We start from the raw sequence: 72,089 nt of genomic DNA, 5'->3' as shown, positions 1-72,089 counted from the left end.
TCCAGTTGTAGATAACTTGAACCTTAACTTAATTAAAATGAATCAACCGTGTGTGTAACCGTGATGGTCTCTTTCCGGCGGAGTCCGGGAAGTGAACACGATGTTGGAGTTATGCTTGACGTAGGTTGTTTTAGGATCACCTCTTGATCATACTTTTATCGACCGTGCTTTACCTTCTCTTCTCGCTCTCATTTGCGTATGTTAGCCACCATATATGCTAGTCGCTTGCTGCAGCTCCACCTCATACCTTTACCTTACCCATAAGCTTAAATAGTCTTGATCGCGAGGGTGCGAGATTGCTGAGTCCCCCGTGACTCACAGATACTTCCAAAACCAGTTTGCAGGTACCGATGTTACCGAGCAGGTGACGCAACCAAGCTCAGGAAGAACTCGATGAAGATCTTGTCCTTTGTGTTGTTTCGTTCTAGTTGATCAGTAGTGGAGCCCAGTTGGGGTCGATCGGGGACCTTTGTCGCATTTGGGGTAGTCTTCTTTTATTTTGGTTCCATAGTCGGACCTTGATTGTATCCGGTTGATGTAATGCTTATTCATCTAATTGTGTGAAGTGGCGATTGTAAGCCAACTATGTATCTCTTTCCCTTATGTATTACATGGGTTGTGTGAAGATTACCTCACTTGCGACATTGCTTTCAATGCGGTTATGCCTCTAAGTCATGCTTCGACACATGGGAGATATAGCCGCATCGAGGGCGTTATAGTGTGGTTCGCAGCCCCCAGAGTACGGAGTCGAGCTCCTCAACCCAATGTTTATCCGACTCCTTTAAGGATCGCACTAGTCTGGGTTTGATTCCGCTCATTATCAGGCCATTGGCCCGTTCCACTTGACCGTTTGTTTGGGGGTGATACACGGAGGCATAATCGAGTTTGATACCTATATTAGCACACAAATTTTTCTCCTCGTCCGCTGTAAGGTTAGAGCCATTATCAGTAATAAAACTGTGTGGGACACCATAATGGTGTACGACACCGGATATAAAGTCTATCACGGGTCCAGCTTCAGCCGTTTTAACTAGTTTGGCCTCTATCCACTTAGTGAATTTATCTACCATAACCAGCAAGTATTTTTTATTATGGCTTCCCACTTTAAGGGGTCTGACCATGTGCAGCCCCCATACCGCGAAAGGCCAAGTAATGGGGCTTTTTCGTAGGGCAGTGGACGGCGTATGGCTTTGATTGGCAAAAAGTTGGCATCCGACGCATCATTGTACAAGGTCTTCCGCGTCTGCTCGGGCCATGGGCAAAAAGAAACTTGTACATAAGGCCTTACTTACAAGGGCCCAAGCTGCGGTGTGGTGGCCGCCAAGACCAGCGTGTATTTTGGCCAAGAGCTACCATCTTTCCTCTTCGAAGATACATCTTTGAAGGACTCTGGTAATGCTTTTCTTGTAGAGCTCTCCTTCATGAACCTTGTAGGCTTTCGTACGTCGAACGATGCAACGAGCCTCATTCTGGTCCTGAGGGACCTCTCGCCTATTAAGGTTGGCCAGGAAGGGTTCGGTCCATGGGGCCATTACCGCCATAATTACATGGGCGGAAGGTGTTCGATCTGTGCCCGAGCCCCCGATGATGTCTGAATCGTGTTTGACATACGGGGGTATGATCGGCACCGGACTGGTATTTCCGCTCTCGTCCTGCCATACCATGGATGGCTTGAAGAGCCTTTCCACGAAGGTTTTAGGCAGGATGGGGTCGCGTTTAGCACCCATTCGAGCAAGGATGTCCGCTGCTTGGTTATTGTCTTGGACGCCATGATGAAACTCGAGCCCCTCGAACCGAGCTGATATTTTGAGCACAACATTGCAGTAAGCTGCCATATTTGGATATTTTGCATCGAATTCTCCGTTTATTTGGGATATTGCGAGGTTAGAATCCTTGCGCACCTCGAGGCATTGTATGGCCATAGAAATAGCCATCCAAACACCATCCACTTGGGCCTCATATTCGGCTGCTGTCGGCATCCTGGGAACGGGGGTCCCCAGACTTGCCTACCTGCGTCCCGCGGCGTGGCTCCAGCAGTGGCCCTGTACAGCTCTTCTTCACTAGCAAACACTCAAGACCCTCGCGAGGGGCCAAGCCTCACGAGGCGGACGACACAAGACCTCCTCGGGGGCAGCTTTACCAGGTAGGCTCACAAGGGGCGGAGAGATCAAGGCAAGGGACACCTCACGAGGTTTCCGTGATGCAAGCCATCACGATTGGAGCCAGGCGGGCGCCAACGCGCAGTGTCCTCATTTCCTCTTTGGTTCTAAAGAGTCAAGCGCAGGCGAGGAGTGCCGAGGCATTAGGCAAAGGTTTCCATATCGGTGCAACAAGACCAAGACCAGCAGGACGGCAGGACAGAGGTCACTGTGGAGCCCAAGACGGCATCACCACCAGAGCCTTTGGCAGGCGAATACCACCTTTAGTTAGAATAACTTGTACTAGTTGTCTCCCTTTGAATTTGGCCATTGTGGGATCCCTTCCCACTCAATATTTGGAAAGAGGACCAAGGCCTCTATAAATAGGACTAGCCACCATAGGAGAGAAGATCCATATCATCTATATCATCCTCAACCACTCAAGCTCACCTAGCACAAGAACACCTCTCCTCAGGAGGCTGTTCTTCCCTTGTAACTATTCATCCTCAGCCCAAGAGGCAATCCACCACACCACACTAGAGTAGGGTATTACACCACATCGGTGGCCCAAACCAGTATAACTTTTGTGTCTCTTGTTCTTTGGGTCCGTCGAGCTAGGCGTGAGATCATGATGTGTGCGAGCTATAGAGGGGGGGGGGGAGAGATCTTCGTGTGCACCCCAGTGTTCGAACCTCAAGGGTTTTGCTGGAACCCGAAATCCAACATTTGGTGCGCCAGGTAGGGGTGCGCCGAAGCTTTCCCCTCGTCAATCCGTGATTCACCACTCCACGTAGTTCATGGCCGATGCTCGCCGAGCCCGCGCTGAGCGCCGGGCCGCTATCACCACCCGTATCGCTCAGACATCCCCTGTCGGAGGGCCTCCCTGTTGTTCTCTGTCACCCGCCTCCAACGTTGCTACCGGCCCGGCGGCAAATGAGCAGCAAGCCTCCTCACTGCACCCCTCCGTGCGGCGAGACGTCCGCACCGCCACCCCGTCGCTGACTCTGGCCCGCTCATCATCTCACGCTCGCCGTGCCCCCATGGATATGCAGGTGGCGCTTCTCATGGCATGCGAGCTCCTACATTACCACCCGGTCGACGACCTCTATGAGGACTGGTTGGACCGCGCCGCCAAGCTCGTCAGCGCCGCTGGGGGATCTCCTATGCCATCCCTCTCGCTGCCTCGCCCGCCCCCGGCTGCGGGCGATGTGGCTCACGGAGCGCCTCCGCCCCCTCCGCATCAAGACGGCGCCCTCGCGCCGAGACATGTGGATCATGGAGCACATCCACCCCCTCCACGTCAAGACAGCGTCCTCGCCCCAAGATGTGCGCTCCCGCGGCGTGATCCACTGCGCCGTGTGCCTGCGCACGAAGAAGGAAGCTGCCAAGAGGTTCCCCGGCAGCAAGAAAACGCTCCACCACTCCTAGCACCGCCTCATCAGGATCGCTTGCCGCGGTAGGGCCATGTGCCATTTGCCGTGGCGGTGCGAGGACAGCAAGATCAAGCTCCGCCTCCACGACGGGCCCCGGTGGCCACGGCAGGCTATTGCGCCTTAACTCTTGAGCTGCGTAGCATCGCCTGGTCGGGCAAGCTCAAGCCGGATCTGCCCCCTTGCTATGACGGCACCCCCGACCCTGTGGAGTTCTTGCAGCTCTACGAGCTGAGCATCGAGGCGGCCAATGGCGACGAAAAGGTCATGGCAAACTGGTTCCCCATGGATCTCAAAGACGGCGCCCGCTCATGGCTCCTGAACCTGCCCCCGGGCTCGATCTCCTCATGGTATGAGATGTCCGATCGCTTTGTCACCAACTTCGAGGGCACTCGCGACCGCCCCCCAGCCGCGGATGACCTGCGCCGCATCAAGCAACAGCCGGGAGAGGCCCTGCAGAAGTACATCCAGTGCTTCAACAGCGTGTGCCTCAAGATCCCCAAGGTGACGGACGAGGCCATCGTGTCAGCATTTTCTGATGGCGTCCGCGACATCAAGATGAAGGAGGAGCTCTCCATCCATGAGGAGTTGTGCACGACTTTGAAGCTGTTCAACATAGCAACCAAGTGTGCAAGAGCTGAGGAGGGGCGTCTCTCCCTCCTCAAGCTCCCTGCTGCTGATCCAGAGAAGAAGAATGCCAAGGTCAAGGATGTGAAGCGCAAAGGGGTGGCCGTACTCACGGTAGAGCCAGACATAAAGCGCGGCCGAGACCTTCCCGAGTCGTCCAAGGGCAGCCGTACGTTCTACGCCTTCCACAACGTGCGTAGGCACAACACCAACGACTGTCAAGAGCTCAGGGCCATTCGAGATGGACGCTTCGGCCGACGCCCTGAGCACAACGACCAGGGCTACGGCCGAGGAGGTGGACGAGGTGGAGCACATTGGGACGACCGCGGGCCCTACTAGGAGTGGCGTGACCAGACCCGCCATGACCGCTATCAGGACCAACCTCGTGAGGGTGCCTGGAGGGACCAGACTCGCAAGGACCGTCCTCAGGGCAACCCTGGTGTCCCTCCGCTTCCGCCACCACCAGGGAGGAACGGCGACTACTAACAGGACGAAGGGGCTGGGGGATTCAAGGAGCTGCGCGCCATCGCCTGCATCTTGGGTGGTGCTCAGGCCCCAGCTTCCCAGCGTGTATTCAAGCAGTTCTCTCGCGAGGTGAATGCAGCCCTCCCCAAGCTCGAGGCCACGCACCCGCTCAGATGGTCCAAGTACGCCATCACCTTTAGCTCAGCGGAATAGCTCAAATGTGAGGCAACCACTGGCGTCCTCCCGATGCTCTGTTCAGCTATCATCAGCAATGTCCAAGTCACCAAGACCCTCATCGACGGTGGCGCTGGGCTCAGTGTCTTGTCTGTCAAGACGTTCGACAACCTTCAAGTGCCATATGATCAGCTCCAGCCCACCAAGCCTTTCTCAGGAGTGACTGACGGCTCCACAACCCCGATAAGGCAAGTTCATCTCCCTGTCATCTTCGGTCAGCGCGACAACTACCACACCGAGCTCGTCAACTTCGACGTCGCCCACATCCGCCTGTCGTACAATGCCATCCTCGGGTATCTAGCGCTAGCCAAATTAATGGCAGTCACCCACCATGGCTACAACGTCCTCAAGATGTCGGGAAGCGGCGGAATCATCACAGTCCCCTGCGAAGAAAGAGACGCGGTGTGCTCCCTCGAGCGTGCCTTCCAAGCTACGCATGTGCAGTACCCTCTTGAGGCCAGCCACAAGAAGAAGAAGCAGCTACCCCACACTGGGCCTCAGGAGAGCGGCGCCACCTCGGGATGGTGTGGCTGGCGCCTCCCTCCCTCGCATATGGTGGTGCGGCTGGCGCCCTCCTCAGGCAGGGCTCGGGAGCTCTCTTCTGGAGGGCCTCAAACCTAGCCAGCATCACGAGGGAGGCGCTCAGGCACCACGTGGAGGCATGCTTCGCGGCACGTTTCCCTCAGGAGGACACCGGGCGAGGAGCGCCCGGCGCCCAGGAGTTCATCACCAAGGCCACTCAGGAGCTGCAGGATGCAAGAGCCATGCGCGGTGACTGCCTCCCACCTGGCGCTGCTCCCCATCCAGGCGCGGATGGCGGGCTGCGCATCTGCGTCGACGTCCCAGGGCTCAACAGGGCCGCATCTCAGGAGCTCTTCTGGCCTTTGCACGTGGGAAATTGTGAGGGCCCACCTCATAGCTATGTTCGCATGCCATTCGGCCTGCCAAGCATGGCAGCCGCCTTCTAGCGCAACCTGTGGAGCATCCTGGCAAGTCAGGAGGCCAGGAACCATGCAGTCCTAGTGGAGATGGAGACGGACCTCGAGGAGCCGCTTGGACCCTCAGGGCCTCCCGAGGCTCAGGGTCCCGGTGGCTCGCGAGGGGCAACCCCTTCACCACGTGTCTTCGTCTACCCCAACACTTGTTCGACAACCAAACCAGGTGACATTTTCCAAGTGTATTTAGCTGGGAGCGCCCCTCGGGCTGCATCATTCCCAGGCTGCGTGGGCTTGCCCCTGCGGCACGTATCCTTTTATGTCTTTAGCTTACTCTACTGGGGGCACCCCCCGGGCTACATCATCCCAAGCCTCTCGGGTCCAACCTAATGGCGTGTATCGTTCTTGCATTTACCTAAGCTAGTTTGCTTTTCATGCATAATCTATCTACGGTTATCACCTGCTTGATAGTCACCCACCATGGCAGCCATGCGACGATCGTCTTTCTTCAGGATCCTTCGCATAAGAAGGCTAGGCACGACATCTGTGCTCGGCCCCGTCCCTGCAGCGTCGATAAATACAACGGCTGAGCTCTGTCTGGCGGGTCTGCCCCGTTCACGTCACCTCCTGTGGTCGTTGGTGCTTGGCCTTCTCGTGCGATAACCTCAGGAAATTCATTCGTCGTAGGTTGCCTAACCATCTCGCAGGAACACCACAGCCTTCAAGAACCAAAACCAGGCGCAACCCGCCTTGAGGTAGGGCCTCGTGAGTCCCGCGCTGGCTCACAAGTTCCTGGACACACCTCGTCTAGCCATGTGATACGTCTCCAACGTATCTATAATTTTTGATTGTTCCATGCTATATTATATCCTGTTTTGGACATTATTGGGCTTTATTATATACTTTTATATTATTTTTGGGACTAACCTATTAACCGGAGGCCCAACCCAGAATTGCTGTTTCTTTTGCCTATTTTAGGGTTTTGTAGAAAAAGAATATCAAACCTTCGGGAACATGATTTTCGGAACGAACATTATCCAGAGGACTTGGACCCTACGTCAAGAAATCAACCGGGAAGGCACGAGGTAGGGGGGCGCGCCTACACCCCCCCTCCGCCCAGGCGCGCCCTCCACCCTCATGGGGCCCACGTTGCTCCACCGACGTACTCCTTCCTCCTATATATACCTACGTACCCCCAAACTACCAGATACGGAGCCAAAACCCTAATTCCACCGCCGTAACTTTCTGTATCCACGAGATCCCATCTTGGGGCCATTTCCGGAGCTCCACCAGAGGGCGCATCGATCACGGAGAGCTTCTACATCAACACCATAGCCCCTCCGATGAAGTGTGAGTAGTTTACTTCAGACCTACGGGTCCATAGTTATTAGCTAGCTAGATGGCTTCTTCTCTCTTTTTGGATCTCAATACAAAGTTCTCCCCCTCTCTTGTGGAGATCTATTCGATGTAATCTTCTTTTGCGGTGTGTTTGTTGAGATCGATGAATTATGGGTTTATGATCAAGTTTATTTATGAACAATATTTGAATCTTCTCTGAATTCCTTTATGTATGATTGGTTATCTTTGCAAGTCTCTTCGAATGATCAGTTTGACTAGATTGGTCTTTCTTGTAATGGGAGAAGTGCTTAGGTTTGGGTTCAGTCGTGTGGTGTCCTTTCCGAGTGATAGTAAGGGCAACAAGGCATGTATTGTATTGTTGCCATCGAGGATAACAAGATGGGGTTTATATCATATTGCATGAGTTTATCTCTCTACATCATGTCATCTTGCTTAAAGCGTTACTCTGTTCTCTTGAACTTAATACTCTAGATGCATGCTGGATAGCGGTCGATGTGTGGAGTAATAGTAGTAGATGCAGGTAGGAGTCGGTCTACTTGTCTCGGACGTGATGCCTATATACATGATCATACCTAGATATTCTCAGAACTATGCTCAATTCTGTCAATTGCCCAACAGTAATTTGTTCACCCACCGTAATACTTATGCTCTCGGGAGAAGCCTCTAGTGAAACATATGTCCCCTGGGTCTATTTTCCTTCATATTAATCTTCTAATACTTAGTTATTTCCTTTGCCATTTATTTTACATGCATCTTTATTTCTCTTTATCATAAAAATACCAAAAATATTATCTTATCATATCTATCAGATCTCACTCTCGTAGGTGACCGTGAAGGGATTGACAACCCCTTTATCGCTTGGTTGGGAGGAGTTTATTTGTTTGTGTAGGTGCGAGGGACTCGTGCATGGCCTCCTACTGGATTGATACCTTGGTTCTCAAAAACTAAGGGAAATACTTACGCTGGTCTGCTACATCACCCTTTCCACTTCAAAGGAAAATCAACGCAGTGCTCAAGAGGTAGCAAGAAGGATTTCTGGCGCCGTTGCCAGGGAATCTACGCAAAAGTCAACATATAAAGTACCCATCTCAAACCCTTATCTCCCGCATTACATTATTTGCCATTTGCCTCTCGTTTTCCTCTCCCCCACTTCACCTTGCCGTTTTATTCGCCCTCTCTCTCCATCATCCCTCTATTTCTCTATTCGCCTCTTTTTGCCCATTTCTTATTTGCTTGCGTGTCGGATTGCTTGCTTGTCGTTATGGCTAGTCCCCTATCTTCCCCTTTGTCTCCTGAGTTTGAGGTTCTTCACTTCAAACAAAAACAAGGAGAAAACTTAAAAGATGCTTTGTTTAGAATGATGGGGTTTTATCATAATTGCACCCTAGAGGTGAATTTTAGAATTCTGCTTCGCAACTTTTATGTTGGATTGAATTTGTCTCATAGACAACTCTTGGATTGTGTTGCCAAAGGCAATTTTATTAAAATTGATCCCACTATTGCGCCTGAAATTATAGAGGGTATTGTGGGAACACTACCCCAACAAAAGGGGCATCATCATACACAAGAAGAAATGCAAGTTTTTGAGAAAATTTGCGAAGTAACCAAGATTTTACAAAAATCTCTTGAACCTCTTAAGAGTGTTAGCAGGAATCTCCACCGCATGAATATGTTGACTACCCTTTGCAATAAGCGTTTGGATTCTATAGATCTTAAAATTTCCGAATATGAGGGGAAACATAAGGAACCTCCCGGATTCGAGCATAACTCCGCAAAAAAATTAAAGACCCAAGATGATATTACCTAGATCTATCCTTGCTTTTATGCCTAGCTAAGGGCGTTAAACGATAGCGCTTGTTGGGAGGCAACCCAATTTTACTTTTATTCCTTGATTTTTGCTCCTGTTTAGTAATAAATAATTTATCTAGCCTCTGTTTTGGTTGCGTTTTTTGTGTTTAATTAGTGTTTGTGCCAAGTAGAACCGTTGGGAAGACTTGGGGAAAGTCTTTTTAATATTGCTGTAAAAAACAGAAACTTTAGCGCTCACGAGAACTGCTGCAATTTTTATTTGGAAAGTTCTATTTAGTTTATTCTTTTTGAAGATGATTAATAAATAAATTCCTCACGTACAGAAATTTATTTTAGAATTTTTGGGGTTCCAGATCTTGCGTTAGCTGCAGATTACTACAGACTGTTCTGTTTTCACAGATTCTTTTTTTCCGTGTGTTGTTTGCTTATTTTGAAGAATCTATGGCTAGTAAAATAGTTTATAAAGCACAGGGAAGTTGGAATACAGTAGGTTTAACACCAATATAAATAAATAATGAGTTCATTACAGTACCTTGAAGTGGTATTTTGTTTTATTTCGCTAACGGAGCTCACGAGATTTTCTACTTTAAGTTTTGTGTTGTGAAGTTTTCATGTTTTGGGTGAAAGATTTGATGGATTATGGAACAAGGAGTGGCAAGAGCCTAAGCTTGGGGATGCCCATGGCACCCCAAGATAATCTAAGGATACCTAAAAGCCAAAGCTTGGGGATGCCCCGGAAGGCATCCCCTCTTTTCGTCTACTTCTGTCGGTAACTTTACTTGGAGCTATATTTTTATTTACTACATGATATGTGTTTTGCTTGGAGCGTCTTGTATTATTTGAGTCTTTATTTGTTAGTTTTCCACAATCATCCTTGCTGCACACACCTTTTTTTGAGATACACACATGATTCGGAAATTGTTAGAATACTCTATGTGCTTCACTTATATCTTTTGAGTTATATAGTTTTGCTCTAGTGCTTCACTTATATCTTTTAGAGCACAATGGTGGATTTGTTTTATAGAAAATTTTGTTCTCTAAGGCTTCACTTAGATTATTTTGGGAGTCCTACAAAACAGCATGGTAATTTTCTTTAATTATTTTAGGCATTCAAGATTAATTAAAAAAATTCTTATGAGTGTGTTGAATGCTATGAGAAGTTTGAAACTTGATAATTGTTTTGAGATTTGGAGATGGTGATATTAGAGTCGTGCTAGTTGAGTAGTTGTGAATTTGAGAAATGCTTGTGTTGAAGTTTGTGATTCCCGTAGCATGCACGTATGGTGAACTGTTATGTCAAGGAGTCGGAGCATGATGTATTTATTGATTGTCCTCCTTATGAGTGGCGGTCGGGGACGAGCGATGGTCTTTTCCTACCAATCTATCCCCCTAGGAGCATGCGCATAGTACGTTTCTTCGATAACTAATAGAGTTTTGCAATAATTATGTGAGTTCTTTATGACTAATGTTGAGTCCATGGATTATATGCACTCTAACCCTTCCACCATTGCTAGCCTCTCTAATACCGCACACCTTTCACCGGTATCATACACCCACCATATACCTTCCTCAAAACAGCCACCATAGCTACCTATCATGGCATTTCCATAGCCATTCCGAGATATATTGCCATGCAACTTTCCACCGTTCCGTTTACTATGACACGATCCATCGTTGCCATATTGCTTCGCATGATCATATAGTTGACATTTTAGTTGTGGCAAAGCCACCGTTCATAATTCTTTCTTATAAGTCACTCATGCATCATTGCTATCCCGGTATACCGCCGGAGGCATTCATATAGAGTCATACTTTGTTCTAGTATAGAGTTGTAATCATTGAGTTGTAAATAAATAGAAGTGTGATGATCATCATTCATAGAGTATTGTCCCAATAAAAAAATAGAAAGGCCAAAAAAAGAAGGCCCAAAAAAAGAATGAATAAATAAATTAAAAGGGGCAATACTACTATCCTTTTTTCCACACTTGTGCTTCAAAGTAGCACCATGATCTTCATGATAGGATGTCTCATATGCTATCACTTTCATATACTAGTGGGATTTTTTCATTATAGAACTTGGCTTGCATATTCCAACGATGGGCTTCCTCAAAATGCCCTAGGTCTTCGTGAGCAAGCAAGTTGGATGCACACCCACTTAGATCTTTTTGTTGAGCTTTCATATACTTATAGCTCTAGTGCATCCGTTGCATGGCAATCCCTACTCACTCACATTGATATCTATTAATGGGCATCTCCATAGCCCGTTGATACTCCTAGTTGATGTGAGACTATCTTCTCCCTTTTTGTCTTCTCCACAACCACCACTCTATTCCACATATAGTGCTATGTCCATGGCTCACGCTCATGTATTGCGTGAAGATTGAAAAAAATTGAGAACACCAAAAGTATGAAACAATTGCTTGGCTTGTCATCGGGGTTGTGTATGATTTAAATACTTTGTGTGGTGAAGATGGACCATAGCCAGACTATATGATTTTGTAGGGATAACTTTCTTTGGCCATGTTATTTTGAAGAGACATAATTGCTTAGTTAGTATGCTCGAAGTATTATTATTTCTATGTCAATGTTGAACTTTTGTCTTGAATCTTTCGGATCTCAATATTCATACCACAATTAAGAGAATTACATTGAAATTATGCCAAGTAGCATTCCACATCAAAATTTTTGTTTTTATCATTTACCTACTCGCGGACGAGCATGAATTAAGCTTTGGGATGCTTGATACGTCTCCAACGTATCTATAATTTTTGATTGTTCCATGCTATATTATATCCTATTTTGGACATTATTGGGCTTTATTATACACTTTTATATTATTTTTGGGACTAACCTATTAACCGGAGGCCCAACCCAGAATTGCTTTTTTTTTCCTATTTTAGGGTTTCGCAGAAAAAGAATATAAAATGGAGTCCAAACGGAATCAAACCTTCGGGAACGTGATTTTCGGAACGAACATGATCCAGAGGACTTGGACCCTACGTCAAGAAATCAACCAGGAAGGCACGAGGTAAGGGGGCGCACCTCCCCCTTGCCCAGGCATGCCCTCCACCCTCATGGGGCCCACATTTCTCCACCGACGTACTCCTTCCTCCTATATATACCTATGTACCCCAAACTACCAAATACGGAGCCAAAACCCTAATTCCACCGCCGTAACTTTCTGTATCCATGAGATCCCATCTTGGGGCCTTTTCCGGAGCTCCGCCGGAGGGCGCATCAATCACAGAGGGCTTGTACATCAACACCATAGCCCCTCTGATGAAGTCTGAGTAGTTTACTTCAGACCTACGGGTCCATAGTTATTAGCTAGCTAGATGACTTATTCTCTCTTTTTGGATCTCAATACAAAGTTCTCCCCCTCTCTTGTGGAGATCTATTCGATGTAATCTTCTTTTGCGGTGTGTTTGTTGAGATCGATGAATTATGGGTTTATGATCAAGTTTATCTATGAACAATATTTGAATCTTCTCTGAATTCTTTTATGTATGATTGGTTATCTTTGCAAGTCTCTTTGAATTATCAGTTTGACTAGATTGATCTTTCTTGCAATGGGAGAAGTGCTTAGGTTTGGGTTCAATCATGCGGTGTCCTTTCCGAGTGACAGTAAGGGCAGCAAGGCACGTATTGTATTGTTGCCAGATAACAAGATGGGGTTTATATCATATTGCATGAGTTTATCCCTCTACATCATGTCATCTTGCTTAAAGCGTTACTTTGTTCTCTTGAACTTAATACTCTAGATGCATGCTAGATAGCAGTCGATGTGTGGAGTAATAGTAGTAGATGCAGGCAGGAGTCGGTCTACTTGTCTCGGACTTGATGCCTATATACATGATCATACCTAGATATTCTCATAACTATGCTCAATTCTGTGAATTGCTCAACAATAATTTGTTCACCCACCGTAATACTTATGCTCTCGAGAGAAGCCTCTAGTGAAACCTATGGCCCCCGGGTATATTTTCCCTCATATTAATCTTCTAATACTTAGTTATTCCCTTTGACATTTATTTTACTTGCATCTTTTTTCTCTTTATCATAAAAATACCAAAAAATATTATCTTATCATATCTATCAGATCTCACTCTCGTAGGTGACCCTGAAGGGATTGACAACCCCTTTATCATGTTGGTTGCGCGGAGTTTATTTGTTTGTGTAGGTGTGAGGGACTCATGCGTGGCCTCCTACTGGATTGATACCTTGGTTCTCAAAAACTGAGGGAAATACTTACGCTGCTCTGCTGCATCACCCTTTCCTCTTCAAGGGAAAACCAACGCAGTGCTCAAGAGGTAGCACCCTGCCGTGCAAGGCACATGTCAGGGCAGAGCTGTACACGCCCCGGGGGATCTCCATAGTAGGGAGTCCCCTCCCACATGCCAGTGGAAGCACCATGTTCCGTGCTGGCAGTCGACACTACCGAGGAGCGGCTATGCCCGTGCAAGTGCGGAAGCGCTATGCTCTGCGTTGGTGATAAACAACTGAGGGCGGCCTCACGGCGGCATCAACCTTAGGGAGCTTCCAAGCTCAGTGTCTAGCCTCATCGCAACACCTCCCCTTAGGAGAGTCGCGCGAGGGGGCTGCGCTCGGGTCACACCCAAGCGTACACCACCCTGCCAGGTCCTCGAACCTGGTCGTCGCGCGCCCTCCCAAGCGGAGCCAAGGTATGAAGGTCGTTTGAACGTCAAAGGGGACTCCTAAGCATCGCGACTCAGGAGCCTAACTGACCACGTAGCCCCTCACTCCTTGGTCCGTCCTGGTGATCCGGACGACCCAATGGCAGCTGAGGTATGTGCGGGATCGGGCCCTGCCGATGTAGAACACTAGGCCTACTCCCAGATCTCCTTTCTATAGGCTATTTACGCGTCAAGGGGGACTCCTGAGCATCACGACTCAGGAGCCTAACTGATCACGTAAACCCTCACTCCTTGGTCCGTCCTGGTGATTCGGACGACCCAATGGCGGCTGAGGTATGTGCGGGGTCGGGCCCTGCCAACGTAGAACACTAGGCCTACTCCCAGATCTCCTTTCTATAGGCTGTTTGCGCGTCAAGGGGGACTCCTGAGTATCGCGACTCAGGAGCCTAACTGATCACGTAGCGCCTCACTCCTTGGTCCGTCCTGGTGATCTGGACGGCCCAATAGCAGCTGAGGTATGCGCGGGGTCGGGCCCTGCCAACGTCGAACGTCAAGCAAAATGGAAAGGAAATCACAAAATTTCAAAGAAAATATTACAAGACATATTGTTCTCCTGAAACCAAACGCGAGTTTAACGCCTCCACGAGGCATGGTGCATATTGCAGAAACTAAACAGGAAAGGAGCCGCCAGCAAGTCATCCCGTCATCCCTGGACACCACCGTCGCCTACAAGGGATGCTTCTTCTTCAACGGCGACTTCTTCACCTGTACCACCAGCCGGAGTTGCAGGATTAGTAGCACCGCCGGTCGGGGGCACGGGAGCGAAGGCGTGGAACTTCTTCAGCAGGGCCTCCACCTGACCCTTCATGGCTGCGGCAGCGGCCGCGCAATGCTCGTCATCCACAGGCTCCAGCAGCTCGTCAAGGTGGGTGGCAGGATCATGAAGATGGAGGTGGTTGAAGACGTGCGTTAATGCGGCTGAGTAAAGAACACGGGCTTCTTCCTCTACCATGGGGCCGATACCGCTCACAACGTCCTCAAGCGCATCGACCAAGTAAGGAAGCAGCTGGGCGGGCCCTCGTCGCCGGCGGCCAGCGGCTCCTCCACGCCCTTCTCATAGAGTTACCGTAGTGCCGTCCAAGACCTCTCCTCGAGGATCTTGAAGGCCGCGCGGTCCTCAGCCTGGACCTTCGCCTTGGCTTCATGCTCGACCTTCTCCACCTTTAGCTTCAGCTCCAGCTCTTCCATCCGGCTACGCTCCATTGCCTGCACCTTCGCCAACTACTCCAGCTCAGCATCGTGATCCCTGACGGTGTCCTCTCGGGCCTTCATCTTCTCCTCCTCCGCCTTGCAGCCTCAGGCTTCTTTCGCGCGCTCCCTCGGCACGGTCTCCAGCTCGGCCTCCAGTGACCGACAGTGGTCCTGGGCGGCCCCGGCATCCTTCAGCACCACCTCGCGGGCGGCCGCAGCTTGGGCGACGGCCTCCCTGTCCTTCTCGGAGTCCACATCAGCCTAGCTCAGTGTCGCCTGGATAGACACATTGGAGTGAAGCCAGCTAGAGACCAGCTCCAGGCACCCAGCCACTAGGCGACGACCAGTGCCTTGAAGATCTTCTCGCAGCAGGGTCATCGCAGAAAGAGCGTGCTCCAGAACATCAGGGGAGGCCGAAGGATCCAGAGATAGTAGTGCAGCAAAAGGGGGAGGAGGCGACGTCGTCACCATGGCCAGGGAGGAAGGATGCTCCTGAGCTTTGGGGATCTCGGTGACCGAGCGAGGCGTTGGCACATCCGGAGCCAGCGGGGCCACGGGGGCTGACTCCTCCCGAGGATGCTCCCCCAAACCTCGCGAGGATGATCGGGCCGGAGAAGCGCGAGCGCCATCGCTGCCCTTATCCATGGTGAGGGGTGCGGCTATCATAGGCGATCTGGTCTCGAGCAGCGCCACCTCGTCCTCCTTCCTCCTCTTCGCCGCGGGCGTCGGCCTATTTGCACAACGGAGAAGCGTCAAGGGTAAGGCAGCAGAAGCAAGAACAAAACAAGACAAGAACACTTACTGGTCAACTGCGGTGTAGTCCCTCCGCTTTGTAAGCTTGAAGCCCGAGAGCCTCGCGGCCTGAGGCGCAGGCGCGTGGGCTCCAACAGTGGAAGAGGGGGCAGCGGATGGGCCAGAAGTAGCTCCAAGTGAAGTCAGAGAAGGAGCGTCATCTCGGGAGATCAGCGCTAACCTGTCCCGCGTCGGAACCACGGACCGCTCCTCTCTCTCCGGGAGGATGCCAGCCTCGTCATCGTCATCAGGAAGGGTGCGGAGGATGTCGGCCTTGCGCAAGGGGGAGGTCTACCCCATCCCCTTGGGGGTCGCCTACGAGTCGCGCTCCTCACCCTCCTCCTCTTCCCCCTCCATGCGGGAATCACCAGAAGACACGTCCACCGGCGCCATCGCCACCGGGACCACAGGGGGCGCTGGCGGCACCAGGCCGCACCCATCAAAGATGGGCATGGCAGCCACGACCTGCGCCCCGTCCTTATGAAGGAACAAGGGAATGTGGCCACTCGGCAGATACTCTTGGTCGTCCCCGACCAAGAGGCGGAGAGCCACAACCAGCTTCTCTTTAGACAAGGCCTCCGGACTCAAGCGAAGCTTGTCTTCTCCACCCCAAGCATCCACAAGGGGTGCAAGTGCGCCTGGAGAGGAGCCACTTGCAGTGTGAGGAATTCTCTCATGAGCATGGCCCCTGTCAGCTTCGCCGCCTTCACGTTGCCCGGCCTCAGGTCGGTGGTCATCTTCTCTAGCACCGACTTCTCCTAGTCGTCGGTAAGCTTCGCGCGGGACCACCCCTCGTCAGACTAGGGCATCTTCGTCGGCAACTTCAACCGCGGGTGGACATACTTAGCATCCATCATGACGCACTTGCTCCTGAAGCCATCGGCCTTCTTTCCAACTTTCGAGATCGCGTTGGCCTTGCCGGCTGCGACGAAGTTGGCGCAACCAGAGGTGTGACCGTACTTGATTCGGAGGAAGAAGAAGTGGTGCAGCAGTGCCACGGACGGCATCACCCCGACATACGCCTCACAGTAGAAGGCAAAGATCGACAAGAGAAGAACGGAGTTGGGATGAAGATGGAAGGCCTGCAACTTGTAATGGTGGAGGACGACATATAAGAAGACGGAGAAGGGGGAACCAGGCCCGCGACGACACTGCTCATAAAGACGGGGCAGAAGGAGCTCTTCGGAGCCTTCGTCTCGGCGGAGCCAGCCTGGAGCTCAGTCTTCCCCTTCTCATTGTGCTCCCCCACCGTCAGTAGGCGCGTGGCGACGAGGTTCTTCTCCGAGACATTGGGCGCGTCCAGAGCCGGCTCGTACTAGGCAGGCGGCGAAACAGCCTTGGCCTTTTGGGGCACCATTGGTCAGAAGCTCGGAAGGGGATTGAAGCAGATCTGGAGATTTCGGAAGCAAGGAGCAAGAAAGGGGATATGGAGCGAGACGAAGGAAAACAATGAAGGCAAGCGTTGCCCACACCAGCCTTTTTGTCAGACGGGCAGTTGCCGAGGCAACATGGGGAAGCGGAGACGCCCACGTCCAATCAATCGCCATGTGTCAAGCGTGGCCACAAGCTGTTGGGGCCCGCGGCGCTCCGCACTTGCCCTTTGGCTTTGCCTTGAAGCCAAGTCCAAGCGCGCCTTGGGCCCGGGGGCTATTGTCGGTGTCCTGGGAACGGGGGTCCCCAGACTTGCCTGCCTGCGGCCCGTGGCGTGGCTCCACCAGCGGCCCTGTACGGCCCATCTTCACCAGCAAACACTCAAGACCCTTGCGAGGGGCCAAGCCTCACGAGGCGGATGACACAAGACCTCCTCGGGGGCAGCTTCACTAGGCAGGCTCGCAACGGGTGGAGAGATCAAGGCAAGGGACACCTCGCGAGGTTTCTATGACACAGGCCATGACGACTAGAGCCAGGCGGGCGCCAGCGTGCGTAGTGTCCTTGTTTCCACTTTGGTGCTAAAGAGGCAAGCGCTGGCGAGGAGTCCCGAGGCATCAGGCAAAGGTTTCCATATCGGTGCAACAACACCAAGATCAGCAGGACGGCAGGACGGACATCACTATGGAGCCCAAGACGGCGTTACCACCAGACCCTTTGGCAGGCGAAGACCACCTTTAGTCAGGATAACTTGTACTAGTTGTCTCCCTTCGAATTGGGCCGTTGTGGGATCCCTTCCCGCTCAATATTTGGGAAGAGGGCCAAGGCCTCTATAAATAGGACTAGCCACCACCATAGGAGAGAGAAGATCCAGATCATCCAGATCATCCTCAACCACTCAAACTCACCTAGCACAAGAACACCTCTCCTCAGGAGGCTGTTCTTCCCTTGTAACTATTCATCCTCAGCCCAAGAGTCAATCCATCACACCACACTGGAGTAGGGTATTACACCACATCGGTGGCCCGAACCAGTATAAACTCTTGTGTCTCTTATTCTTTGGGTCCGTCGAGGTAGGCTGTGAGATGATGATGTGTGCGAGCTAGAGAGGGGGGAGAGATCTTCGTGCGCACCCCCATGTTCGAACCTCAAGGGTTTTGTTGGAACCCAAATCTGACAGCTGCATTTTTGGAGTCTGTGTACATGATTTGCAATACGTAACAGACTGTGTCCCCTGTAGGGAATGTTAAGATGACACCAGCCCCCAATCTGGCTAACATTTTAGAGTTGTCGAAGTACATCACCTAGTTGGAGTATGTACCGTATTCTTTGGGGAGTTCGGCTTCTGTCCATTCGGCGGCGAAGTCGGCCATCACCTGAGATTTAATGGCCCGGCGTGGTTTGTACATTATTTCGAATGGTAGGAGCTTGATGGTCCATTTTGCAATGCGGCCGGTGGCATTTTGATTATATATGATATCATTGAGTGGTACCTCGGGGCCATCGTGATCGAGCACTCTTGGAAGTAGTGTCTCAGCTTCCGAGATTCCATGAAAACTACATACGCTATCTTTTGATAGTGCGGGTAACGGGATTTACATGGTGTGAGAACTGCCGATATGTAGTATACGAGTTTCTGGAGTGGGAATTTATGTCCCTCTTCCTCTCGTTCAACGAGGAGTACTGCGCTCACCACCTGGTGAGTTGCAGATATGTATAGTAGCATGGGTTCGCCGATGTTAGGCACGGCAAGCACTAGGTTGTTTGCTAGTAGAGCTTTTATTTCTTCCAACCCGGTTGTTGCCGCATCCGTCCACTCAAAGTGGTCGGTACGTCAAAGCAGGCGATATAGCGGCAGCGCCTTCTCTCCTAATCTGCAGATAAAGCGGCTCAAGACTGCCATGCATCTAGCTAGTTTTTGGACCTGCTTTAGGTCTGTTGGAATTGCCAATTGTGACAAGGCTCAGATTTCGGCCGGGTTTGCCTCGATTCCTCTATTGCAAATGATGAACCCGAGTAACTTTGCGGCCGGAACGCCGAAAACGTATTTTTCCGGATTAAGTCGTGTGTCATATGTTCGATGGTTGTCGAATGTAAGACGTAAATCTTCCACCAAAGATTCGACATGTTTAGTTTTGATGACTACATCATGTACGTATGCCTCCACCGTCTTGCCAATTTGTTTTTCCAGGCATGTTTGAATCATGCGTTGGTAGGTGGCACCAGTGTTTTTTAGTCCGAAAGGCGTACTATTGAAGCAGAAAGGCCCATACAGGGTAATGAATGCCGTGGCGGCTTGATCGGATTCCTTCATCTTAATTTGATGGTATCCGGAGTATGCATCAAGGAAACATAATGAATCGTGTCCTCTAGTTGCGTTGATGACCTGGTCAATGCGGGGTAGTGGGAAGGGGTCCTTAGGGCAGGCTTTATTTGAGGTCTTTGAAACCGACACAAAGGCACCAGGATTTGTCCTTCTTTGGCACCATGACCAGGTTTGCGAGCCAATCCGGGTGTTTTATCTCTCGAATAAACCCGGCTTCAAGTAGTTTGGCTAGCTCCTCCCCCATAGCTTGTTGCTTGTGTTTGGAAAATCACTGAAGCGTCTGCTTGATTGGCTTGAACCCCTTTATTATGTCGAGGCTATGTGTGGCCTGTTTGCGTGGGATTCCTGGCATATCCAAAGGGTGCCAGGCGAAGATGTCCCAATTCTCGCACAAGAATGCTCTTAGAGCGGCATCGATCGTCAGATCCAGCTGTGCTCCGATGGCTGCTGTTTTATTAGGATCCGTCGGGTGGACCTGGAATTTGACTATTTCGTCTGCTGGCTTGAAAGAAGTGGATTTAGGCCTCTTATCAAGAAATACGTCATCTGTATCCACTGTAGAGCGCAGAGTGGTGAGCTCCTCGGTCGTGATGGCTTTAGATAGTGCCTCGAGGGCCAGGGATGCGGTTTTGTTTTCGGCACGAAGTGCTATGTCCGGATCACTAGCGATAGTGATGACTCCGTTGGGCCCAGGCATTTTGAGCTTCATGTACCCGTAATGAGGTGTAGCTTGAAAGTGTGTGAATGCGTCTTGCCCCAATAGGGTGTGATATCCACTGTTGAACGGTGCCACCTAGAAGATTAACTCTTCGTACCTATAGTTCTCAGGCGTGCCGAATACTACATCTAGTTTAATTTTTCTGGAACATCGTGCTTCTCGACTAGGAATAATGCCTCGAAAGGTTCTACTGCTCTGCTCGATGCGGTTCTTGTCCATTTGCATTTTGTTGAGCATGTCCTCATAAATGAGGTTTAATCCGCTTCCACCGTCCATGAGCACTTTAGTTAGCCGAAAGCCGTCCACAATTGGGTTGTGGTAAGTGTGATAGATTGAATCAACAAGCAGTAGTGTGATCTGCTGCTTGCGGTCAGTACTACGTGTGATCTCCTTCATATTTATGGATTTGCATAATCAAATGGTTGAAATTGGAGGACAATATACAAAAAAGGGCAAGGTTTTGTCAAACAAGGTCTAATTTGACTCGAAGATTTGGAAGGCATATCTTGCTTTTCAAGAGTGAAATGTTCCTGCAAAGTCATACCACCCCTACCATATTTATAGGTTTTGTATACTAACTGTTTACTTGCAACCTTAGAGCAAAGGAAAACTTTAGTATTTATATTGATTTGTTTTAGTATCATTCGTTTTGAAGCCCACACTTGCAATTAGCATATCCCAAAACAGATACGCTCGTTCGTAATCATTATTCTCTAAACCATCTTGGAGGATTTTCCTGATTTCAGAACCTATTTCGGCTTCGAGTTCATTATCCTGAGCAGCTAATCTCCTCGTATACATATCATCTATGAATTATAATGAAATGGTGAGTTTCCACGAGAGGTTCTGGGATGGTCAAAGTGGTGTAGATAAAAACGCTAAACTACACCACAATATATGCAAAGAATAGCGAATTTTACAAAGCAACTCTCGCAGAAGAAGAGTACGCGCGCTAGCGCGCCCCAAGACGTCAAACAACACTACCTCACTCAGGGGTGGTATTCATTCTCGATAATATCTATATACGATTTTTTTTAGTTTTCTTTCACCTAGATCAGATCTTAGCTTCTTTAAAGCTTCAGTTAAATTAAGATAGGCCAGAGCCTCACGCATGACAAGCCCATAACCCCTGAAAACGTCCCATTTCCTCTTTAGAAAGTTCAAAAACCAAACAAGGTGTTGTAGTATTCTCGTCATCAGGATAGTCAATTTTCCCCGGAAGACCTAAACCCGTTTGCATTCTCTATCTACCTATATAGAGGCGGTGTAGTTTGTTCTCTAAGCCCATAGTTATCATGTCTCTAGATATGAATACTGGTGATTCAATAAGTTGGCTACTTTGTTCGCACTTTCTATTTGCGTAAGAAAAGTATGCTCCTTTCCCTGCTCCAACTGACAGAGTTCACTAATCCAATCCCAGAAAGGATTGTTCATGTAACTACTATCGAAATTATCCGGACCATATTTCCAACTACACCAGTCCCAATGCACACCCCACCTATTATTAGACCCAATCCAACGAGAATACTATACGAAGGTTCATTCAATTATGACCGCTAAGAGGACGACACAATAGTTCAGAACTAGAGCGGCTGGTGCTCGGACTGATCGGTGAGGGAGTCCTGGACTAAGGGGTCCTCGGACGGCCGGCCTATTAGCCATGGGCCGGACTGATGGGCTGTGAAGATGCGTAGACCAAAGACTGCACCCGTGTCCGGATGGGACTCTCCTTGGCGTGGAAGGCAAGCAGGGCGACTGAATATGTAGATTCCTTTCTCTGTAACCGACCTTGTGTAACCCTAGATCCTCCCGGTGTCTATATAAACCAGAGGACTTAGTCCTGATAGGAGAGATACTCATTACCATAGCCATACAAGCTAGACCTCTAGGGTTTAGTCATTACGATCTCGTGGTAGATCAACTCTTGTAATACTCATATTCATCAATATCAATCAAGTAGGACATAGTGTATTACCTCCATAGAGAGGGCCCGAACCTAGGTAAACATTGTGTCCCTCGTCTCCTGTTACCATCGACCTTAGACACACAGTTCGGGACCCCCTACCCGAGATCTGCCGGTTTTGACACCGACATTGGTGCTTTCATTGAGAGTTCCACTGTGCTGTCGACGAAAGGTTTGATGGCCCCTTCAATCGTCGATAGTGACGCTGTCCAAGGAGAAATCTTCCTCCCCGAACAGATCCTCGTGTTTGGCGGCTTCGCGCTGCGGGCCAACTCATTTAGCCACCTGGAGCAGATCGATAGCTACGCCCCTGGCCATCAGGTCAGATTTGGGAGCCTCAATTATGTTGCGGACATCCGTGGAGATTTGATCTTGGCTGGATTTGATACCGCGGTGACCGTTCCTGGTCACCATGACGAACATGACCTAAATTTGTCGTTAGACCGCACCCTGGAGATAGCTCATGTGACCACTCTGGCCTTAGATCCAGAGCACACTGCGACATCCAAGGAATGGAGGCTCAACCCCACCATGGAGGCCACAGATTCCTCGGTGTTGGAGCCTCACATGGACTTAACGTCACGCAATACTCGTGTCACCGGAACTCTGGACTCTTTTCTGGGTTTAAATTCCGAACCATGTGAGTCCGCGGATACCAAACTTGATCGCTTATCGATCTTCGAGTTCAGCGCCGCAGACGTCTTCCAGCACTCGCCCTTGGGCGATGCACTGAACTCATTAAAGAACTTGTCACTGGCGGGGGACTCACAGCCGAACTATGTACGGTTCGAACTAGAGGCTGATAATGGGGAATTTTGCTTCCCACCAGCCACCCACTTCATAGCCACTGTCGAAGATTTAACCGACATGCTTGACTATGTCTCCGAAGACATCACCAGTACGGACGACGATGCCGACAAGGAGCAAAGCCAAAACCCGCCTTTCACTGGACGAGGGATGACCACCTCTTTCTACGATGTATATATGGTGGACACGCCTGAAAAAACTAACAACGATGATAAAGAGGATCCAATTGAGGATAAACCTCCTAAGAGACAGCCCAAGCGCCAACTTCCTCGATGCCGCCCTAAGTCACGACGTTCCAAAGACTTCAGTACGGGCACCCAAAAAAAAATACTCTGGATGATGCCGAAAATAATGAAGACCCCGTCAAGGTAACCTCCGAACAGGGGGAACGGGATAATGGGCAAGTTAGCCCTGATGAACAGGCCATACATGGAGACTCGGAGGACAGTAATTATCTTCCACTCTCTGAGGAAGAGGAGAGCCTTGGCAACGAGGATTTCATCGTGCCCGAGGAACCTCTCAAGCAGGAGAGCTTCAAACACCTGCTAATAGCCACTGCAAGGAGCGTGAAAAAGAAGCAGCTGCAGCTTCAAGCGGACCAAGATCTGGTCAATGATAGATGGACCGAAGTCCTGGCCGCTGAAGAATACAGCCTTAGTGGCCCAGCCAAAAGCTACCCGAAGCGTAGATTGCTACCTCAGTTCGTTGACGAGGCACTGGAGCCCGTACCATCATCGCACAATGCGGCAGGTGGACCACAACTTGGTCCGGATAAAGCGGCAACTCAAGCCGAACACCAGACCTCCCCACCTCGTCGTGAAGGCAAGAATAAAATTGCTCAGGGTTTTACATACAACCTTCGACAGGACTTGGACAGCAGAGCAGGACATGCAAGATCGATCTATGGATCGCGAGGACGTGCCTCAACACACGACGACGACTACCAATTCGGACGTGACAAACCTAGCCACGCCCGGGCCGAAAACCGCAAATGGACTCCATCGGAGGTACATCGCAGTGTGGCCCGACATAGAGGCGCCGCACACCCTCTTTGCTTCACAGACGAAGTAATGGAGCACGAATTTCCCAGACGGGTTCAAACCCATGAATATTGAATCATACGACGGAACAACGGATCTTGCAGTATGGATCGAGGACTTCCTCCTCCATATCCACATGGCTCGCGGAGATGACCTTCATGCCATCAAATGCCTACCACTAGAACTCAAAGGACCAGCTCGGTACTGGTTAAACAGTCTACCGGAAAATTCTATTGGCAGCTGGGAAGATTTGGAAGACGCCTCTCGCGACAATTCCCAAGGAACATATGTCCGGCCACCAGACGCTGATGACTTAAGTCACATTGTCCAGCAGACGTGCGACAGGAGGTCCAAAATAACTTTTTGTAGACCGCACTCTTTTTTCGATCCTGTAACATTCCTTTTTCCTACGCCTTCGACCTAGGGCATATCAAATAGCCGGGGTTGTGGCCTTTATATATATCAAGTAATCATTGGAATATCGCTCAGGTCCCAGTAAACATTATCCGAATTAATCATCTGCGTCTTTCCGCAAATGAATATGCCTCCTATGGTTGTTTCACAGATATACCCCGGCTTAACCTGCCAGGGGCTCGGTATGGGAACAAATGAGTTGCCAACAAAGTCCGAATAGCTTTTATAGCGTACTTCGGCGTCGCGAGTTTGGCCTTATATGCATCAGCTCCGAATCATGTCTTGGGTCAATGTTTGGGTTGCCCTGCTCATGTGCTTGCTATCTTACGTTCCGCTCTATTGGCTAGGGTAGTAAACGGAGAACTACTGCGATTGTGCTTCCGGTTCATCTGGTCAAGCACCTCAGTAGAGCAAGCTGAAAATCATTTGTCATGATGCTGCGAGAGCTAGTCAACCACTCGATGTCTTATCGGAATCTGTCGCGATTCCCTCCGTATTACATGAAGGACCCTTTTTTCAGGTCATATATGTAACGCACCATATTGGAATAAGCCGTACGCATACCAGGGGCTATATCATAGCCCCCCTATAAAACCCCTATGGCTAAGTGAAAGTGTTAACGCCCTATAGTCTGATTGCCTGGTTTGCCGCATTATCACCTCCTTGATGGACCAAGACATTGGGTCAAGAGTGATCAAATGCTTTTCAGAACACCCCCGTACTTCCTACGAGGGGGCTGAAGCTGACGACTAGAAAACTTTCAGATTATATTAAAACGGCCCCACGGGAGGAACACAAGCTTTTCGAGCAACATATAAAAATAGATTAAGTATAAAATTGTCTTTTACAATTCTCATACACCTCACTCGAACATTATGTCTTTCAACCATTGACCCTCTATCAAGCGGGCGGCCTCTTGGACATCTTCAAAATAATGCTCCGGTTCGTAATGGTCCTTGCCCTTGGGTGGACTCTTTGTCGCAACATCGATGGCCTTCATCTTCGCCTAGAATGTCTTGACACGGGCAAAGGCCATCCGTGCAACCTCAATGCACACCGACTGCTTCATAGCATCGATATGTGGCACCGCATCAACAAGCCGCTGCACCAAGCCAAAGTAGCTATTCGGAACAGGCTCAGTTGGCCACAACCGGATTATCACGTTCTTCATGGCAGCACAAGATATCCTATGAAGCTCGGCCCATTGGGACATCTGTTCATTCAGCAACAGAGGGCGCTTCGACGCGCCAAATTGTGACCAGAAAAGCTTCTCCGTTGCATACCCCTCTCGCACCTGGTAAAACTACGCCACATTGGAAGAACTCTTCGGCAAGTCTAAAAACTCGTCCGGAGATCTCCACACTTGGTTAAGCTGAGCATAGTTCGGATCACCGAACTTAGTTTGTAACAAAAAGGGCTTACCAGCCGCAATCTCCCCAGCTTGCCGGATCTCCTCACGGGCTGCTCTGGATTCAAACCGCGCTTCTCTCGCCTCTCGTAAGGCCTTGTCAAGTTCAGCCGTTTTGGCTTCATTTTCATTCTCAAGAAGTCCACAACAGCTAGCAGCATTTTTTAGTTCAAGCACCATCGTGGATATCTTCTCCTCGTCTTGGTGCCGAGCAGCTTGTTCGGCTTTTAGCCCAGCCGATGCCTTTTCGGCAGCCGCATTACTAAATCGGGCCTGCTCCTTGGCCCGGGCTAGCTCTGCCCGAAGAATTTCAATGGCGGCAGCACCATCTGCAGCCATGCATACTCCAGTATATAACTTTCAGGATCATGCTTATATCACAAAAATGTATGTGAAGGGACTGCCCCGAATACATACCTTGCGCCTCGTCAAGACGCATATTGATTAACGCAATGTCATAACCGGCCACATCAAGCTTCCGCTGCAGCTCGGTAATATCCGTAGTCTGGGAAGTAGCCAGGGGGAAGCAGCCTGTGTTCAAGTTAATCAGATTATTCCTCGAATATTTCTTCTTGATCCTCCGTTCGCTTCCCATGGGAAGCCAACCCGAGTCTCAGGGGCTACTACCTATACAGAGGTGCATCTTTGCAAATAAGATATAGTTGAAAACATTACATCGCAAACCTCGAAGCCTCTTAGTAGGCCCACGAAGGCCTCATTCAATCCGCTTTTCGCGGACAGGACCTTCTGGACCGCCGTGCCCATCAAGGTACGATGTTCCTCTGAGACGGACGCCTGTCGCAACATGTTCGTCAATATCTCCGGCGCCTCTTGGTCTCTGGAGGCTGCTATAGGAGTACGACCTCCCTTTGAAGGGATCCATTTATTCGTATCCGGCTGTAGACCGGACTGATCAGGACCCTCATTGTTCATCCCGAGACCCTGGGCTACCGATGTATCACCTTCGGGTAGTATCTTCGTCGTCCCTCTCACCACCTGTTGATCAGGGGAGACCCTCTATGACGACACCTCGAAGTCGTCCGCCCTGTTGGGCGAGGAGACCGGTGGAGGCATCTTGCTTTCCATCATCTCCGGGAGAAGATCCCCTGAGGAAGAGGATCGTTGACTGCATGCCGAACTACAAAAAACTTATATTCTAGATGATTACAAGAAAGGAACGGGACATGTTTAAAACACTCTTGTTCACTTAAGGTTCGGCCGGAAGCTTATCCTTGTCATGGGATTGCGCGACAGCGTTGTCCTCCAAGTCCGGGCCACCCATCAGAGGCATCTTTCCTCGCTTAGGAGCCTATTTCTCCAAATCTTCGGAGGCGGCCCTTTTCTTCCCATGGGGGGAGGAGATAGTGGCCCCCCTTCACTTTTGTCTTCGGATGAGGGAATTTTGATCCCTCCGGACACAATGCCTGATGTACCCTTGGAATAGGGTTCATCTTTGGTTCTCCCACTCTCCGTCTCGCCCTCCTTCACAGGCATCTGGAATGGTGCCAGGGCCAGCATCCTTGTTAAAACAGGATTCGCGGGGCCTTCGGGAAGAGGGCCGAACACATAATTAGTTCTGCCTTCTTTATCCAAGCCTGGAAGAAGATAGCTTGCTCAGTACCATATTATGGTATGCATAATTACAAAGTGTTCGGGAGACAAGTGCTTACCGGGGTATCCGAACGGTTGTAGTTAAGGCCAGTGTCCTCAGTAGTGTCCAGCCAATATTTTCGCTTCCCAAAAAACATCTTCCACATCCCTTCGTGCGTAGTGCCGAGTAAGTGGTGGAGGGTTTGTGATCCTTCTAGATTAAGCTCCCACATATGGCGAGACCTGCGCTGGCATGGCAGGATTTGGCGAACTAGCATCACTTGAATCACGTTGACAAGATCGATGTCTCTCTCAAGGAGGGTTCAAATGCGACTCTGTAGATTCTGTACTTCATCAACTGATCCCCAGTCCAGCCCCTTGTTAATCCATGAAGCAAGATGTGGCGGAGGGCCAGAATGGAACGCAGGTATAGCTGCCCACTTGGTACTACGGGGTTCCGTGACATAGAACCACTCTTGCTACCATTGGTTGGAGGTTTTGGTGAAAGAGCCTTTTGTCCAGGGAGTGTTGGTAAGTTTTCTCACTACAACACCATCACACTCTGCCTATTCCCCGTCAATTACCTTCGGCTTCACACTAAAGGTCTTGAGCCATAAGCCGAAGGGCTCGCATGTGATGATAAACACCGAGACATGGAGGAAGGAGTCCGGAGCTAGATCATGAAAATCTAGTCCGTAATAAAACATTTGCCCCCGGACGAAGGGGTGAAGAGCGAAACCTAGCCCTCGAAGGAAGTGGGAGATGAATACAACCCTCTCGCCAGATCTGGGGGTCGGAATAACCTGTCCTTGAGCAGGAAGCATGTGGTGTTTCTCCGCGGTCAAGTATCTGGCTTCCCGAAGCTTTGCAATATACTCCTTTGTAACGGAGGAAGCTACCCATCATCCTTGAGGGCTGGGTCCGGATATAATGGGGAGGCTTGAAGCAATGAAGTTGAACCTTGGGTGCTAGAACTCGAGGTTGGGAAGGCCGAGGAGAAGTTTGGCATAAAAAAGACGTCCCTTGGTTCCTTTATAAAGGCAGCGGGTATTGAACGCCTCCTCCTAAGCCTAAGAGCCTGCCTATTACTAAGGAATCTTCTCCACAGGACGGTTGGGTTACCCACGCTCGTATTGATGAAAATCCCGCAATAAGGGGACACGATCTCTGCTTCGACAAGACGTGCCTATAAAAATGATGCCATGAAACATGGAATGGCGGGACGGGAAACGGTTCAAAATAGTGGTCGGGAAAGCGTGATGTCACATTATTAAAGTTGTTAGCAGATCTAATTCATGAAATACTATTCTCTCTACGGTTGTGTGGGGTGTGTGTGACAGGTCCGGATACAATCATCACGTCTGGAGACTATCTTGGAGTTCGGAAAGAAGGGAACCCTCCTTGCAATGCTGAAGACAAATCTGCGCGCCGGACTCCTCGTCATTGAAGCTAGGTTCAGGGGCTACTGAGGGAGTCCTGGACTAAGGGGTCCTCCGACGTCCAGCTTGTTAGCCATGGGCTGGACTGATGGGCTATGAAGATGCAAAGACCAATGACTGCACCCGTGTCCGGTTGGGACTCTCCTTGGCATGGAAGGCAAGCTGGGCGACCGAATATGTAGATTCCTTTCTCTGTAACCGACCTTGTGTAACCCTAGATCCTCCCGGTGTCGATATAAACTGGAGGACTTAGTCCGGATAGGGGAGATACTCATTACGATAGCCATACAAGCTAGACCTCTAGGGTTTAGTCATTACGATCTCATGGTAGATGAACTCTTGTAATACTCATATTCATCAATATCAATCAAGCATAGCGTAGGGTATTACCTCCATAGAGAGGGCCCAAACCTGGGTAAACATCATGTCCCTTGTCTCCTGTTAACATCGACCTTAGACGCACATTTCGGGACCCCCTACCCAAGATCCGCCGTTTTGACATCGACAATCGGGACCGTGGTTCATCTGTAGCATTGAAGGTTATCGCCATGTCGTTCCAAGGATTGACTGTGGCTACTTGGTTTACTTCGGCGAGGTCATGGAGCGCCCTTTTGCACCGATTGTTAGGAGAAAGGGTCTCAAAGACTGTAAGCACATTGAGATCGTAATCCTCCGGCGAGTACTTGTCTGGGGTAGTGTTGGTGAGGATGGCTTCACCACTCTTAGCCACCTGCCGGAGTATCCAACATGCCCGAAGGCTATGTGTTGGTTCAGATGTTGGCGTCATGTGTATCTGACAAGGCTTGTCGAGCCATTCATCAAGGAAAGTTCTATGTCCCATTAAGGGCTTGATTTTCTTGTCCGTGTAGTGATGATCAGGTGCCCCGTGAGGGTGCATCCTTTTTGCCCAACCGGTGGGTGGCTTAAAGGTCAGTGGTTCCCACCGACCTATCTGGGCATTTCAGGCACTTTCCATTGCACAGTACTTCTGTACTATGTGTGCCAAATCTGCAAAGTGTAGTATACGATTTCGGCTGAATCTAGCCCAAAAGTGATGGATTATTTCCCGAGGTTGCTGCCGTACATATATTAAGTCACATATGTCCGGAGGACCGGAGTTGCTTGGAGAGTATTGCTTGTGGTGGGTGGGTGGGCTTGAATCCAAGCCCTGACCCACTGTGGAATCTGGAATTTGAAAGATTTCTAAGGTTACTGGCCCAGGATCCGGAGTGTCCTCGGAATTTTTAGGCTCAACGTCTGGTTCTATGTTCGGAGGACAAAAGGTCTCTTCCTGAAGATGGGTATCCGGCTCGCAGGGCTCGGAGATCCGAACATAGTTTGTTCTTAGCATAGGAGGATATGCATCCTCACCTCGATCTTCCACAACTATTACCAGGTGGGTGACAGGTGGGGACCTGATTTCCCTCTGATCGGGTTTAAGCCCAATCAGATCATAGTCTGTTGCGACCCCAAGGGCAGCAATGTGATCTAGCAGTTCATTCGAAGACGAGATATCTGCCGGATCCATCCTATCGGTGCTTTCAGGGTCGATGTGGAGATGATTTTTGGCGATCTGAGAGGCCGCCTTGGGCTTAATGGCCGGGCGGATGCCCATGGCAAAACTGTCGAGATGGAGGATCTGTCCAGGCGCTAGGGCCCTTCCATAGGTGATTTTGTCGCTGATTACAAGGCGAGCCATCGATCGTTCTATTGACAATACAGATGAACTCTCAATGAAAGCACCAATGTCGGTGCCAAAACCGGCCGATCTCGGGTAGGGGGTCCCGAGCTGTGCGTTTGAGGATCGACGGTAACAGGAGGCAGGGGACACAATGTTTACCCAGGTTCGGGCCCTCTTGATGGAGGTAATACCCTACTTCCGGCTTGATTGACTTTTGATGAGTATAGGGGTTACAAGAGTTGATCTACCTCGAGATCGTAATGGCTAAACCCTAGATGTTTTGCCTATCTGATTATGATTGCCTCTATGGATTAAACCCTCTGGTTTACATAGACACCGGAAGTACCTAGGGTTGTACAGAGTCGGTTTGTAGAGAAAGGAATCTTCACATCCAAACGCCAAGCTTGCCACCCATGCAAAGGAGAGTCCCATCCAGACCATGGGGAACGCCTTCTGTCTCGTATCTTCATGACCCATCAGTCCAGCCCATGTCGCATAGCCCTACCATCCGAGGACCCCTTAATACAGGACTCCCTCAATTGCCTTTTTACCGACTGATGAAAAATTATGATACATTCGAGTGGACTCCTGAAGCTGAAGCAGCCTTTGTGGAGTTCAAAGCCCTGCTTTCCACCCAGCCGGTGCTTGCTGCTCCGATCAGCAAAGAGCCTCTACTGTTATATATTGTAGCTACTAGTCAAGTTGTCAGCATAGTGCCCACAGTTGAGAGAGAAGAAGAAGGCAAGGCCTATAAAGTTCAACCCATTACATATCTGAAGTCTTGACTCCATCCAAGCAAAGGTATCCGCATTACCAAAAGCTTGTCTATGGAATTTATTTGACTGAGAAGAAAGTTGCACATTATTTCCAAGATCACTCGGTTTCAGTCGTGAGCGACGCTCCATTGTCTAAAATCTTGAACAATTGAGATGCAACCGATCGAGTGGCTAAGTGGGCAATTGAACTTCTTCCTCTCGATAACAAGTTTGAAGCAAAAAAGGCGATCAAGTCTCAAGCAATCGCAGATTTCTTGCCTGAGTGGATTGAGCAACAGCACCAGACTCAAGTTCAGTCGGAACACTGGACCATGTTCTTTGATGGATCCAAGATGTAAAATGGTTCTGGTGCCGGAGTCGTCCTGGTGTCTGCAAGAGGCAATAAACTCAGTTATCTCCTCTAGATTCACTTTGATTCCTCCAATAATGAAGCTGAGTACGAAGCACTTCTCTACGGGTTGCGTACGGCCATCTCACTCGGCATCCGTCGCCTGATGGTCTACGGTGACTTGGATTTGGTAGTTAATGAGGTGATGATGGAGTGGGATGTCAAGAATCCTGGCATGACCAGATACTGCAATGCAGTGAGGAGATTGGAAAGGAAGTTTGAAGGATTGGAGCTCCGCCACATTCCTCGAATGAAGAACCAAGCAGCTGATGAACTGGCAAAAATAGGATCCACTCAGAAATCTATCCCCAACAATGTGTTCCTTGAGCATCTCCATTCCCCATCCATGCAAGAAGATCCCTTTATTGAAGAGCCTCCCCAGCCAATAAGTCCTACCAATCCGATGAAGTCGAGGTTCCAGTAGTTATCGATCTAGTTATGGAGATTCTGGTTATCACCGCCGACTGGACAGTGCCGTATACCGCATACTTGCTCGGACAGGATCTTCCTGAGGATGAAGTTGAAGCCTGTCAGACCGTCTGCAGGTCCAAGGCCTTCACAGTAATAGGCGGACAGCTCTACAGAGAAAGTGTTACTGGCATGGCTTAGTGATGTATCTCTCCTGAGGAGGGTTCATTGATATTGGATGAGATGCACTCAGGGACCTATGGTCACCATGCGTCCTCTCGGACCATCATGGCCAAAGCATACCGAGTAGGGTTCTACTGGCCACGGGCCAATGAAGTTGCAAAAGAGATCGTTGATAAGTGTGAAGTTTTCCAGTTTTACTCGAACATGTCCCACAAGCCCGCATCCACCTTGAATACCATTCCACTCGTCTGGCCATTTGCTGTGTGGGGACTGGACATGATAGGGCCACTCCGGAATGGCAGAAGTGGTTTCACTCACTTGCTCGTGGTAGTCGACAAGTTTACCTAGTGGATCGAAGCCAAGCCTATCCACAAGTTGGATTCAAAGACAACCATCAAGTTTGTGAAAGAGATAGTTTTCCGGTACGGGGTCCCGCACAGCATTATCATAGACAATGGCTCAAACTTCGAATCGGAAGAGTTCAGATAGTATTGCACCTCCTAGGGCACTTGAGTGGATTACGCATCCATTGCACATCCATAGTCGAATGGTCAAGCTGAAAGAGCAAATGGTCTGATCCTCCAAGGCTTGAAACCTCGACTCATGCGCAACCTCGAACACGCAGCTGGGGCGTGGGTAACTGAACTGCCATCTGTTCTGTGGGGGTTGAGGTCGACTCACAATCGGTCCAGTAACCGAACCTCTTTCTTCATGGTATACGGAGCTGAAGCTGTGCTTCCAAATGATTTGTTTCACAATGTACCTCGAGTGGAACTTTCTTCAGAAGCTGAGGCAGAACAAGCACGTCATGACGCAGTGGACCTCCTGGAAGAAGGGCGAGAGATGGCTTTCATTCGGTCGACTATTTATCAACAAGATCTCCGTCCGTTCCATGCTAGGAACGTCAAGGGTCGAGCATTTCAATATGGAGACATAGTGCTCTGAGTGGATCAGCAAAGGCCTCGCAAGCTTGCCCCCGTGTGGGAAGGCCCCTTCCTCATCACTAAGGTGCTACACAATGGAGCCTACCACCTCTACAACTTTGCAAAGAAGATTGATGAGTTGTGTGCCAGGAATACTGATCTTCTCCGCTTATTTTATACTTAACACTCGGATCGTCGAGATGTAATAAGAGTACTCTTAGTTCATTTTATCAGGACATGACACCTGCAGTCCCATAATGATTGTTTTTGCAAAAACATGTGTTCAAATCCCTTAGTGGGTGGCTTAGCTGCGAACTAGTTTTGCTATGTTTAAAAACTGCTCGGAGTGGAGAGCGATCCTCCCACTGGGGGGCTTAGCTGCGAACTTGTTTCGCCTAAGTTTCAAAACTACTCCGATTGGAGAGCGATTCTCCCACTCGAGGGATTAGCTGCGACCTTGTACTCACCTAAGTTAAAAACTGCTCCGAGTGGAGAGCGGTCCTCCCGCTCGGAGGCTTAGCTGCGACCCCATACTCGCCTAAGTTAAAAACTACTCTAAGTGGAGAGCGATCCTCCCACTTGGAGGCTTAGCTGCGACCCCGTACTCACCTAAGTTAAAAACAACTGCGACTGGAGAGCGATCCTCCCACTCGGAGGCTTAGCTGCGACCCTGTACTCGCCGAAGTTAAAAACTAATCCAAGTGGAGAGCGATACTCCCACTCCGAGGTTTAGCTGTGACCCCGTACTGGCCTAAGTTGAAAACTACTCGAAGTGGAGAGCTATCCTCCCACTCGGGGGCTTAGTTGCGACCTTGTACTCACCTAAGTTAAGAAGTACTCCGAGTGGAGAGCGATCCTCCCTCTCGGAGGCTTAGCTGCGACCCCGTACTCGCCTAAGTTAAACACTACTCCGAGTGGAGAGTGATCCTCCCACTCGGAGGCTTAGCTGTGACCCTGTACTCACCTAAGTTAAATACTACTCCGAGTGGAGAGCGATCCTCCCACTCAGGAACTTAGCTAGGACCCCGTACTCGCCGAAGTTAAAAACTTCTCTGAGTGGAGAACGATCCTCCCACTCAGGAGCTTAGCCGCGACCCCGTACTCGCCTAAGTTAAAAACTGCTCCGAGTCGAGAGAGACCCTCCCACTCGGAGGCTTAGCCGCGAACCAGTTTCGCCTAAGTTTCAAAACTACTCCGGGTGGAGAGCAATCCTCTTACTCGGAGGCTTCGCTGCGAACCAGCTTCGCCTAAGTCAAAAAATCCAGTCACGCAAAGTGTTCCAAAAACAAGAAAGCAGTATTCGGATAAAACCATCAAGTTCGGATAAATCCGTCAAATTTTGAAACCACAGGGAAAAGTACTCGGGCGTCAGGCCCGAAAGAGTTTAACGGTTACAAATTCACTCGGCATTTCGAGGCAAATAAATTTGGATCATTAAAGTTTCTTAAATCGGCAGGAGGAGGACTCGCTGGCTCGAAGAAAGTGTCCAAGTCGATGCCGTCAGCTATGTGAGTGGCTGCTTCAATAATGGTCTCCATGAAAGATTGGAACTAGAGTTTCTTCGTGTTCGCCACTTGGAGAGCCTTCAATTTTTATTCCTTGGCATCCTTACAATGGACTCTGATGAGTGAAAGGGTCATGTCAGCTCCGTAGCGAGCAGATGATTTCTTCCACGCCAACACTCGACTAGGAATGTCATTGAGCCGAACCATCAGCGACTCGAGGTCATTCTGAAGTCTGTCCTCCAGCCACAACTCTTGGTCTATCTTGGAAAATGCAACCTTCAGTCGAGCAATGTACCCCAGGACGCTGTCAAGACATGCTTCAAGCCGCATCACATTCATTGCGACTTCTTCTTTCACGAGTGACTTTGTGGGCTCCAAGTCCGGTTCAATCCGCTCGGTCTCCTGCTCAAAATCCCGACAGAACTATACACAAGAGGGAAAATCATGAATCAACAGCGAAATTATGTGAAAAGCTCTCTGGATTCAATCGGGTGGACAAAGGTACCTTCAAGCATGACGTACAACTTCTTGGCAATACCTCCCAAGTAAACCTCTAGCTCGTCCCTCTTCCGAGTGAGCTCATCCACCTTGTCAGCTAGGACCACCTTCTCTTCTTTCAGTTGTGCAACTTCTTTCTTTGCTTCATTGACATCGGTCTTCAGATTGGCATTTTCCTCTTCAAGTTTGCCGACTAAAGCTAGCTTTCTCTTAGCTAGTTCAGTCTTCTCACATGCCACCTTCTGCGCCCCGCAAGATCAATGTCCTTCTTCTCCAATGGCTGCTTCATGGTGTCTAAAGAAATTACATTCTTCAGTCATTCTTGGAGTTGACGGTTTTAACTACGTACATCTGTTTGAGTGGATTCACTCGGTTCAAAGGATGAAAAAGAAGAATCGGCCAAACACACAGTCAGAAAGACTTTACCTCCCATGGTCTTCACTTCATCTTGAGCCTTCTTCATATTCAACTTGGCATGCTCCAAATCAAGTTGGAGTTCGATCTTCTCCTTCTCAAAAGCAGCATATTGAGTCCCAAGTTCACAAGACTTCTGCAGTCAACAAAACATAATTTAGTCGATGCAACAAAAGAGTTGAAAAGAATTCAGTCGACAGGAAAGACCCTTTAATTTCGAGTAAAGAAGAGCAAATTCAAGTTGCTGTCTCGGGTTCTAAGGCCGCCGCCGAATCAAACATTCGATGCCGGTCTCGGGGAATACACCCAGTGGGTGCACTCAGCGTGCCGCCACTGGATCGATTTCCCACTTGGTACGGCCTGCCCTACCTAAAAAAAGAAAGGTCCTTGTTCTCAAACCCGCGCCGACTGCCCGCAGTCGACGGCGGTCTCGGGGACTACACCCAGTGGGTGCACTCCGCGTGCCCCCACAGGAACAGGTACCCACTCGGCACGACCCGACCGACTCAAGTGATGAGCAACAAACAAACATATTCTAAAGACCCCCGCCGAATAAAACATTCGGCACCGTTCTCGGGGACTACACCTAGTGGGTGCACTCAGCGTGCCCCCACTGGACCAGGAACCCACTTGACAAGACCTGACTGGCTCAAGTGGAAGACCTACACAAAAAAAGACACCCAGTGGGTGTACACATGAGAGGCACAAACCCATGATAGATGCACATTAAAGGTTCCAAAACGCTCATCCACAGAACGAGCGACTACCCAATCGGAAATCAACTTACAATCGCACTCACTCGGACGTTAGTCTAAAGAGCAGAACTGGCATCGTCGGCCGCCTTGCTATTCCCATACACCACCTTCAACCTCCCATCATCAGGCCTGCTTGGATCATGGCCTCCTTGGCAGCTCCAGTCTAGTCCTCCGGGACGTGATGCAGAGCGAACGGAGTCGACGATGGAGTCGATGACGCAGCTGGAGGGGTCAGAGTATGTGGTTGTCCAATCGGACCCGAAGTTTGAATAATCGGCACGGGAGGCTGGTCAATCGAGAGAGGGCCAGCAAAAGAAATAGCAGCTCGAGACGTGTCACCAAGTTATTGAACAACGGGCTCGGACGGTGGGCGAGATGCCCGGCTGGAAGGCACTCTCTTGCTCAAGACCCTGCCCATTCTTCCTGTGCTCCTCAGAGGTTCATCCTCATTGTCGTCTGGAAGTTAGATAACATTTCTTGGCACTACAATCACTTGACAGTAAGATTCTAGTCGACCACCAAAACAATTGATAAACTATCAGCATGTCTGCAGTATCATACCTGCTCGGGAAGTGGCCATGTACGCAGTGTCCGCGTCAGCTTGCTCATCATCGAACTACGCAGTCACCGATCTCCATGCGGCGCTGGAAGGCCCAAATTCCATTCGATCAAACAGACAAGAGGGTTCACAATAGTAATGAAGAAAAAGGAAAAGAAACACTTATGCCGAAGTGATGGACATGACCACCTTGATCCTGGGCAAAGCCTTCCGAGGTTTGGGCGGAGCAACTTTGGCTTGCTTTGCGGTCTTCTTAGTCGGCTCTGGAGTTGACGTTCTAGTGAGCTTTGGAATTCTCGCACTCGATGCCTCTGTCTTCCCACGACTGCCTGCAGGGTCTTGTGATTGCTTGGAGCACCGCTCGGAGTGTGGTGGTGACTCGACCTCCTCGCTGTCGTTAGAGTTTTTGTTGTCGTCATCGCTATCATCTGCATAGTCAATATCAGCACTCCCACCTTTGCTCTTTGCTCCTCCAAGTTGTTGCTCTCCATTCATTATGGGGAGTACATATTCGTGAAAACCTGCAAGACACAAGTGACAAATCTCAGTCGGATTCCAGAATAACTGCATATTGGAGAATATAAGACATAAACACTCGACAAATCATGCCTGACCTCTCCTGGGGTGTGCTCGGCATCGAATGGCAAGATCCTCTTCACTCCGCGGGGGTTGTCCTTGTTGCCAGTGATGCTTCGCAGGCACTGAGCCACTGTCTCGTCGCTAACCTCCTCCGAGTGGGTCCGAGCAGTGTCTCCTAGGCCCGAGTACATCCACATAGGGTGGTCGCGAGCTTGCAAGGGTTGGATGCATCGACTAAGGAACACCTCCAACAAATCCATGCCAGTCACTCCACCCTGGACCAATGCAATGACCAAATCGACCGAAATAGCTACCTCACCCTTCTCCTCCACGGATACAGTCAATGAACAAGGGGTGACGAGTCTCTCCAGAGTCGACTGACCAGGAGTCGGGATATCCTTGCAGTAAAACCAAGTCAACTACCACCCCCTCACTGATTCAAGAAAGGTCATAGGAGGAAAATAACTCCTACCTCTCATCTGGATCACTAGCCCCCACACATGTGGATCATGTGTGTCCTCTCATCTGTCGGATTAACTTTCTTCACCGTCTGAGATCGGCAAGTGAAGATGTGCTTAAACAGTCCCAGTGTGGGTGACACCCCAAGAAGTTTTCGCACATCGAAACGAATACAGTACGATAAGAGATGGTGTTGGGAGGAAAATGGTGGATCTAAGCACCGAAGAAGTTGAAGAAGCCTCAGAAAAACGGGTGTGGAGGCAACGAGAAACCTCGATCAACATGAGTCATGAGGAGAACGCGCTCGCCCTTGTGCGACTGGGGCTTGGTCTCCCCCTCTGGCAACTTCCAAGACCCCTCAGCAATTAGGCCATCGGCGACGAGGTTCTCTAGATCCTCTTCTGTGATGGAGGAGCGGATCCAATCCCCCTGGATCCAACCAGGAGGCAGAGTGGACTCGAGGTCGACCCCTTCGCTGCCTTGTTGCACTTAGCCATCACCTTCTTTTACCGCTCCAGAGCCGCGGTCTTTTCCTTCACCATTGCCGCGGAGCTTGAGAGGAGTGGGTGAGGAGCGAGGTGTTGGGGAAGACGAGGTGGAGAAGTAGAGGAGAGGAGGGGCGAATGGCAAGAACTATTCCACGCACCGACAACATTGCCTTGTATGGCTCCACATCCGAGTGACTGAGTCGTGAGCCCGTGCAATCCTAGCACACCCCGCAAATAGCGCCAGCTAGATACGTGGCGAAAAAGGTGGTGCAAAGATCGAGGAGTCCCTCTCCACCTTCCCCTCTTACTGCATCGCGTCCCGTCCCACGCGCTTCTCCAAATTTCGGATCCCGTGAGATCCGGACCCTGCAAAGTAGTCGATCACGTCAGAGATTTCCAAATCCAATCTACTCAAGGACATACCGCATAAATTCACTCGGAAATTCGAGAAGCTAGAATCGATCAAGGCGACTGACGAAGGGTTAAAATACCAGCATGCTTTCAGGCTCCTGAGGAAATATCACCGAGACATTGTATCAGGTCGGAATCAACTTCAACCCTTCTTCACTCGATCCTCACTTCATTCGGGGGCTAATGACGATTACATGTACCTAGGGTAGGGTCTTAGGCGACCTAGACACCCTACCCAAGGACACTACACAAGAGTCCAAGGCCTATAAGGTTCAACAGAAGGTACCGACTGAAATCCTCATGAAGGGCAATCCACTCGACAGAAGATTCCACTTGGATATCCCAATTCCACTCGACCACGGCTATTTCACTCGACCGTACAAGAATCCACTCGGAGTATAGAATACATAGAGTCACCCCAGGATGGCAACGGTCAGTCATGCACTCCGTCGTCATAGAGACCATTTAATACGAGCGTTACAGTAACATTTAGGACTTAACTCTCATCAAACCCCTGTGTAACAGAGGCTTGTTAGGGGTCGGTGCAATCTATATAAGCCACCCCTCCCCTCAGGCACAAGGGTTTGCACCCCCTGTAACATATACTCCAATTAACAAAGCTCCTGCAGCACCGAGATGTAGGGCTTTTACCTCCTCCGAGAGGGGCCTGAACTCATAAATCCGAGTGTAGAACTTCAACATAGCTAGGACTCTACCCTCTCCTACGTACCCCCATCTCTACTGTCAGATCCGCTCCCATGACAACAGCCTTGGTGTCAGCTCCCTTTCGCAAGCTGGCGAAGACTTTTGTGAGATCAATGCCCGGGTTCCGGTACACCACTTTGAGGAGCACCTTGAAGAGGACATCTCGGCAAAGACAGCGGGATTCACTGGCAAGATATGCTGCTCGAGTTTTGTGGTGCTTCTCCAACACCTTTACAAGAATTTTGAAGAATAAAGTGAGTCCGGTGCTGGCGGTGCCCCTTTCATTGGTGGAGAAGCAATATTCTAGCAAGCACATAGCCGATATCTATGCAATGAGGTTCTCCGCAATCGCCATGAGACAGTCGGTCCAGAGCTTGTATGTGCCTTGAGATCGTTGAAGGTGTTTGCACCACTCTCAAGGAGTGCCTTCCCGTTTTGAAGATTCTTCGACAAGATCTTCTCTCGCTCTTTGACACCTTCAAGAGACTTTTCCAAAGTAGTCATCTTTAGCTTGTGGTCATCAATGATGTCCATAGCCTTTGTGAGTTATTGGTTCTTAGCGGATATTCAGGTTTGTAGCTCCACCAAGGTGTGAGTTGTCTTTTCTCTATCTGCTTTGACCGCCAAGACTTCCTTATTGTTGAAGGCAATTTCTTCCTCAAGCTTCTTTACCTTACCCTCCAATTTAGTCTTGGCGCCTTCTGCACCCTCAACAGCATTACCAGCCTCCTGGATCTTGCTAGCGTGATTCACAACTTGTGACTCAATCGCCTCTTTGTGCTTTTGCTCGAGCTCCTGAGACTGTTGTGCAAGGAGGGCTTGGATCTCTTCATCCTTTTCGCAAAGTTTGGTAGCAAGTGCATCTTCATGAGCGGCAAGCTCTTCATCATGAGCATCAAAATGGCTCCAATCTTCACCGTGCTCCAGCTTCTTCCAGGGTTTGCATAAATCTAGAAAATTTTCCTCTTTGATCCAACACCAGTTAGCTCGCCCCTCATTCCACTTCAAGTGTAGATTGCCCTCTGGATAGATTTCCTTGGTGGAGCTGGGGATCCAAGTAATACTACCGGAAACTGAATCTCCATCGATGTGTGGAATGAAGTAATGGCAGAAGAGGGCTACATTGGGGACTACTCCAACAAAAAAATTGCACATATGGGCGAAAATAGAGATGCATGTCATGGCATTTGGCGTGAAGTCCAAGAGGCATGTGTACATGATCTCGCAGAAGAAATCGGAGAAAGGAGGTACAAGCCTACAAAAAAATATGCGGTGAAGAAAGGATATTTCTCTTTGCCGCCTTTGACGTAGATGGGAAACACTTTTGGAAAGGTTTGAGTTGTGGTCTCTTTCCCCCACATATATGCATACCGCTCCACCAAGTTATCGTGGGTCAGCGCCAGCGCGAAGACGACACGATTTCTTTGCAATGCCGCCATCTCTTCCTTCCTAGCCTCTGCTTTCGGGTCGACTGACTTGTTAGCCTTGTCTTGAACCCTCTTAGCTGCCATATGGTTTCAGGAGAAGTGGATTTGGTGGAAAGTGGTGGTGTTGGGCGGTGGTGAGGCGAGCAGTACGCTCTGTTCTTGCGCATGGAAAAAGATGAACTTGGATGCTAGATTGGGAGCAAAAGGGGGTACATGAGAATCACCCTCGCGGTTTCCTTTTTATGGGGAAGGCACCGGGGGCTAGCTCTTTACTGTCCAACATGGATCGCTTTTTCAGGTGCACTACCTCTGGCAGCCATTTCAATCCACTTCTCCCACATTCCACATTTAATGCACGTCGTGGAGGGCATGGTAAAAGAGAAGATTACATCAGTTATCCTCTGCCATGCGTGCCTATGCATTGTTTGGGCCTAGCCCAACAACACCTCACATACGTTTGTGGCCCAGGCCTGGGGGCTCCTGTCGGTGTACTAAGACATGGGTGCCTTAGTACCCTGACTTGTGTACAGACAGTGGTAGCCTTCCTGATGCCAGGGCTTGCTTGAGGACTACTACAAACAAGACTCAAGACTTGGTGTGTAATAGCATGAAGAAGGCCTCAAGACAGGTCATGGAGAAGTACTAGTTTAGTACCGAAGATCGAGACTTTGGTTGCCGATAAGCTACTTGGCGGCAAGGGAAGACCGAGTAAGCTCCGTGCTGGCAAAGTCCCACTGCTTTTCCACCACTCCACCTTAGTGGCCATCCCACCACTCCACCTCAGTGCCTAGCCCGTCGCTTGTCAAATAGGTGTCGAGCGGGCAGTCAGTTAGGTGAAGCTTGTCGGGTCACATGTCAGTTCACTACCAAAGACACAACTTTAATGACAATGATCCTGAAGGCGTGTCAAGGAAATAAGAGGTAGTTGGGCGGACGATGGAGAAGGAGAGACAACCCTTGTTGGAATGCATCACCAACACGGCACCTCACGGCGCATTTAACACATTTGTCCTCACCCGTCAAAGTTAGGTATTTGGCACCGTAGCCACTATTTTCCTTGTGTAAAGACTGTTTTGCCACTATGGTGACCCCTTCATCTATAGAAGGAGGCCCATGGCTACCTTTATGAAGGTTGACACTTTGTTTAATTACACGCGTGCTGCACTTCCCGCGCACCCTGCCGCCAAGTTGCGCTCCTTGTACTTGAACTCCACATCAAATACAATCAATGTAGGAGTAGGGTTTTATGCTTCACAGCGGCTAAAACCTGGGTAAACACTTGTGTTGATTGTTGGTTCTACTCTTTGTGCACGTTGATCCTCATGGCCAAACTGTAAAGGGATCTTTGCCGGTCCCATAGATCATCATACGCATGACACCAACCCTACTCTAAGCTCCTCGAGCTAGTGCACCAAGCAAGCAAAGCAGAGCGACAAGTGAAGATGTCCTCAAGTACTCCAAGTACTCTTCCAAGACCTACAGCTCCTATGTACAAACTTCAACAACTACGACACCTACAATTACTACTCGAGCTACATCCACTCCCAGTGGCACAACAAGCTCCAAGCAACCTACGCCATTGTCAGGACCCCGATCCTAAGTCACACCGATCTAGCATGTAACACATCATATTACATTGTGGCCTCACGCAGGGTATTCCCACCGCTGCATCCTTACCTGGGCCAGGACCGCTTGCACCGTTTGGCTCACATATATGACTGTGTGGCTAGCATCCAGATGACAGAGAACCTGGGCCGACATGACTAGTCATAAACCAAGGTGGTGCAAACTTATAGGGACAAACATACATGACCCAGCAATGCACATGTTGGTCATTAGCGTGTGCAACCGAGTAACAGAAAGCTAGAAGGACCCCAGTAAAACACCGCGTGACATTTCCCTGAAGGGACATACACAGGAGCAAGGAAGGACACATGCCGGTCAATCCACGTGTTCCAGAGTAGTATCAAGCTACCATGGCTTTGTGGAAGCACTAGGAGGCATTTCCCCATACGAAAGGCTACCAAGAATAAACAACAGGTTTTGAAACCCACACATACCAAGCATTTCAATAACATACACACAATATGCTCGATATGTCTAAATACAACATGGCATCACAACAAAACACTATGACTCAAAGTATTTATTTAGAAGGCTCAGAGGGGCCATACTGATGTAGGGTAGAACCCTAGATGCCCGATCTTTCACGAAATGGAGGGGATCCTACGAAGAACACGAAGAACACGAGAGGGAAACACGAGGGATAACACAAGAGGAATCAATCAAACCAACAAGATTCGATTAAACATGTGCTAGATCCTCAAAACACAAAGATATACACGATCCATGATCAACAATGGACGATACAAGTAGCAAGTTCTTCTCCGTGAGGAGGTCTTGAGGGGTCTTCCTATGAGGGGTCTTGAATCCACTTGGGGAATCTTCTCCGTAGAGGTCGTGAACTTTGATGGAGAAAGGATCAAGTGGAGAGCAAAGCTCTATCTCAAATGAGCTACTACTTTGCTAACCCTAATACAGAGCTAGGGGATGAGTATTTATAGTCCAAGGGGTAAGTTGGGGATACATGGGGCGAAACCCCTTTCAATGCGCACAGGCAAGGCGATAGTACCGGTCATGGGGGCGGTTGTACCGCTTGGAGCTCTTGTACTGGTTCTTGGAAGTGTTTCCGGAGGCTCTTAGCGGTTGTACCGGTGTTTGGAGTGGTTGTGACGGTCTGATAGTTGTTACGGGGATAAACCGGTGTTGTATCGGCCTTGCACCGCTCGATCATAGAAGCTGGACCGGTAGTTGGGCGGTAGTCGAGCGGTTGTACTGCCCGAGAGGTAGTTGGTGAAGGAAATATGCCCTAGAGGCAATAATAAAGTTGTTATTTATATTTCCTTATATCATGATAAATGTTTATTATTCATGCTAGAATTGTATTAACCGGAAACATAGTACATGTGTGAATACATAGACAAATAGAGTGTCCCTAGTATGCCTCTATTTGAGTAGCCCGTTAATCAAAGATGGTTAGGTTTCGTAGCCATAGACATGTGTTGTTATTTGATGAACGGGATCACATCATTAGAGAATGATGTGATGGACAAGACCCATCAGTTAGCTTAGCATAATGATCATTTAGTTTTTCTGTCATTGCTTTCTTCATGACTTATACATCTTCCTCAAACTATGATATTATGCAACTCCCAAATACCAGAGGAACACCTTGTGTGCTATCAAACATCACAACGTAACTAGGTGATTATAAAGATGTTCTACAGGTGTCTCCGATGGTGTTTGTTGAGTTGGCATTGATTGAGATTAGGATTTGTCACTCCATGTATCGAAGAGGTATCTCTGGGCCCTCTCGGTAATGCACATCACTGTGAGACTTGCAAGCAATGTGACTAATGAGTTAGTCACGGGATGATGCATTATAGAATGAGTAAAGGGACTTGCCGGTGACGAGATTGAACTAGGTATGATGATACCGACGGTCGAATCTCGGGCAAGTAACATACCGATGACAAAGGGAACAATGTATGTTGTTATGCGGTTTGACCGATAAAGTTCTTTGTAGAATATGTAGGAGCCAATATGAGCATCCAGGTTCCGCTATTTGTTATTGACCAGAGATGTGTCTCGGTCATGTCTACATAGTTCTCGAACCCGTAGGGTCCTCACGCTTAACGTTCGATGATGATTTGTATTATGAGTTTCATGTTTTGGTGAACCGAAGTTTGTTCAGAGTCCTGGATGAGATCACTGACAAGACAAGGAGTCTCGAAATGGTCGAGACATAAAGATTCATATATTGGAAGGTTACATTCGGACACCAGAATTGTTCGGGTCATTTTGGATGAGTTTCGGAGTACCGGGGGTTACCGAACACCCCCCCCCCCCGAGGGAAGTTATTTGGCCTCATGGGCCTGGTGGTGGAAGAGACGAGGCTAGCCAAGGAGTGGTGCGCGCCCCCTCTAGCCCAAACCGAATTGGACTAGGCTTTGGGGGGCTTTCCTTCTCTCCTCCTCCTCCTTCCCTCCTCCTCCTCCTTCCCTCCTCCTACCTAGGAATAGGAAAGAGGAGGGGAATCCTACTTGGACTGGGAGTCCTAGTAGAATTCCCCACACCTGGCGCACCCCCCTTAGGCCGGCCAACTCTTCCCTCCTCTCCTTTATATACGTGGCCAGGGGGCACCCCAAAGACACACAAGTTGATCTTTTAGCCGTGTGCGGTGCCCCCCTCCATAGTTACACACCTTGGTCATATTGTTGTAATGCTTAGGTGAAGCCCTGCGTCGGTAACTTCATCATTACCATCACCACGCTGTCTTGCTGACGGAACTCTCCCCCGGCCTCAACTGGATCAAGATTTCGAGGGACATCATTGAGCTGAACGTGTGCTGATCGCGAAGGTGCCATGCGTTCGGTACTTGATCGGTTGGATCGCGAAGACGTTCGACTACATCAACCGTGTTACTAAATGCTTCCGCTTTCGGTACGAGGGTACGTAGACACACTCTCCCCTCTCGTTGCTATGCATCTCCTAGATAGATCTTGAGTGATCGTAGGTAATTTTTTTGAAATACTACATTCCCCAACAGTGGCATCCGAGCCAGGTCTATGCGTAGATGTTATATGCACGAGTAGAACACAAAGAGTTGTGGGCGATAATAGTCATACTGCTTACCAGCAATGTCTTAGTTTGATTCGGTGGTATTGTTGGATGAAGCGGCCCAGACCGACATTACATGACCGCATTCATGAGACTGTTTCTACCGACGTGCTTCGCACATAGGCGGCTAGTGGGTGTCTATTTCTCCAGGTTTAGTTGAATCGAGTTTGACTATGACGGGTCCTTGTTGAAGGTTAAAACAACACAATTGACAAAAACTCGTTGTGGTTTTGATGCGTAGGTAAGAACGGTTCTTGCTAGAAGCCCGTAGCAGCCACGTAAAACTTGCAACAACAAAGTAGAGGATGTGTAACTTGTTTTTGTAGGGCATGTTGTGATGTGATATGGTCAAGACGTGATGATATAAATTGTTGTATGAGATGATCATGTTTTGTAACAGTTATCGGCAACTGGCAGGAGCCATATGGTTGTCGCTTTATTGTATGAAATGCAGTCGCCATGTAATTGCTTTACTTTATCACTAAGCGGTAGCGATAGTCGTAGAAGCAATAGTTGGCGAGACGACAACGATGCTACGATGGAGATCAAGGTGTCAATCCGGTGATGATGGTGATCATGACGGTGCTTTGGAGATGGAGATCAAAGGCACAAGATGATGATGGCCATATCATATCACTTATTTTGATTGCATGTGATGTTTATCATTTATGCATCTTATTTTGCTTAGTACGGAAGTAGCATTATAAGATGATCAGTCACTAAATTTCAAGGTATAAGTGTTCTCCCTGAGTATGCACCGTTGCTATAGTTCATCGTTCCGAGACACCACGTGATGATCGGGTGTGATAAGCTCTACATTCACATACAACAGGTGCAAGCTAGTTTTGCACACGCAGAATACTCGGGTTAAACTTGACGAGCCTAGCGTATGCAGATATGGCCTCGGAACACTAAGACCGAAAGGTTGAACGTGAATCAAATAGTAGATATGATCAACATAGTGATGTTCACCATTGAAAACTACTCCATCTCACGTGATGATCGGGCATGGCTTAGTTGATATGGATCACGTGATCATTTAGATGACTAGAGGGATGTCTATCTAAGTGGGAGTTCTTAAGTAATATGATTAATCGAACTTTAATTTATCATGAACTTAGTACGTGATAGCATTTTGCATGTCTATGTTGTTGTAGATAAATGGCCTGTGCTACTGTTCCTTTAAATTTTAATGCGTTCCTAGATAAAGCTAAGTTGAAAGATGATGGTAGCAACTATGAGGACTGGGTCCGTAACTTGAGGATTATCCTCATTGCTGCACAGAAGAAGTACGACCAGGAAGCACCGCTAGGTGCAAAGCCCGTTGCAGAAGCTACACCAGATGTTATGAATGTCTGGCAGAGCAAAGCTGATGACTACTCGATAGTTCAGTGTGCCATGCTTTACGGCTTAGAATTAGCAATCCAATGACGTTTTGAACGTCATGGAGCATATGAGATGTTCCAGGAGTTGAAGTTAATATTTCAAGTAAATGCCCGAATTGAGAGATATGAAGTCTTCGATAAGTTCTATAGCTGCAAGATGGAGGAGAATAGTTCTGTCAGTGAACATATACTCAGAATGTCTTGGTACCACAACCACTTGACTCAACTAGGAGTTAATCTTCCTAATGATAGTGTCATTGACAGAGTTCTTAAATCACTGCCACCAAGCTACAAAAGATTCGTGATGAACTATAATATGCAAGGGATGGATAAGACAATTCCTGAGCTCTTCGCAATGCTAAAGGTTGCGGAGGTAGAAATAAAAAAGGAGCATCAAGTGTTGATGGTCAACAAGACCACTAGTTTCAAGAAGAAGGGCAAAGGGAAGGAGGGGAACTTCTAGAAGAACGGCAAGCAAGTTGCTGCTCAAGTGAAGAAGCCCAAGTCTGGACCTAAGCCTAAGACTGAGTGCTTCTACTGCAAAGGGACTGGTCACTGGAAGCGGAACTGCCCCAAGTATTTCACGGATAAGAAGGATGGCCAAGCGAAAGGTATATTTGATATACATGTTATTGATGTGTACCTTACTAATGCTCGCAGTAGCGCCTGGGTATTTGATACTGGTTCTGTTGCTCATATTTGCAATTCGAAACATGGGCTACGGATTAAGCGAAGATTGGCTAAGGACAAGGTGACAATGCGCGTGGGAAATGGTTCCAAAGCCGATGTGATTGCCGTCAACACACTACCTCTACATCCACCTTCGGGATTAGTTTTAGACCTGAATAATTTTTATTTGGTGCCAGCATTAAGCATGAATAGTATATCTGGATCTTGTTTGATGCAAGATGGTTATTCATTTAAATCAGAGAATAATGGTTGTTCTATTTATATGAGTAATATCTTTTATGGTCATGGGATGATGCATTATGGATCGAGTAAAGAGACTTGCCCATGATGAGATTGAACTAGGTATGATGATACCGGCGATCGAATCTCGGGCAAGTAACATACCGATGACAAAGGGAACAACGTATGTTGTTATGCGGTTTGACTGATAAAGATCTTCATAGAATATGTAGGATCCAATATGAGCATCCAGGTTCCGCTATTGGTTATTAACCGGAGATGTGTCTCGGTCATGTCTACATAGTTCTCGAACCCATAGGGTCCGCACGCTTAACGTTTGATGAAGATTTATATTATGATTTTCGTGTTTTGATGAACCGAAGTTTGTTCGGAGTCCCAGATGAGATCACGTACATGACGTGGAGTCTCGAAATGGTCGATACATAAAGACTCATATATTGGAATGTTACATTCAGACACCGGAATAGTTCAGGTTGTTTCTGATGAGTTACGGAGTACCGGGGTTACCGAACCCCCCCCCCCTCGGGAAGTTATTGGGCCTCATGGGCCTAGTGGTGGAAGAGAGGAGGCCGGCCAAGGTGTCGCGTGCACCCCCCTAGCCCAAACCGAATTGGATTAGGGTTTGGGGGGCGACCCCCTTTCCTTCTCTCCTCCTCCTCCTTCCCTCCTTCTCCTACTAGGAATAGGAAAGAGGAGGGGAATCCTACTTGGACTGGGGAGTCCTAGCAGGATTCCCCACACCTGGCGCGCCCCCCTTGGGCCGGCCACCTCCTCCCTTATATACGTGGCCAGGGGGCACCCCATAGACACACAAGTTGATCCTTTAGCCGTGTGTGGTGTCCCCCCTCCAAAGTTACACACCTCGGTCATATCGTTGTAGTGCTTAGGCGAAGCCCTGTGTCGGTAACTTCATCATCACCGTCACCACACCGTTGTGCTGGCGGAACTCTCCCTCGGCCTCAACTAGATCAAGAGTTTGAGGGAAGTCATTGAGATGAACGTGTGCTGATCGCGGAGGTGCCGTGCGTTCAGTACTTGATTGGTTGGATCGCGAAGACGTTCGACAACATGAACCGCGTCACTAAACACTTCCACTTTCGGTCTATGAGGTTACGTAGACACACTCTCCTCTCTCGTTGCTATGCATCTCCTAGATAGATCTTGCGTGATCGTAGGTAATTTTTTTGAAATACTGCGTTCCCCAACAATTGGGCAGTAGTTGGGCGGTTGTACCGAGATTTCTGGACTATGCAGATTCTCTTCATGCTCTTGATGTCCATCTTGCACCATATCTTGATATCATCTCTTATGTCACACATTTGAATCCTTTCATATTGCATCCACTTCTTGGATTACTTCAAGAAAAACGAATTTCTATCAAATCAATAGAAGAAAGGGTCCTTTCCTTGATTTGAATCCCGTCCTCCTTCAAATAGGATAGCTTTAGACTTCCCTATAATAACTACAATGATTTTATCCATTTTGCGAATTCCTCCTAGAGATCTTGTTTGGTTACATTTTCGTAAGGATAGATTTCCTAATTTGTGCAAATCAAAACTAATGCCACGTTTTGATGGTCCTTTTAAGGTGCTAGAGAAAATAAATGACAATGCATATAAACTTCAGTTGCCTGCAGATTTCGGGGTTAGTCCCACTATCAAGATTGCAGATTTGAAGCCTTAGTTGGGTGAGGAAGATGAGCTTCCGTAGAGGATGACTTCATTTAAGGAAAGGGAGGGTGATGAGGACATCAATACCATTGCCACACCCACAACCCCTGCTGCTATACATACTGGACTAATTACTAGAGCTCGTGCACGCCAATTGAATTACCAGGTACTTTCGTTTCTTGCTAAAGATTCTGATTGTCATGAGAATATGATGTTGCCTAAATTGGATACATTTGTTTTGCTTACAAATGAAGGGCCTATCTTGGACAAGATAGATGAACCTTGGAGCAAGTTCAAGCATGGAGATGATGGCATGCGCAATGGGAACAAGAACGGAGTTACAAGTGATGATTTCAGGACTTTGAAGCCACCATAATGAGTGCATGAAGCCTTGGATGAAATATACAAGAGGCCACTTCATAAATTTCGTCCAGAGGCTATTCTAGGTGCTGCGTCGCCTAATTATTGGGCCCGGCCCATGTAATTTCGAAATACTTGAGTATAGGTTGTTTTTAGAGTTCATATGTGTGGGGAAACAATAGTTAGGGTTGGTTTCGGACCCCTCCTCCAATGTCCATGAGATCCCGCTCTTCCTTCGTATATAAAGCCCTTAGGGCATCGTTTAGACTTTGGGTTTTGTTTAGATTAAAAGTTTGCCATAGTTGCAACTTCGCATACTTCGTTTGTGTTCAACTACCAGACCAAGAGTCACAGAACCCCATCTTGATCAATAAAGCTTTCATCTTATATTCTCAATATCCAGACTCCAATCTCAGTTTCTTGCTTGTTCTTTGTTTGCTCGTAGGAAATAGACCCTCGTGGTCAGGTTGATCATCCTCCAGCGTGGTCAATAACCCCTCGGAAGTTGGTTTAGCGATTGCTAAGGCGCGACGTCTTCGCACATTCGTAGTTGGATCGTCAAAGTTGGCTCCCATAAAAAACAATATCTATCTCATCGAAACATCGGGATACCTTCGCCTCTATCAATCTAGCATATCATCAAGGCGTGTAATGGGATGCCTATATCTAATGGTGATAGTATTGATGGGTCTACAATCGGAACACATGCGAAAGCTACCGTATCGTTTTGGCACAAGAATGACCAGTACGGCACAAGGACTCAAACTTTCACACACATTTTTGTGGTCTATGAGATGTTGGACTTGCCTTTGTGTTTCTTTCGTTTCTTTGGGGTTGACACGTTATGGTTCCTTGTTAGGAAGAGGTGCACCGGGTATGAGGTTGATCCGATGTTCGAAGCCACGTAGAGGAGGTAGACCGGGAGGTAGCTCATCGGGGAAGGCATCCTCGAATTCCTGTAACAAATTAGACGACACTATAGGAAGACGATTAGGAGTGTTAGTCTTTGCCATGTCATGTTTGCATATTAGGACATAGTGGATGACACTCGATGGGTTCTCACACACTTGTCTCATCTCTCTTTCTGTGGCTAGGAGGACTAAGTTTTTCTCTCTTGGCGAAGAGTCACTTGATTTGGGCTTATGGCGCTGATAGGGGCGAAGGTGTCCTGTCTTTCGATGAGATGGTGGCTATCATTTTCTTTAGGAGTTGACCTTGATGATCCAACTACGAATGTGCGAGACGTCGCGCCTTAGCAATCGCTAAGCCAACTTCCGAGTGGTTATTGACCACACCCGAGCACGATCAACCTGACCACGAGGGTCTATTTACTGCCAGCAACCGAAGAACAAGCAAGAAACTGAGATTTCAATCTGGATATTGCAAATATAAGATGAAAGCTTTAGTGATCAAGGTGGGGTTCTGTGATGCCTTGGTTTGGTCGTTGAGCACAACCGAAGTACGTGAAGTTGCACCTATGGCGAACCTTTAATCTAAGCAAAACCCAAAGTCTAAATGAGACCATAAGGGCTGTATATATGGATGAATAGGGCAGAATTTCATGGCCCTTCGAGGAGGGGTCCGAAACCAACCCTATCCCTTGTTTCGCCACACATACGGACTCTAAAAACAGCCTATACTTATGTATTTGAAAATTACATGGGCCTGACCCAATAATAAGGTGGCACATGACCTATAATAGCCTTTGGACGAAGTTTGTGAAGTGGCATCTTGAATATTTCGTCCAAGACTTCATGCACTCATTACGATGGCTTCAAAGTCCTCAAATCATCACTTGAAACTCCATTCTTGTTTCCCTTGCGCATGCCATCATCTCCATGCTTGTTCTTGCTCCAACGTTCACCCTTCTCCAAGATAGGCCCTTCATTTGTAAGCAAAACAAACGTATCCAATGTAGGCAGCATCATATTCTCATGAACATTAGAATCATTACCAAGAAACGAAAGTACCTGGTAATTTAATTGGCATGCACGAGCTCTAGTAATTGCTCCAGTATGTCTAGTAGTAGGGGTTGTGGGTGTAACAATGGTATTGATATCCTCATCTTCCTCCCTTTCTTTAAATGAAGTCGTCCTCAACGGAAGCTCATCTTCCTAACCCAAATAAGGCTTCAAATCTACAATGTTAAATGTGGGACTAACCCCAAAATCTGAAGGCAACTCAAGTTTATATGCATTATCATTTATTTTCTCTAACACCTTCAAAGGACCACTAGCACGTGGCATTAGCTTTGATTTGCGCAAATCAGGAAATCTATCCTTACACAAATGTAACCAAAAAATATCTCCAGGTGCAAACACAACATGTTTTCTACTCTTATCTGCAGCAAGTTTATATTTAGAAATCGTACGCTCAATGTTTTTGTCGGCGTTCTGGGAACGGGGGTCGCCAGACTTGCCTGCCTGCGGCCCACGGCGTGGCCAAGCAGCAGGTCGTATGGCCCATCTTCACCAACAAGGCGCCCAAGACCCTCGCGAGGTGGACGACACAAGACCTCCTCTGGAGTGGCCTAGCTAGGCAGGCTCACGAGGAGCGGAGATATCAAGGCAGGGCAAACCTCATGAGGCTCTCATGATGTAAGCCATGACGATCGACACCAAGCGGGCGCTAGGCGGGTGCCAGCACGCGCAGCGTCCTTGTTTCCCCTTTGGTGCAAAGGAGGCAAGCGCAGCCACGGAGTACCGAGGCCTCAGGCAAAGGTTGCCATTTCGGTGCAACAAGACCAAGACATGGCGGACGGCAAGGAGGAGGTCATCGTGGAGCCCAAGACGGTGTCAGCCCAGAGCCTTTCACAGGCACATACTACCTTTTGTCAGGATAGCTTGTACTAGCTGTCTCCCTTCAAATTAGCCCGCCATTGTTGGCTCCCTTCCCGCTCAATATTTGGGAAGGGGACCGGGGCCTATATAAGTAGAGCTAGCCACCATAGTAGGGGGAGAGAGAGGATTGGACCCAGAGATACACACAAGTCACAAGAGCACCTCAACCTCAGGAGGCTGTTCTTCCCTTGTACTGTTCATCATCATCCCGTGAGGCAATCCACCACCACCACACTGGAGTAGGGTATTACACCACAATGGTGGCCTGAACCAGTATAAACCCCGTGTCTTTCTGTGTTGTGAGTTTGTCGAGTTCGTCTGCAAGATCTTAGCGAGCTAGAGCGTAGATCGGTAGGAGGGAAAGACTTCACACGCACCCTAGTGTTTGAACCTTAAGGGTTTGTCGGAACCCCACATCCGACATTTGACGCGCCAGGTAGGGGTGCGCCGGAGCTCCTCTCCACCAACCTGCGCCCCGCGCCGCCGCACTTCACTCCCATGGAAGGTGCCCCGCCACCCACATCTGCGACCGACACTAGCAACAGGGAGTTTAGGTACCGAGCCCTGGCCCCCGCCCTGCGGCGAGTGCAGTGGCCAACCAAGTTCAAGCCGGAGATGCCGCCGCGTTACGACGGCACGGAAGACCCGACGTTGTTCCTGCTGGCGTACGAGGAGGCCGTCCTCGAAGCCGGTGGCGACGACAAGATCATGGCCAACTGGTTCCCCATGGCCCTCGCCGGTGAGCCGCGCGCCTGGCTGCTCAACCTCCCGGGATCCATGGTGGCATCCTGGGGGAACTCCGCGACCTCTTCACTGCGTGCTATGCGGTGCCGGCGCACCACGCAGTCACGGCACTGCTGGGTGGCTCTCAAGCACCACCTTCAGATCACCACGTAAAACCTTTCTTCCGTCAGATTGGGGCAGCCACCAGGCGCCCGGGGGCTCCACCGGGTTGGGCCGTGCTGGAGGCCGACCTCACCTTCGGCTCGGAAGACCACCCCGACTCCACCGCCGGCTCCAGGGTGCTCCCGATGCTCTGCACGCCCACCATCTGCAACATGGACGTTACCAAGACCCTCGTCGACGGCGGCACCGGCATCAACTTGCTCTCCGTAGAAGTCTTCAGCCTTCTTCATGTGCCACTCGAGCGGCTCGGCTTCAGCAAGCCCTTCGTAGGTGTGGGTGGTGGAGCTGCCCACTCTCTGGAGTAGATCCGCCTCCCTGTCACTTTTGGCATGCGAGACAACTATCGCACCGAGCTGGTGGACTTTGACATCCTTGGGTACCCGGCTCTCGCTCAGTTCATGGCGGCGACTCACCCGGCCTACAACCTCATGAAGATGCCAGGGAGCAAGGGCATCCTCACCATCAAGGGGGACACTAAGGATGCCGTGACGGCACTCAGACTCGCCTTCAAGACCGCGGCACCGGCATAGCCAGCCGGCGCCGGTGCACCCGAGGCCAAGGAGACCGCGCCCACCAAGAAGAAGCAGTTGTTCACCCAAGACAAGGCGGAGACCAAGCAGGTGTCGGTCCACGAGGATGGGTCTTCAGGAGCCACCTTCACCATAGGAACCGGCCTTGACCTGGGACAAGAAGAAGCTTCAGTGAGATTTTTGCGCGCGAACAAGGAGATATTCGCGTGGGAGCCCAATCAACTGGTAGGGGTCCCGGGAGAGGTAATACAACATCATCTAAGGGTGTGCCCCAACGTACGCCTCGTGAAGCAGCGAGGAAGACGGCAGTCCACTGAGAAGCAGGCCTTCATCGTCCAAGAGACACGCAAGCTGGAGGCGGCAGGTACCATCCGAGAAGTTCGATACCCTGAATGGTTGGCGAAACCCGTTGTAGTACCGAAGAAAGGTGGGAAGGAACGGATGTGCGTCGACTTCACCAACCTTAACAAAGCCTGCCCCCATGATCCATTCTCCCTTCCGCGCATCGATCAAATCGTCGACTCCACCGCCAAGTGTGATTTGTTGTGTTTCCTGGATGCGTTCTCTGGATACCATCAGATCAAGATGGCGGTGGAGGATGTGGAGAAGACGGCCTTCTTGACACCATGTGGGGTGTACTACTACACCTGCATGCCTTTCGGCCTTCTCAACGCGGGTGCAACCTTTCATCGGCTGATGCACATCGCCTTGGGGCGGCAGCTCGGCAGGAACACAGAGGCCTACATTGATGACATAGTGGTCAAATCTCGCGAGGCGAGGATGTTGATTCAAGACTTGAAGGAGACCTTTGAGAGTTTGCGTCGGGTGAACTTGAGGCTTAACCCAGACAAGTGCGTGTTTGGCGTCCCCTCTAGCAAGCTGCTAGGGTTTCTCGTATCCCATAGAGGGATCGAGGTGAACCCGGAGAAGATCAAGGCCATCGAAGACATGAGCCCACCACAGACCCTCAAGGAGATGCAAAAGCTGGCAGGATGGGTGACCGCGTTAGGGCGTTTCATCTCTAAGCTAGGAAAGCGCACCTTACCCTCCTTTAAGATCATGAAGAAGAAAGGCCCCTTCGAGTGGACCCCGGAGGCCAACCGGGCCTTCCAAGACATCAAGAAATACCTCAGCAGCCCCCCGGTGATGTTGGCGCCACGGCCTCTCGAGCCTCTGGTACTCTACCTCGCCGCCACCCCGTACTCCGCCAGCGCGGCGCTGGTGGCGGTTCGGGAGGAGCGCAAAGACAAGGGTGTGCTGCGCCAAGCCAGAGCTGATGCAGCACAGGGTCAGGAAGGCACACCAGAGCCGTCATCGGCGGAAGATCAAGCTCGGCAAGGCAACGTCGCGGAAACTCCTAAGGATGGCCAATTCTCAGGAAACCCACCACCTCAGGATACACCACAATCTCCGCAAAACCCGAACCTCAATAGTGTGCCAGCCCTCGCCGAGCACCCGGTGTACTTCGTCAGCACCGTACTGCGGGACGCAAGGGCACGCTACCCCATGCTGCAAAAGCTCCTGCTCGCACTCTTCGTGGCCTCGCGCAAGCTGCGACACTACTTCCAGGGGCACCCCATCAAGGTCGTCTCATCTTACCCATTGGAGAGGGTACTCAGGAACCTAAACTCAGCCAGAAGGGTCGCTGAATGGAACATCGAGCTGCAAGCATTCCAGCTGGAGTTCAACACCACCAGGGTCATCAAGGGAGCTGCGCTCGCTGATTTTGTGGCAGAATGGACAGATGCCCCGGCTCTTGAGGAAGGATAAGACCGGTCCACCTCCCTAGGAACTGAGGCACCAGACAGCTGGGTCATGTATTTTGATGGCGCCTTTGCACACCAGGGTGCGGGGGCTAGAGCAGTGCTCATCTCGCCCACTCTGGACAAGCTTTACTACGCCGTGCAACTCTGCTTCCAGCATGGCAAGAAGGTCTCCAACAATATCATAGAATACGAAGGCCTCATAGCCGGCCTAAAGGCTGCGGCGGCTCTGGGGGTGATGCGCCTTGCCGTCAAGGGCGACTCGCAGCTCCTCGTCAACTTCTCCAACAAAGTGTACGAGCCAAAGGACGAGCACATGGAGGCCTACCTTGTGGAGGTGCGCAAAATGGAAAAGCGGTTCTCAGGCTTGGAGCTGTAGCACGTGCACCGGGGCACCAACAAGGAAGCCGACGACATCGCCAAGAGAGCATCCAAGCAGCAACCGCAAGAGCCCCGCGTCTTCGAAGAGAGGCTCTTCAAGTCGTCAACTATGCCACCACTTTCAAGCACGACTCAGCCTCGGGAGGAGCTCCCACAGCCCCCGGCCACGGGAGCCCCAGCTTGCGGCCCAACCTTAGGAGCTCAGCTACTCTTGGCGCTCGAGCCCCAGGAGGAGTGATTGGACCAAGGAGTTCAAGGGGTACCTGATGCACGGGACACGGCTGGAGAAGGAAGAAGATGCGGAGCGCGTGGCTTGACAGGCAACGGCATACTGCATTCAAGACGGCGAGTTGTATAGGAAACGACCAAACGATGTCATGCTGCACTGCATCTCCAACGATCAAGGGAGGGAGCTGCTGATTGACATACACGACGGGGACTGTGGACATCACTCATCATCACGGACCCTCATCGGCAAGGCCTTGCGCAGCGGATTCTATTGGCCCACAGCACTCAACAATGCAGCCGGGCTGGTGAAGTCCTGCGAAGCTTGCCAATTCCACGCCAAGCAAATCCATCAGCCTGCTCACGGCCTCCAAACCATCCAGCTCATGTGGCCGTTCGCGGTCTGGGGGCTAGACATCCTAGGCCCGTTCCCATGAGCGCCAGGGGGCTACCGTTATCTCAACGTCGCCATCGACAAGTTCACCAAGTGGGCGGAAGTGGAAGCCGTCCGAACCATTCCGGCCAGCTCTGCTGTCAAGTTCATCAAGGGCCTCGTGAGCCACTTCGGGTCCCCAACCGCATCATCACAGATAACGGCTCGCAGTTTACTAGTAACCTCTTTAAAACCTACTGTGCTATCCTTGGAATGCAGATCTGTTACACTTCAGTGGCCCACCCCAGGAGCAATGGTCAAGCTGAGCGCACCAACGCTGAGGTCCTGAGGGGCCTCAAGACCAGGACCTTCAAGAAGAAGCTGGAGGCCTGTAGCAGGGGCTGGCACGATGAGCTGCAGTCCGTTCTGGTCCATCCGCACCACCGCTACCAAGCCAATGGGCGAGACTCCGTTCTTCCTCGTCTACGGAGTTGAAGTAGTCCTCCCTCACGAGGTCAAGCATCGCTCCGCGCGGGTTTTGGCGTTCGACGAAACGCAGAAGGATTCCATGTGGGGGATTGATCTCGTGCTGCGGAGGAACGTCGTCGCGAAGCTGCATTAAGGCGGCAAGGTACCAGCAAGCGCTGCGGCGTTACCACTGCCGCAACATTCTCTCCAGGACGCTCGAGACGGGTGACCTGGTCCTGAGGCGGGTCCTCTCCAGGTAAGGGTTACACAAGCTTTCACCCATGTGGGAGGGCCCATTTAGGGTCGTCCACATCTCCAGGCCTAGCGCCGTGCGCCTGGAGACGCAAGAGGGGACACCTATCCAAAACACCTAGAACATCCAGCACCTCCGGAAGTTCTACCCATGAAGCAAGGCCCAGAGCCTGTGAAGCAAGGCCCAGAGCCTATGAAGAAAGGCCCAGAGCCTGTGAAGAAAGGCCCAGAGCCTGTGAAGCAAGACCCAGAGCCTGTGAAGAAAGGCCAAGAGCCTATGAAGCAAGGCCTAGAGCCTGTGAAGAAAGGCCCAGAGCCTGTGAAGAAGGCCCGATGCCTATGAAGAATCGCCGCCCGTGACACTCTCACATAATAACGAGTTGGGGCTGTACACGCCCCGCAGTCTCAGGAGCGCCGGCTTCAGGCCCTGGGGCTCCCTCCCACGCCTAGTGGACAACACTTAGCTCCGTGCTGGTGAGAAGACTTGAAGACTAGATTAGGTGCCAGACACGGCTTTTCATTTGCTTTCTGTAGTTGGCTCGCTTCTCCCTAATCAAGTTTGCCTTTGGCGTTCCTTGCCGATTTTGTTCCTTCGCCTTTTACCGCATTTTCGGCTCTGGTTTGTTCATGATGTCTCTCTCGCATACCTTGCGAGGGGGCTAGGCAGGTGCCCTCGCGAGCATTTTTCTTCTCTCTGCCTTCTCGCGAGTCACCCTTGTTCGAGCCTGAAAGTTGGCACATCTCTCCTAATCCGTGCCCCTCGGGTACCGCGATACAAAGCGCCAAGTCAAGGTTTGGGTGAACGACAAATCCTCTAGTGCACCCCCTAACAATTTTTTTGCAGTTTCTGAGCAAACGCAGACATCTCGTGAAGGAAAGGGCATCCCAAATGCGCCAGGTTAGGTTATGTTTGCGTAAAATAACAACACGGCATGGGAATAACAGGCACGTTGCATTAACCAAGAACCACAGTTCGATACACGCCCCTCTGGGCCCATACTGGTTTCATTTTTTGATGCAGGAAAAAAAGGAAAAAGCTAAACAAAGCGGCGTTTCAGCAATCCGCGGAGGTAGGCCCTTAGCAACGCCCAGAGCCTAGCCAGACCCCTCCTCACGCTTCACGGAGGCGCAGCGACAAGATGACCCGCTGCCTCCTTCGAAGCGGGCGTGGCGGCTGGTCGTAGCCACCGCTGCTGGAGCTGTCACTGGAGGAAGAGCCACCGTAGCGGGAAGAGACGCGGTCGCAGCCGAGGGAAGGCTCGCCCTCATCCTCGTCACGACCGTCACCAAGGCCGAGAACCTCCTCACCGTCGTTCGTCTCGGGGCAGCACCCGGCGCGGCGACCATCTTCCCCGAACACCCTCACATAGAGGGTCGACCCACCGTCATACTTGAAGTGGAGCGTGCACCGCCTGCCCTGGCCGCGCGCGCGGGCGAACGTCTGCCAGCCGCGGGCTAGGGCTATGTTGCCCGCGGCGGAAGTCTCGACCGTGACCCAGGAGGCCTTGCTGTAGCAACCATCCGCCTGCAACCAGAGCCCGCCTGGACCAGGGGCCGGCAGTTCATTGACAAGGAAGAGCGGAAGCTGGAGCCAGTTGCCGGCTAGGTTCTCCGACCAGACAATGAACTCCAGCGACACCTTCACTGAACGGAAGCGCGGGCGGGGAGGCCGCGCCACCATCGCGCGCCTCCCTCGTCAGCTGGACCGCAATGGTTGGGACGGTCCCCTCCGCGTGCCGCGGCACCGCCTCGATGGTGGGCCACGGCGGGGGTCGCGGCGTGCTTGCGAGGACGGCCGCGACCGCGCTTGGGAGCCGGGGAATCGAGGCCCTCGCGAGGGGCCATCCCCTTCTCGACGGCAGATAACTTCCTTCGTGGCGCCATCAGAGGCACTGCAAGAAATGAAGCAAAGAAGAAGCGAGTAAGCGAGGAAGAGATGGGCAATGGTGGCTCCGCCCCCACCCCATTTATAGCAAGAGAAGGCCAACCGGCGTCTCCCACGATCGCAGGTAATGATGGTTTCCCTTGCATGTCGAAGGGGCTTGTCAAGTCGTGCAGTCGTCGAGGCAGCATGGGGAAGCGGAGACGCCCACGACCTATGGACCGCCACGCGTCAACCGAGGCCGCAGACTTTTGGGGGCCACGATGCTCCGAACTTGACCCTTGGCTTCACCGCGAAGCCAAGCCCGAGCGCACCTTGGGCCCGGGGGCTACTGTCGGCGTTCTGGGAATGGGGGTCCCCAGACTTGCCTGCCTACGGCCTGCGACGTGGCCAAGCAGCAGGCCGTACGGACCATCTTCACCAACAAGGCACCCAAGACCCTCGCGAGGGGCCAAGCCTCACGAGGCGGACAACGCAAGACCTCCTCTGGGTGGCCTAGCTAGGCAGGCTCACGAGGAGCGGAGATATAAAGGCAGGGCAAACCTTAGGAGGCTCTCGTGACGTAAGCCATGACGATCGACACCAGGTGGGCGCCAGCACGCGCATCGTCCTTGTTTCCCCTTTGATGCAAAGGAGGCAAGCGCAGCCGCGGAGTACCGAGGCCTCAGGCAAAGGTTTCCATTTTGGTGCAACAAGACCAACACCAGGCAGACGGCAAGGCAGAGGTCATCGTGGAGCGCAAGATGGCGTCACCCTAGAGCCTTTCACAAGCACAGACTACCTTTTGTCAGGATAGCTTGTACTAGCTGTCCCCCTTCAAATTAGCCCACCATTGTTGGCTCCCTTCCCGCTCAATATTTGGGAAGAGGACCGGGGCCTATATAAGTAGAGCTAGCCACCATAGTAGGGGGAGAGAGAGGATTGGACCCAGAGATACACACAAGTCTGAAAGCACAACAACACCTCAACCTGAGGAGGCTGTTCTTCCCTTGTACTGTTCATCATCAGCCCATAAGGCAATCCACCACCACCACACTGGAGTAGGGTATTACACCACAACGATGGACCGAACCAGTATAAACCCCGCGTCTTTCTGTGTTGTGAGTTCATCAAGTTCGTCCGCAAGATCTTAGCGAGCTACAGCGTAGATCGGTAGGAGGGAAAGACTTCGCGCACACCCCAGTGTTTGATCCTTAAGGGTTTGCCGGAACCCTACATCCGGAAGTTTTCCTTAGTTAACTCATGCATTTTTAAAATCAATCCAGCACGTTGTTTAGCATCAAAATTAACCTTCTCCCAAGATGGAAGAGGCAATAAATCAATATGTGCACGAGATAGGAAACCATACACAAATTTCAAAATGGCACATCTTAGTAGTAGAATGCAATGAAAGATTATAAGAAAATTCAATATGAGGCAAGAATTCTTCCCATATTTTCTTATTATTCTTCAAAATAGCCCTAAGCATAGTAGACAATGTTCTATTGACTACTTCAGTTTGTCCATTAGTTTGGGGGTGACAAGTAGTACTAAAAAGCAGCTTAGTCCCCAACTTAGCTCATAAACATCTCCAAAGGTGGCTAAGAAATTTAGTCTCACGATCTGAAACAATAGTATTTGGCACACCATGCAAGCGAATAATTCCACGAAAGAACAAATTAACAACATCATCGCTTTTATGACATGGTATAAAGTGTGCCATTTTCTAGAATCTATCCATGACACCAAATATGTTATCCCTCCCCTTCTTTGTTCGAGGCAAACCTAATACAAAGTCCATAGATATATCCTCCCAAGGAACACTAGGTATAGGAAATGGCATATATAAACCATGAGGATTGAGCCGTGAATTAGCTTTTTGACATGTAGTGTAGCGAGCAACATAACGCTCAACATACCGTCTCATACTTGGCCAAAATAAATGTGTAGCAAGTACGTCCTCCGTCTTCTTCACACCAAAGTGTCCCATTAGTCCTCCTCCATGCGCCTCCCGCAACAACAAAAGATGAACGGAGCTAGCTATAATGCATATCTTGTTAGCACGAAACACAAATCCATCATTAACGATGAACTTGTTCCACATTCTTCCTTCTTTACAATTTTGCATTACATCTTTAAAATCAACATCATGCACGTATTGATCTTTGATGGTCTCCAAACCAAATATTTTGAAGTCAAGTTGTGAAAGTATAGTATAGCGACGAGACAATTCATCTACAATAACATTTTCTTTACCCTTCTTGTGTCTAATGACATAAGGGGAAGTATCAATGAATTCAACCCATTTAGCATGTCTATGATTCGGTTTAGCTTGACTTTTAATATGTTTCAAAGATTCATGATCAGAATGTATAACAAATTCTTTGGGCCATAAATAATTTTGCCATGTTTCTAAAGTCAAGAGCATATAATTCTTTTCTTTATCATAAGTAGAATAATTCAGAATAGGCCCACTCAATTTTCCAGAAAAGTATGCAACAGGTTTGCCACTTGTAACAAAACACCTCCTAATCCAATTCCACTAGCATCACATTCAAGCTCAAAAGTCTTATTAAAATTAGGAAGTAGTAGTAAAGGATCATGTGTCAACTTATCTTTCAATACCTGAAGGTTTCTTCCTGTGCGGCACCCCAAACAAAAGGCACATCCTTCTTTGTAAGCTCATTGGGAGGTGTAGCAATGGTGCTGAAATCTCTCATAGAACGCCTATTGAATCCAACGAGGCCAAGAAAACTCCTCAGTTGTGTGACTGTTTTGGGCTGCAGCCAGCTCTCAATTTCTTCAATCTTGGCTTTATCAACTTCAATTCGCCGTGGAGTAACAACATAGCCAAGAAAAGATACTCGGTCGGTGCAAAAGGTGCACTTCCCAAGGTTACCAAACAAACGTGCCTCATATAGAGCAATAAAAACAACACGTAAATGTTCCAAATGTTCCTCCAAAGATTTGCTTTAAATCAGTATATCATCAAAATAGACTACCACAAATCATCCAATGAAAGCACGTAAAACTTCGTTCATTAATCTCATGAAAGTACTATTTGCATTAGTTAACCCAAAAGGCATGTGAGGGAGTCCTGGATTAGGGGGTGTTCGGATAGCCGGACTATACCTTCAGCCGGACTCCTGGACTATGAAGATACAAGATTGAAGACTTCATCCCATGTCCGGAAGGGACTTTCCTTGGCGTGGAAGGCAAGCTTGGCGATACAGATATGTAGATCTCCTACCATTGTAACCGACTCTATGTAACCCTAACCCTACCCGATGTCTATATAAACCGGAGGGTTTTAGTCCGTAGGACAACATACACATCAACAATCATACCATAGGCTAGCTTCTAGGGTTTAGCATCCTTGATCTCGCGGTAGATCTACTATTGTACTACCCATATCATCAATATTAATCAAGCAGGACGTAGGGTTTTACCTCCATCGAGAGGGACCGAACCTGGGTAAAACTTCGTGTCCCTTGCCTCCTGTTACCATCCGGCCTAGACGCACAGTTCGGGACCCCCTACCCGAGATTCGCCGGTTTTGACACCGACATTGGTGCTTTCATTGAGAGTTCCTCTATGTCGTCGCCATCAGGCTCGATGGCTCCTACGATCATCGATAGCGATGTAGTCCAGGGTGAGACCTTCCTCCCCGGACAGATCTTCGTCCTCGGCGGCTTCGCACTGCGGGCCAATTCGCTTGGCCGTCTGGAGCAGATCGAAAGCTACGTCCCTGGCCGTCAGGTCAGATTTGGAAATTTAAACTACACGGCTGACATCCGCGGGGACTTGATCTTCGACGGATTCGAGCCACTACCGAGCGCGCCGCACTATCACGACGAGCATGATCTAGCTCTGCCGCCGAACAGTGCCCTGGAGGCCGCACCCGCATCGGCTCCAACCCTTAATTCGGAGCCAACTACGCCGATTGATGATGGGCGGTTGGACACCACCTCGGGGGCTGCGACCCCAACGGCGATTGAGCCAAGAACTAGCCCTGTACTCTACGAGACTCGTGACTCCAAGGAGCCGGAATCCTCTCCGGACTCCGAACCCTCCGCGCCCCTACCGATCGAATCCGATTGGGCGTCGATCATGGAGTTCACTGCCACGGACATCTTTCAGCACTCGCCTTTCGGCGATATCCTGAAGTCACTGAAGTCTCTCTCTCTATCAGGAGAGCCCTGGCCGGACTACGGTCAGCAAGGTTGGGGTACGGACGATGAAGAAATTCAAAGCCCACCCACCACCCACTTTGTAGCCACTGTCGATGACTTAACCGACATGCTCGACTTCGACTCCGAAGACATCGATGGTATGGACGCCGATGAAGGAGATGATGAAGAACCAGCGCCTACTAGGCCCTGGAAAGCCACCTCGTCGTATGACATATACATGGTGGACACCCCCAAAGAGGGAGATGGCGATGAAACATCAGAGGATGACCCCTCCAAGAAACAGCCTAAGCGCCGGCGTCAGCGACGCCGCTCAAAATCCCGCCAAAACAAACATGGTGATTCCAGCACGGGAGATAATAATACTCCGGAAAGCGCTGAAGAAAACCCCCTCTAGCAAGATTTAGCACAGGAGGATGGAGAAACCAGCCCTCATGAGAGAGCGGCAGATAGAGAGGTCGAGGACGATAATTATATGCCTCCCTCCGAAGACGAGGCAAGCCTCGACGACGACGAATTCGTCATGCCAGAGGATCCCGTCGAGCAAGAGCGTTTTCGACGCAGGCTTATGGCCACGGCAAGAAGCCTCAAGAAAAAACAGCAACAACTTAGAGCTGATCAAGATTTGCTAGTGGACAGATGGACTGAAGTCCTTGCGGCCGAAGAGCATAAACTCGAACGCCCCTCCAAGATCTACCCAAGGTGCAGGTTGCTACCCCGATTAGAGGAGGAAGCACTTGATGCAGCCGACCGACCACCTCGTGGCCACGACAGAGAGGACTCTCGGCCCTCCACTCAAGCCGCACCCCGTACCAAGGCACGGGAATATGCGCCGGACTTACGAGACATGTTGGAGGACAAGGAAAGGCAAACAAGATCGATCTACGGATCGCGTGGGTGCCCCACGGCTCGAGACGGCAACTGTCACGCTGGCCACAAATTCGGCAGGGCCGAACACAGTAGACAAGGCTCACTGGAGCTACGTCATGATATAGACCAGTATAGAAGTGCTGCACACCCACTCTGCTTTACAGACGAAATAATGGATCATCAAATCCCCGAGGGTTTCAAACCCATAAACATCGAATCATATGATGGCACAACAGATCCTGCGGTATGGATCGAGGATTATCTCCTTCATATCCACATGGCCCGCGGCGATGATTTCGACGCCATCAAATACCTCCCACTCAAGCTTAAAGGACCAGCTCGGCATTGTCTTAACAGCTTGCCAACATGATCAATCAGTTGTTGGGAGGACCTAGAAGCCGCATTCCTCGACAATTTCCAAGGCACTTATGTGCGACCCCCAGACGCCGATGACCTAAGTCACGTAATTTAGCAGCCAGAGGAATCGGCCATGCAATTCAGGACACGGTTCCTAACAAAGAAAAATCAAATAGTCGACTGTCCGGACGCTGAGGCCCTAGAAGCCTTCAAACATAATATCCGTGACGAGTGGCTAGCCCGGTACCTTGGACAGGAAAAGCCGAAATCTATGGTAGCACTCACGACACTCATGACCCGCTTTTGTGCGGGAGAAGACATCTGGCTTGCTCGTAGCAACAATATGACCAAGAACCCTGGCAATTTGGACACTAGGGACAGTAGTGGCAGGTCGCGTTGCAACAAGCAGAAGCGCCGCATTAACGGCGACAATGCTGAGGATATGGTAGTTAATGCCGGATTCAGAGGCTCTAAATCCGTTCAGCGGAAAAATCCATTCAAAAGGAATCCTAGGGGCCCGTCCAGTTTGGACCGAATACTCGACCGCTCGTGCCAGATACATGGCACCCCCGAAAAGCCAGCCAATCACACCAACAGGGATTGTTGGGTGTTCAAGCAGGCAGGCAAGTTAAACGCCGAAAATGAAGACAAGGGGCTGCATAGCGATGACGACGAGGAGCCCCGGCCGCCGAACAACAGTGGGCAGAAGGGTTTTCCCCCACAAGTGCGGACGGTGAACATGATATACGCAACCCACGTCCTAAAAGGGAGCGGAAGCGCGCGTTAAGGGACGTATACGCGGTAGAGCCAGTCCCCCCAAAGTTCAACCCATGGTCCTCCTGCCCGATCACCTTTGATCGAAGGGACCATCCCACTAGCATCCGTCATGGCGGATTCGCCGCATTGGTTCTAGACCCAATTATTGACGGATTTCATCTCACTATAGTCCTTATGGATGGCAGCAGTAGCCTGAACCTGCTTTACCAGGATATAGTGCGGAAAATGGGCATAGATCCCTCGAGGATTAAGCCCACCAAAATGACCTTTAAAGGCGTAATACCAGGTGTAGAGGCCAACTGTACAGGCTCAGTCACACTTGAAGTGGTCTTCGGATCTCCGGATAATTTCCGAAGCGAGGAGTTAATCTTTGACATAGTCCCGTTTCGCAGTTGTTATCACGCACTGCTCGGGCCAACCGCATTCACTAAGTTCAATGCGGTACCGCATTACACATACCTGAAGCTCAAGATGCCAGGCCCTCGAGGAGTAATTACGGTCAATGGAAACACCGAACGCTCCCTCCGAACAGAGGAGCACACGGTGGCCCTTGCAGCGGAAGTACAAAGCAACCTCTCCACGCAGTTCTCCAGTCAGGCCACTAAACGACCGGACACCGTCAAGCGTGCCCGGAGTAACCTACAACAAGACCGCCTGGCATGATCCGAGCAGGCGTAGCAATGTGGCCCCAACCCCAACCCTCGCAAAAAGGTGAAGCCAGTACTTCGCGTACATAACTACGCACTAGAGATACCATGGGCACAGGGGGAGGGGCACCATCACACGGCTTAAACCGTACCAGGGGCTGCCGATTTTTTAATTTTCTCTTACTTTCAGGACTCCATCCTTCGGAAGGCCTGTTCGGCAGTTCAATTGCCGCACAAACGATGCAAGAACCAGGGAAGCAGACAAGCCACGCCGCATTACGGAACTCCCAGGTAGTCTCTATCATGAGCAGTATACCCGTTCCGCATATTATTCCGCAGCTTGCCCCTGAAGCGGACATGTTAACTAGTCCAACCTTCCACTTATCGCATTACTTGTATCGTTCTGCCTTGATCGCATCCCTTTTTAATAAACAATGCATAACTTTCGTCTATTTTTGCATTACCTTTTTTCTTTATATATGTTCCTTAACGACATGTTGCACCCGTACATGTTGGTACGGCCAAAATATGCCAGGGGCTTTGGTACCCCTCAGTATGGTGTAAGAAGTCCGAACACTTTAACAAGTGCGGCACCCCGAACTTATAGCATTATATGCATCAGCTCTGAATCATTTCTTGGGTCAATAGTTGGGTTTGCCCGGCTCCTATGTTTTGGTGCCTTACGTTCCGCTATATCGGCTAAGGTAGCACTAGGAGAACCACTGCGATTGTGCCCCAGTTGAGCTGGGTCAAGCACCTTAGTGGAGAAAGCTAAAACTGACTGTCATGATGAAGCGGGAGCTGGTCGCTGTTCGAGAGGTTTTTTCGAGTCCCTAAAGACTTATGCCGCTTAGGGCGAGGAGCCGGCTCTGTCTGGCCAAGGCGTGGATAGCGCCCCGAACTCGGTCTTCTGAATACCAGGGGCTTCGCTGAAATTTAAAATTATAGAATTCTATGGCTAAGTGAGAGTGTTCACGCATTATAGTCTGATTGCCTTGTTCGTTGGGCTGAGTGCCTCCCTCGAAGGATCCAAACATGGGGAAAAGAGCGCTCAGGTTTATCCCCGAACACCCCAGCACTAGCGGCACGGGGGCAGAAGCCGACGACTCGCCATCTCTCAGAATTGATAAACAGCCGCACAGAAGGTAATATTTTAAATTCCAACAGCATTTCTTAGCGCATATAAACAAGTTTTCAGCGCACAGGACAAAACGAGCAAGTTTCACTGAAAAATTACATCCCTAGAACATTCATCCGTCACAAGGCAGGCACCCTTCAGAACATCCTTATAGTAATTCTTGGGCTTGCGATGCTCTTTCCCCCGCGGTGGCCCGTCCTTCACAAGCTTCTCAGCATCCATCTTGCCCCAATGCAGACGGAGCACTTGATGACTTCGAGACTTCGACAGGCCTCCACCAGCCGCCGCACCAGCCCGAAATAGATCCCAAGCAGAGCCCCTCCAGGCCACAACCAAACAATGAGGCCCTTCATGGCTTGTTCGGCTGCCTTGTGGAGCTCGACCAGTTGCTTCAGCTGGTCGCTCAGGGGCACGGGGTGTCCGGCCTCAGCGTACTGAGACCAGAACACCTTCTCCGTCGAGCTGCCCTCCTCGGCTCGATAGAATGCGGCGGCATCGGACACACTCCGGGGAAGATCTGTGAAAGCTCCTCAAGAGCTCCAGATTTAGGTAAGTAACAAGTAACTCACGTTTATGTGTTTCATTTGCATAAAGAATGCCTTACCCGCTGCTATCTTCTTCACCACATCCAACTCCTGGAGGGTCTTCTGGGATTCGGCCTTGGCAGATTTGGCATTTTCAATAGCCACCGTGAGCTCGTACACTTGCGTCTTCGAGTCAAGCTCCAAACTCTCATGTTTTTCCATGAGAGCCTGGAGCTCTTGCCGCACCTTTCCAACCTCATCCTCATACTTCTCTCACTCGGTGCGCTCCGAGGCCGCCCTCTTCTCGGCCTCGACCAGCACTTGCTTAAGGGTCGCCACTTCAGACGTGGCCCCTACAATAGCCACGATAATCCTGTCATTCTTTGCAATTGCACCTTTTTATATATATTTAAAAACAAGGTATTTCTTACCTTCATTATCCTCGAGCTGCTTCTTGGCACGCTCGAGCTCTTGCTTGGACCGCTCGAGGTTCTGCTTTAGCGTATCCACTTCCGCAGTCAGTGCGGCGGACGCAAGCAGGGAAGCCTGCATATGCATATTGACTCATTTTTGTTAGACTCCTGCGAATTCTATTTGATCCTCTATTCGGCTTTTCTTCCCGAACGCCCAATAGAGCATCAGGGGCTATTGTCTATGCGGTACTATTATTTACACATTCTTTACTTACCTCAAAGCCTGTCAAAAGGCTAGTACAAGCTTTAGTCAGTCCGCTCTTGGCGGACTGAACCTTCTGGACCACCGCATTCATAATAGTGTGGTGCTCCTCGTCGATGGAGGCGCCTTGGAGCACCTCCAACATATTGTCCGGCGCCTCCGGTTGGACGGGGGCCACCGGCACGGCGGACTTGCTCCTCTTGGAAGGAGGTCCCCCGCCGGACTCTGGAACCTCTGAAGGTTTCGGAGCAGTGTCCGGCCTAGAGCCGGACTTGGAGCCCTAGGGGGTTTCACCCCCTTTGCTCCTGGAGTCCGGGAGGTCGCCTCGCGATGCCTCCAGGACCACCTCCCCTCGGCTTGGAACCTGTTGGGACAACACTTCAGTGTCATCCGTAGGGCGGGGGGAGGAAGCCGTCGGAAGCGAGTTCACATCCGACGAGTCCAGTGAGCCGCTCGACGACGCGTTGAGCCGGTCTTTGGGTGGGCTGCATAAACATATTCGACGTAAGGGAAAGCTGTGCAATAAACGAATACTATGGATTACTCTGGTATCCGGATACTTACGATTTTGCCAGGGGCTTGGCCCTGGGCTGCCACTCCTCTCCACCGCCGTCGGCGTCGGTGGATCAGTCCGGAGGAAGGGTTCTCCCCTTCTTGGACCCTCCGGCCTCCCCCGAGAGGGTGGCCTTCATTTTATTCTCTCCCCCCGCTGGAGGGGGAGAGGTCTCTTCTTCTTCCTCCTCGTCTTCACGGGAGGAGTGCGCCTCGGAACCATCGGATGATGGATCCGACACCTCCTGGCACCGGGCACTCTTTCGAGTCTCCGCGGCCTTTTCCGCGGCCTTCTTCTCCGGCACCACATAGGGTGCCGGAACTAGCAGCTTCACCAAGCGAGCGTCCGCTGGGCCTTCGGGCAAAGGAGCCGGACAGTTGATCTGTCCGGATGTCACCTGCCAATCCTGTCAAAGGTAAGGGAGTTTAGATCCCGCATGGAGTCAAACTATGAAAAACTAATACCCTGTAAAAGGAAAAAAAACAGCTTACCGCGAGAGCATGACGCTGCGCACTGAATCCGTGATGCTCGGTAGCGGATGCAGTAGCCTCGGCACCCTTGAAAAGCACCTTCCAGGCATGTTCATACGTCGTGTCGAAGAGCCTGCTCAGAGTTTGGTGCCGCGCCGGGTCGAACTCCTACAGGTTGAAAGCCAGTCGTTGACACGCGAGAATCAAGCGGATGAGCATAACCTGGACTACGTAGACAAGTTTGAGCTTCTTGTCCACCAGGGTTTGGACGCATGTTTGGAGTCGGGTCATCTCTCCCTTCTTACCCCACGACAGGCCCGTCTCCTTCCAGGAGGTGAACCGCGTAGGGGGTCCGGATCGAAACTCAGGGGGTGCGACCCATTCGGCATCGCACGGCTCGGTGATGTAAAACCACCCCGATTGCCACCCCTTCAGGGTCTCCACAAAGGAGCCCTCGAGCCAGAGGACGTTGGCCATCTTGCCCACCATGGCGCCTCCACACTCCGCCTGGTTGCCGCGCACCACCTTCGGCTTGACGTTGAAAGTCTTGAGCCATAGGACGAAATGGGGGCGGATGCGGAAGAAGGCCTCGCACACGACGATAAACGCCGAGATGTTGAGGACGAAGTTCGGGGCCAGATCGTGGAAATCCAGGCCGTAGTAGAACATGAGCCCCCGGACAAATGGGTGGAGAGGGAAGCCCAGTCCGCGGAGAAAATGGGGGAGGAACACCACCTCTCATGGGGCCTAGGGGTGGGGATGAGCTGCCCCTTTTCGGGGAGCCGGTACGCGATGTCGTTAGACAGGTATCCGGCCTTCCTCAGCTTTTTGATATGTCCCTCCTTGATGGAGGAGACTATCCACTTGCCTCCCACTCCGGACATGGCTAGAGAAGGTTGAGGTGGGGAGTGCGGACCTGGGCGCTGGAGCTCGAGTGCGCAAGAATGGATAGGCGAAGGAGGAAGAAGGCGTAGGTGAAAAGGTGGATCCTTATCCCCTTATATGGGTGGACGCAACTACATGTCCCCACCAGCCTGGTAAAACTCGCTTATCTCCAAGCGCCGTAATAAATGGCGCGGTTGGGTTACCCACGCCCGTATTGATGAGAATCCCAGAATAAGGGGACACGATCTCTGCTTTAACAAGACGTGCCAAGGAAACCGCCTCACATAACGCGCTGAGATGGGACAGTAAAACGGTTCGAATAAAAGCTTGGCTGTGGCGTGATGTCACACTATGCAATACATCAGCAGATTATATTTGTGTAAATATTATTCTCTCTATGGCAATATGTGGAAACTTATTTTGCAGAGCCGGACACTATCTTTGTGTTCAAACTCTTCTATGAAGTACTTGGAGGAGGAACCCGCCTTGCAATGCCGAAGACAATATGCGCGCCGTACTCGTCGTCATTGAACCCTGGTTCAGGGGCTACTGAGGGAGTCCTGGATTAGGGGGTGTTCGGATAGCCTGACTATACCTTCAGCCGGACTCCTGGACTATGAAGATACAAGATTGAAGACTTCGTCCCGTGTCCGGAAGGGACTTTCCTTGGCGTGGAAGGCAAGCTTGGCGATACGGATATGTAGATCTCCTACCATTGTAACCGACTCTATGTAACCCTAACCCTACCCGGTGTCTATATAAACCGGAGGGTTTTAGTCCGTAGGACAACATACACATCAACAATCATACCATAGGCTAGCTTCTAGGGTTTAGCCTCCTCGATCTCGCGGTAGATCTACTCTTGTACTACCCATATCATCAATATTAATCAAGCAGGACGTAGGGTTTTACCTCCATCGAGAGGGCCCGAACCTGGGTAAAACTTCATGTACCTTGCCTCATGTTACCATCCGGCTTAGACGCACAGTTCGGGACCCCCTACCCGAGATCCGCCGGTTTTGACACCGACAGCATGACTAACCACTCATATAATCCAAACATAGTTTTAAATGTTGTTTTCCATTCATCTCCCAATTTCATTCGAATTTGATGGTATCCACTACGCAAATCAACTTTGGAGAACATTGTAGATCCAGTCAATTCATCAAGGATGTCATCTAGCCTAGGAATAGGATGACGATAACGAACAGTAATATTATTAATGCCTCTACAATCAACACACATACGCGACATACCATCCTTTTTTGGCACTAGTCAAATAGGAACAACACAAGGACTAAGATATTAATGTATATAAGCTTTGTCGAGTAGCTCCTGTACTTGCCGCAGCATCTCCTTCGTCTCCTCTGGATTAGTACAGTATGGCGCACGGTTTGGCAGCGAAGCACCGAGAATTAAATCAATCTGTTGCTCCATCCCTCGAATAGATGG

General features: G+C 50.1%; 1 pseudogene; it reads right to left on the bottom strand.

The window, feature by feature from the left end:
• Positions 1 to 16,010: 16,010 nt before the first annotated feature.
• Positions 16,011 to 70,636, bottom strand: LOC119283503 (annotated as a pseudogene).
• Positions 70,637 to 72,089: the final 1,453 nt, after the last annotated feature.

The sequence above is a fragment of the Triticum dicoccoides genome, chromosome 4A (assembly GCF_002162155.2).
Source record: "Triticum dicoccoides isolate Atlit2015 ecotype Zavitan chromosome 4A, WEW_v2.0, whole genome shotgun sequence".
NCBI lineage: Eukaryota > Viridiplantae > Streptophyta > Magnoliopsida > Poales > Poaceae > Triticum > Triticum dicoccoides.
This window is presented reverse-complemented; position numbering and strand designations above follow the sequence as displayed.